At 46.9% G+C, this 72,089-nt stretch overlaps 4 protein-coding genes across 4 annotated transcripts; 1 reads left to right on the top strand and 3 right to left on the bottom strand.

Annotated features, from left to right (window-relative positions):
* Positions 1-5,566: 5,566 nt before the first annotated feature.
* On the top strand, positions 5,567-9,008 carry LOC135372210 (blackelin-4-like). Its single transcript, XM_064605890.1, has 4 exons — positions 5,567-5,600; positions 5,669-5,749; positions 7,141-7,314; positions 8,893-9,008. The coding sequence occupies exons 1-4, from the start codon at positions 5,567-5,569 to the stop codon at positions 9,006-9,008; spliced, it is 405 nt and encodes a 134-aa protein (XP_064461960.1).
* Positions 9,009-48,074: 39,066 nt separating this feature from the next.
* LOC135372209 (uncharacterized) lies at positions 48,075-50,285 on the bottom strand. The gene has a single exon (XM_064605889.1). It carries the CDS (start codon positions 50,283-50,285, stop codon positions 48,075-48,077), a length of 2,211 nt encoding a protein of 736 aa, XP_064461959.1.
* Positions 50,286-50,319: 34 nt separating this feature from the next.
* On the bottom strand, positions 50,320-50,802 carry LOC135372208 (uncharacterized). Its single transcript, XM_064605888.1, has one exon. It carries the CDS (start codon positions 50,800-50,802, stop codon positions 50,320-50,322), a length of 483 nt encoding a protein of 160 aa, XP_064461958.1.
* A 24-nt stretch (positions 50,803-50,826) lies between these two features.
* LOC135372206 (uncharacterized) lies at positions 50,827-53,106 on the bottom strand. The gene has a single exon (XM_064605887.1). The coding sequence runs from the start codon at positions 53,104-53,106 to the stop codon at positions 50,827-50,829; it is 2,280 nt and encodes a 759-aa protein (XP_064461957.1).
* Between the last annotated feature and the right edge of the window lie 18,983 nt (positions 53,107-72,089).

The raw sequence follows: 72,089 nt of genomic DNA, 5'->3' as shown, positions 1-72,089 counted from the left end.
ATCGATGATATACTGATAATATGGGAACACGGTGAACATGAATTTCAAAAGTTCGTAGATCTACTGAACACCGCGCATAGCAACATAAAGTTCACATCACAACAGTCAACTCACTTCATTAACTTCCTCGACACCACAATATCACTGGACAACGGCAACCTCACCACAACACTATACAAAAAGCCAACTGACAAACAACAATACCTTCACTTCAAGAGTCACCACCCGCGTCACTGTAAGGTTGGAATTCCTAATGGGCAGAGTGTAAGACTACGCAGAGTTTGTTCAAACGACACAGATTACGCTGAGAAGCTTGACGAACTCTGCAGTACACTTGCCCAAAGGGACTATCCAGACTCCCTCCTAACCGAATTCCGTCGCAAGGCACTCACACTCGATCGAAACCAGGTTCTGGAAAACCGAAAAAATCCTGACGCGTGCCAAATAAGCTTCATCACAAGATATTCTAACGCACTTCCAAACATCAAAGCCATTCTACAGAAGCACGAGCCCCTCCTCCAAAGCAGTGACCGACTTAGCAATATATTCACACATCCCATACAGGTGACATACCGACGCGCAAAAAACCTGGCAGACTCCTTGGTCAATGACAAAATCAGCGAAACGAGCGCCCCGTACACGGGAACACGACCCTGCAACCTCCCGCGCTGCAAAACATGCAAGCACGTTCAACACGCTAACTCCATCAAAAGCACTGCGAGCAATTACACCCACGCCGTTAACCACGCATTCACATGCACAAGCTCCAATGTCATATACTGCATTGAATGCGGCGACTGCTCTATGCAATACATTGGTGAAACCGGCCAACAAATGAACAACCGCCTTACCGGACACAGAACCGACACGTCCAACAAACTCCCCAAAGCAGTCGCCGAACACTTTAACGTTCCTGGTCACAATTTTGACAACATTAAACTATATATTCTAGAAACCGGGTTTAGATCCACACGTGACAGACGTGATAGGGAGTCTTATCTCATATACAAGTTCAACGCTCTTCACCCGTCCGGTATCAACAAATCACAAGGCACCCTGGAAACACTTCACAAATAAAATATGCTTTTCCCTTCTATCTCAATTATCATCAGTTATGTTCTGCATGGTCACTGCCTTCTGCTTTCCTTATTGCATGCCACAACTTTGTACTACAAATATTAATTAAAAAAAAAAACTCTTTGCTCGTTCTGGAATTTTCTCCACGTAACCACTAACCTCCTTATCTTTCGCTATGATTGCCAATTCTTGCCTATTGTCCCATTTCGTCCACGTGTTCGTGAACCCCCATTTTTCTGTAACCGGTCAGGAGCCTAGATGACTTCGTTCACATAATCCCCTGCACAGTCTAACAAAGCGGCCATTCACTCCGGCCGTAAAAACCCGTACGGACCCTTTCTTCCCTCCGGGCTGTTGACCCACAATTCGCATGAACCTTTAAACACGTCACACCTAACCCTTTAAATACCATGCCAATGATGAAGACGGTGCCCAGAAGAAGAACAGTCTCTGTTCGAAATATCGGCGGCTTCTGTCCTGAGGCAACTCCCTTCCTACATTCTACCGGTTCGCTGGATTTCTACCCATCTAACTTACACTGGGAGGGTCACATTAATCAGGTTGTGTCCAGGGCAAGTCGTACTTTGTTTTTCCTTAGACGCAACTTTAAGCGAGCGCCGCGTAATTTAAAGGAAACTGTTTTCAAATCATACGTTCTCCCGATATTGGAATATGCTTCGGTGGTGTGGGATCCCCAGCAGGAATATTTGCAGAAAAGGATTCAGGGAGTGCAGAATATGGCAGCGAGATTCGTGTCGGGTAATTATTCTTTTCTTATCCGCTCTCATGAACTTATTGCTGACTTAGGGTGGGTCAACTTAAAAAATAGAAGGCGATATAATCGGTTGAAATTGCTGTGCGATATTCATAGCGGAGACACTGGTCTAAATAAGGATGAATTTCTTCTGCCACCTGTGTATGCATCGTCCAGGATGGATCTGTTGGACTCGTTTTTCAACGAGTGTTTTAAGGCAATCCTTCTTTTGTTGTAGCATCCTAGAGTGGAATTCTCTGAACCAAGAAGCTGTTAATACTGCCAATAAATCATTATTTATGGTTAAGATTAGGTCTCTTATTCACTGATTCTTAGTTTTCATTTTTTTGTTATTATTTTTTGTTTATTTTTGTTTTGCTTTTGTAATATTGTGTGTTCGACCTGCTGAGGATGATGCAAGTAGCATCACTAGTATTGTACTACCTCACTCCTCTGCTGTAATGCCTCACGGCGCTGCAGAGCTCTCTGAATAAATAAAATGAGCCGAAAGCGAAACCGCAGCGACCGGAAACGCGTTGAGTACATCTTTCATTTCACGTCAGAGGGCCACGTGATTGAGCGATGGAGATGATTGGAGTAGGTGCCGCTTAGCTGACCATATAAACTGCTTTCAGACCCAGATGAGTATCCGCTTTTCGGTTTCGGTTCATTGCCGTGCCCAAATTGACCTTTTTCATATACGCGTCGTATTCTAGCGGCTCTCCAACGAACCGCGCTCGGCGCGAGTCAAAAGAGATCCACGTGGATAGCACAAAGGACCAAAACCGTTCCGGAGTGGGGCCGACAAGGTCGCGCCATTCGTGTGGTCTCCCCACTGGTCCCAACTTGTGTCTTCCCCATAGTGCGCCATCTAGTGAAGACGGAGATAATCCTCTCCGGCGCCTCAAGGTCATAGGGATGCGCACAGGCCATGCTGAAAAAGGTCCATCCAGTGACGGATATTTCAGAGTAGGCCCTCTTTTCTGCATTTTTAAAAGACGCAGTGGATTTCATCGAGTATGGTCTCCCGTTTTGTAATCGCACTTTTGCCCGAAATTCGCTAACTAAAGAGTAAAATAATGAATTTCAGGTAATTAGTGATCTTGTAGTTACCTGCTCTCTTTCAGGGGATGTGCGCCTGCCAGTAGAACTGCAAAAACGACATCGATGCTACTCCCTCATAGCTTATTTATAAACATCCTGTAAAGGCAAAAAAAGAAAGAAAAAAACACCCTGTATTTGTATGCGTTAACAGTTGTTAAAGGGGTCGTGACACTTTCATAGATGTGGTTCATTAGTTCATCGACGCGTTGTACTGCCGGAACAATGAGGAAGAAAGAATTATTCACTTCCTGCCCTACTTAGTGAGCCCTCGAACACACTCCCAATCAAAGCGCAGACGTGCCAGAGCTAAAAGCTGCGTTCATTCTCATTGGAAGCCGTAAGCACGTAACTTATGATGCGCTCCCTCACTGGCGGTGGCGAAAGCTGTGACGTCAGAGCCCCATTAGTTTCGGTATTCGCGATGCCCATTTTCTTCTCTTCTATTACCATTTTCGGTGTGGAACTTTCAATACAGGTTTACATAGGTGCAAAGAATTATATTGACGTTTATCTCTGATAACCTGGGATAACCTGTCACAACTCGTTTAATGATGATTTTGGGGAAAGGGGTTGCATTAGCGTTTGGTAACACTGTATGCGCTTGCATTTGTTAACACTGCCTTTGGGGGAAGGGGGTTCGTGATCCAGAGGACGACCGGGCCTAGTGGGTCCCTTTACTGATCCACATGTTGCGTGTTCGAACAGAGCAACTTCCGTTGATAAGACACCCTTTGTGAAGAAAGTTAAACACTGTGACGTATGCTGAGATTTCTGCATCCTGAAGAATCCTGAAGCATCCTCGAGTGGGCAAAGAAAATTGGCAGACTGTCGCGTCATCCATAATCGCAGTTGTGTCGCGAGGCGGTAAAAAAAAAAGGAAAATACAGAGTAAGATTTCAAGTCCAGATGCATAGAAGTTGGCAACTGTTACCACACATTGACTGCCAGTCTTTCCGTCATGTATGATAAGTACAAAACAGAACAATGTTGGGGGCGCTTCGGATGTGGTAGGACCCAAAAGGACGATTGTAACATACTAGGGAGCACTGACGTCACATAAGACTAACGTCATTCATGAATCAATCTGTGCTACCATTCGAGGAATCTTCGGCATACGCTGAGTAGTTTTATGTATCAGCACTTGTTTTGCCTACAAGCACGTTATTAGGACCAGGTACAAAGTAACTGCCATGTAGTGTATCTGAATGTAATAAGACGTGGGTATAAATTTGTTTTACATATCCTCGTGTGGTTCACTTCTATTTTCCTTTTACATAACACTGCGAGGTTGCGTCGTCTGCGTCTGTGCAAGTGCGGAGCACTAATATATATGGAGGTGGAGACGGGCATTGCTACCAGGTCTTTACATATTGTAAATCGCACGAAGAGCAGAGAAAATGATGACTGTGGGACCACTGTATCTGTATCTGAATCTGTCATACGTGCGAGCTCATTCCTAGGTTCTTGGCTTTTGGGCGATTGTTTGGTTCTTATTACTGCCTCCATCATTGTACCAGCTATGAACCTTTACTGAAAAGCAATTCTGAGCCATCAATATGCTTTCTTCCAGGAACAATACTGTGGTCGCTTTTTAGGTGCGTGACTAGGTGGGACAGCAACGCGAGGTCGTAGTATGCTGTAGCGGCGCAGAGGCTCATGCTGTAAAGATATACCTTCAGAAATTAATGTCACTGATATCAACATACAGAAATTGAAACTAGATAAGTAAGATAAACGAGTTGTTGCACGACTGCCGATCACATGTGGGAACAAAATACAGCCTTGTTGCCCATCGGGTATACTGTAAAATCAGCAGGTTGATATGCCTCGATAAGACCAGCATAGAACAAAGGCCATAGAGAGGACATTGTCTGAAACGCGTTTAAATGTCGTATGTTTATTAGCCCATCATTGATGATCAATTTCGCTGACGTGGTCATTGTCGCGTGCTTTCATAAAGTTATGTACGGATATGGAGAGTTGTTGGTAATATAAGCTCGTTCTATAAAAGGGGAAATGAGATCATGGAGTGAAACGATGACGTACCTGCGTAGGGGACAAAACATTTACTCACCTCATATTCAACTCGTACACTCTGTTGAGCACAAAGATTCCGAATTTATTAACCAATTCCCGGCGTGTCTGACTTGTTTCTTGTGTCTTTTCTCCACCTGCCTGCCTCTTTATAGAGCTGATAGCCGGAGTTGTATTGTGGAGCACATATGGCAGCGCAAAGAAAACATTTCGTTACATTTCGTTATGTACGCAAACTGACAGTTCGCTTGATGATACCCTAATACACATTTGAGCTTTGACACACCTGAATACACAGTCAATGAACTGTGCTGCATATGTATTCGTGTGTTCTCATGCAAGACAAGCCGGACGCAAAGCCACCAATCACCTACGCAGTACATTTTCAGTTGTGCGGAGCTCCAAGATTAGGTGAAGTATTTTAATGCAAGGCCGAAATAGGCTGCCGCAACAGTCAATAGTTACATTACGCACGTGTGTTTCACATTTTAAGATTTTTTTTCGCATATAACGAGACAGAATCAAATGTGTACTGCGCTTACTACGAAATAACTATTTAATCTCTTTATGACCCCAGAGAAACACAAGAGAGGAACGATGACGAGTGTGCAGTCGTTCCTGGTCGGAATATGTGAGTTGTTGCTTTCAACGCTGGAATTAACAAAGTATCCTGAGGATGATGACATTTTGTTTCTACAGGCGTTGCGATACACACTTCCGTAGCATATGAATACAGCTACATTGACCAGTTGCGTATGGCACGCACGCAGGCAGACGGAGGTGAGATGAACTTCAACTAAAGAACAACAGTGCCTGCCAAATCCACACAATTGGATTTTCGCTTGTATTTGTCAGCATTCTAGCTATAGACTCTCATGAACACGCAATGTGTCGCTCAGACAAAAAAGAAAGGAAAAAAAATCACCCATCTACATTTTTCCTATAGCGTTTTCAGAATGGAAATAGGCCTTAGCCCTTTGGTTGCGTATGAACCTGCAACCTAGCTCTTTAGCTCGTTATATTGTACAAAAATCGCATAGAGGCCCACGACGCCCATCAGCATCACTTCTGCGAATTGGGGGGGGGGGATTTAAAGTTCCGGTCTTAAATACACGACTTCTTCCCTTTCATAATATATCATTTATGAACCCCGCTGGATGATTAAGCACAGAAGATTTCAATGTCAATAGTGCACTACGCGCCTTTACGAATTTCCGAAAGAACTAATAAATGTTGATAGTTTCGAACTCTCAAAGATCAGGTGACGTCACCGTGAACTCTGGAGTTTCTCTCCCAGCAACGGAACAAGCACTTTATCAGTCCGCGTTCAGCGCCCTACGTTGAAACCCTTCCAGCAGCCAGTGACGTGACAACACTAGTAAGATGACGCAAAGTATCCCTTGCGGAACAAATTACCCGGACGGGTGGCATATTGGAGGCATTGTGTCGTACCTGCCTCGGGCATCAGTTGGTAACGCGTCCGCCTACTCATCTCGGGGTCGCGGGTTGTATCAAAGAGGAGAACGTCAGCAAATTGGTGACAGGGTACAAGTTCCTTTAACACGTCGTGTTCCGCGAGGGACGTTAAATACGGTGTGCCGTGTGCTGAACTTTCGGAGCACGTTAAACAACCATCAGTTGGGAAAAATTAATCCACGGACCGACCTCAGTATAAAGGCTCATCATCATGTAGTTGTCTCGGGACGTAAGGCAACGAATTATGACGTCGCAGTTCCCAAAATCTGAATTATTTTGTGATACTTGTTGTCACATGGAGTAGTTGGGGAGAATACAATGCGATTACTCGAATTCGGTAGGATTATGAAAACATGTTTCATTTTTCCTTAATGGCGTTGTAAAATGACGCTGTTAGACATTCATAAGCGTGGTTCGTCACATCACGCTTATTACATGGTGCTTTTGCATGTCAGTGTTTTGAGTAAACGTGAATTATTTTTCAACATGTCATAGCTTGCGTGTTCATGCACTTTGAGCGTCAGATGAGCGAGGGCCTCAGCTACTCTCTCTGCTCTAAAACTTATTGAATTGTGGGTTCACACGGATGTCATGTTTCCATCTATCACGCATAACTTGGGACCAAGTGTCTCAGATCCCGTTACTAATGTATAACAAAAAGATACATTCCAACCATAGTACGTATTTGTGCGCAGGTAACCCGACAGAAATCTGTCATCTTCCCAAGGCTGAAGGACCCTGTAACGGACACTTCCCAGTGTATTACTTTGACGCGCATCAAGGTCAATGCATTGAGTTCATCTACGGCGGTTGCTATGGAAACCTCAATAACTTCGACACGTACTACGAATGTAGGAAGACATGCGCAGGTGAGTTATTCAGTCATTATGAGCAGTTCATGCGTAGCTCGTAGGCTTAGTTACTGTTATACATTTCGTCCCAGTGTTATACGAGTGCCTCTTGTCCTGGTTTCGTGAACTCGCGAACACATGGCATAAAAACGTGACATTTGCAATACACGGTGTTCAAAGAGTAGTTTACTGTGATTTGTGCGTTCGCTGTGATGTTTATGTATTTTCCTGCCACAAACTCGACACAAATGCGTCGTTTTTGGCGAGAAATTAGTAGTTCCAAAAACTTCACAGGGGCACCGTCATCTCATTAACTGCTACATCGATTTTTAGGCATAATACCTTCCAAAAACAGTAAGCCATAGAGTAACTGGCGTATATTTTCGCAAATTACTGGTCGGGTCTGCAAATGTCTGGTCACATCTGCATCACAAAAAGTAAAACGTAACGGGAACAGACGCTGCGAAAAATAGCACAACCCATTGCTATCGCCACTAAGATAAGCCACCGCACGGCAACTCAGTCTTGTTGGGTTCGTTTATTCGACTCGGGGGGACTCGGGTGTCGAGAGAGTCGAATCCTGGTGGTCGGAAATACCCCGTCGTGGACGTCACACCCGTCCACGAGACGGGGATCGTGACGTCATCCCCGTGGTAGTGACTCCGGTTCTGAAATTCGCGGATTCAACACTAGACCTTTTCGATGTGGGTCGCAGGTGTCGATGACTCTCACACGCCACGACTCCGGCTCCCAGGTAGAGCGAGTTGAATAAATAAGCGCAAGCTCTGAACAACACGGTGGCGCGCCAAACAGTACACGTGGAACAAGAACGACGAGAAGGGGACAAGCGCAATTTCACTATATACCTATACATATACCTCTAACTACCGTCAATTACTCATGCCTCTTACTCTTAATTACATTCGACTACTTCAATTTCCGCTGTCTCGGTGAGGCTTAACCACCTCACACACGGAGACATAGACACATACATGAAGCTTTTTCCATTTGGACACTCCTAAGGCTAACACATAAAAAAACACAAAAGAAAAAAACAACCGTGCCACCTACAACACCCTTAAGGAATGCAAGCTCTTCTTCTGATAGAGCGATAGACGCTTGACTGATACACGTCTTATCATCGGCCTTCGCTTGTCCCCTTCTCGTCGTTCTTGTCCCACGTGTACTGTTTGACGTGCTACAATGTTGCTTAGTACGTACGAACTAGTCCAACTTGCTGTTCTCGTTCACAAGCTCTGGCTCGTTCTGGCTGTCGTCAAGGCTACTGGAGCCTTCACCCAGACAGCACTGTGCATTCTCTGCCTGCTCCAACCGTGGATTCACGCGAGACAGTTTCCTGCCGGCGGCAAGTCAGAAAGTTATCTCAGATTAACATGATCACTACGGTGTCTGAGTATCGACGCCCGTGATTTATTGTGCTGTTTCTGTTTTTGAGCTTGCATCTCGTTTGTGTCTGAGTTTTTTTGTTTTGTTTTTTCATGCGGTACGTATACCTTCTCCACTCCCCATTCAACTGTTATACGTAAAGTACATGGCCGTTTGGTGTGTGTACCATTTATGTGTCTCATGTTTCAGCTCGGGCCTTGTTCTTCTATCCATTAAGCTTAGCGGCGGAGCAGAGCGCCGCCGCCCAACGCTGTCACATGCAATATGCTCGCCCGTACGTCCCTGTTTCCGAGCTGTCCTTCTAGCGTACTCCTGAAGATTTTTATGGCGCCAAGACAACAGGATGCCTCCGCTCCAGGGACCAGAAAGTAGAGACGAGACGAAAAGCGCCAGTCACGTGGCACCAGGGAGCGTTCCCTGAGCGTCAGAAAAGTGACTCGTTTGAATACACGGTAACAATTACCGAATCAGAGGCACGAATCAGAAGCAGCGATAGAGTACGATAAAGAACGTTCGTGATAAGAGACCCAACTCGAGTGGACGAAGAAGCTTCACAAAGATGAAGATGATTTCGGAAAGATGATTCATTTGTAAGGCATTTGACGTCACACAACTGGTGGCGGAACAACATCTAGATAAAGGAATCATGATGACTTAAAGATGTGACCTAATCGTTAAGAGTCCGCCGATTTCGACGTGATTTGGGCGGCAGCAGCAATGGAAGCCACAGGAAATCTGCCTTTCGAGTCGACTGGCTGAACCATCAGACGTCTATGCTCACGTACCTGAGGAGTGACAATAGGGACCAAGCGACCTTTCTCTGTCAAATAGTCAAATGATCAAGTAGTTTGTATGAAGTTTTGAACATCGCCAGCGTCGCCGTTTGGAGCAAGGCTACCGCTTGAAATCTGACCGTAGTCAGCTTATACATTCGGGACAATTGTAGGATCTGGCTTTTTCGTCGACTTTTGTATTTCCTACTGTCATCTTCAGGTTTTCCCGCCCAGTTTAATCCAAATACCTTTCAAATTAATTCGCGCGTCATCTTATTTAATCCATGTGACATCTGAAATAATACAGGTGCTATTCAATTTCACTTGGGTGCCATCCTCTATGGTGTTTTCTAAGTACCTTAAATGTAGCGGAGACGTTACTTGCAGCATGATCACTTGCCCCGTGCTGTGTTCCTACTAGCTCGCGTGGCTCAGTGATTAGCGTGCTGGCCGTGTCACGTCGAGACTGGGGGCTCAAATCCCGCTGCCGGCTGTCCTTTTCCTCACTTTCAGACATATGTCGGGACACAGTTTCCTTAGAAGTCGGCCCAGGAGGCACATTCCCCCAGGCCCTCAGTCGTGACGTTGCCCACATCTGTGAGGCCACGTTGTGCGTCTTTCACCACCATCCTGTTGTGTTCTTACGCAGAGTGTCAGAGCCTGCGCACTACGTTATTCATTCTGTATTCTGTTATCAGGCTCAGGTTAGCCTAATCCCTTTTAAAGCAGGCATACCAACGGCATGATATCAATGGCGAAAACAAGACATCAAATCGTCTCATCGAAGTCGTTTTACCGAATGAAACGCGGTTAGGCTTCTGAACACAGAACGAAGAACGTTCCCGGTCAACACACTATTGCAAATTCGACGCACAAAAAAAAAAAAAAAAAAAAAAAACGTTGGATATCAACAAAACGAATGTTCAATCGACGATGAAAGCGAACGAGAAATCATTATGCCAAATGTTACACGGGCCCATATTTTGTGTTCTACAGAATAAGAGTGTTCGTTTCAAATATCGGGGACTTTCGTCCTGAGACATTTGCTTCCACCTACCTCTCAGAGTCTCTGTATTCTATACTTTTAGAGATCATAACAATATTATTTCACAGAGTGAGCGAGTACTTCGAACATTATCCTTCAATGACACTCTTATGTGTACCTGAAGAGCCAAAAGAAAATGAAAGACGAAACACCGCGCTAAGCTTTCGTATGCAGATAGAGTTTAGTATCTTTTAAGTCCCTTGTAAAGACCGCGAAGCAGCTGGTGTTATGAGCACTACAGATGTGGACGGAAGCAGAGAAGGGAGTAGCAATGGAGTGGCACGCAGGGCGGTTAGACCGTGTCTCGAGCCGGATTCTGGGGCAGTCCTTGGAGCGAGCTTGGAGCTACTGCTTGTGAGTAGATGCTGTGTGCACATTGGTCTTGCATCTTTTTGCATTTGTTGACTTGTACCTCCGCCTCACCCGATATTGATGTGAACCATAACCTGTATGAAGTAAGCTCCAGAAAGCTCGTGCCTGTAGACGATCGGAGCCTACCTCGTATGACCGCTCCTCCAGAGTGTAAACAACGTAGCAGAGTAGCGATCACACTACGTAGACATAATACACTTGGGCCCTATTTTTCTCTCACGAAACACCTGTGCTGTTAGCTCTGGGAATCCATTGCATGTACTAAGTGACCAGGAACCGTCGGCGCATAAAACACAAGAAGCATATAGTAGATTATTACGTAAATCAGAGGTTCATAATTTGAAATGTGTACCACTAGCAATTATCCATCATTGAGGAATATGTATGAAGTTGTATTGTCAATTGTATTGTGAATATGTATGCCAATATGCATCGTTATGATGACGGTGTGCACACAGGACAAGGCGACATTGCCGTTTGTTACCTAAAGCCGGATAAAGGACCATGCAAAGGATACGTCCCGAGGTCTTACTACGATCCCTAAACGAAAAGCTGCAAGAGATTAATCTACGGTGTTTGCCATGGAAACGGGAACAACTTCGATACGCAGGATGGCTGTATGAAGGCATGCGCGAGTAAGTGACTCTGGTGGTGTGTGTACATGCGTGTACATATCTTGGGGCGCTTTCGTCGCCACATCTTAGCTTCGCAAGCTGGCGTTTGCTCCTCAGCACAATGCGCCACAGTCGTCCAATGCCCATGGTGCAAGTAAAACGAAAGCAAATATCGCTCATTTCTAGTGTCTCAATTCCCGCAATCGCAAGGAATCGTCGAGTTGCACGACAGAGCGTGCCGTCGCCAGCCTCTGAGCCGCACGAGAGCGTGAAGAGAATGAAGCATTCTGTACTACATTGTCATTCGCGATCTCTAAAGCTTCACGAAAATGGTGCATGGCAGAAATAAATCCAGGTTCAGACTGATGTTGAAGTTGAGACAACTTCTCACGATATGTCACGATACATAGCCTGCTTGAATTGTGTACAGGTCTAGTATTAATGCAGAATAGAGAAATCTAATACAATTAACTGAAAACGTTTTTGTCGCCATGCATTTTTCATACCTCTTTCTCACATGGTAGCAACGGTATCCCGGTAGCCAAAATCCCGTGACTGCAGTTTAATTTTCGCATCAGCGATGCCTTCCCTAGGACAAGATGTATTTCCAACGCTAGCGTAGTGCACGCAACTCATTTTCGTCGTTCAGCCTCCTCTCCCAACGGCGACAATCATAAGCGGAGGGGCTGGCAGGGAACCGCTCTTTAGTGCTCGCTTCGCGAAGCGAAATACGTGACTCGCCTGGCTGCTTCATGGTGAGAGAACATGGTCAACGTACTTCAACGTACTTCAACTTCATGGTCAACGTACATTTGCGAATCTGCGACGTGGCTGCGTGAACGCCTCTGAGAATTTAACGGTCCCCACTCTGTGCCGGCCAAGTCAGAGCAAAAGCGAACTTGCAAAGCTATGAAATTGTGACCAACGCGCCCTCTTTGATTCAACTGCAATGTGCATGGAACAACTTTGTATGCAGGATGATCTAGCAAAACCGTCAGGGAAGTGCGACATCCTCGTAAACTCGTGGTACTTGAATCTGCACTGCTGTCTTCGCTTCCAATCGTTCTAAACTTGAATCACAATTCCGCTCGTCCTTGCGCTCGGTCTCCTGCAGGTCACATCGGTGACGTAACAGCTCACGCCAAGCACGTCTGCCGAGAAGATTCCGCCACCTTTCAGTGTTTGCAAATGAGCGCCATATTAGGTGTCGCTTGGGTCAGAATAGACCGCGCGCAGTTCAAATTCGTTTCGCTTCGCCGCACATCCGCGAAGCGCCACCACCTGGCTAAGCACTACTGCTGCATAAGGACATAAGAAGCTCATAGCTCACCTTGCATTCAAAATGCCATTGCACGCTCTCCTGATGTGTTATGAACATTCTGTGACATGCTGAATGTGGATAGATCGTAAACAGATAACTGTATTGCACACATATTGTGATGCTTTTGCAGAAGAGATACCATATATCTGTCGTCAACCAAAGCAGCCAGGACCCTGCTTAGCCTACTTTGTGAGGTACTACTATGACTCCGTCGAAGGTATCTGCAAGGAATTTATCTATCAAGGTTGTGAAGGAAACAGCAACAATTTTAAGACGATTGAGCAGTGCAACGTTACTTGCAGTGGTGAGTAAAAGATTTGTCTCCTACACAAGCACGTCATCGTTTCACTCCATGATCTCATTTCCCCTTTTACAGAATGAGACTTGCTCGCTTTTCCGGTCCGTGCTTTGAGTGATAGCTTATATTACCAACAACTCTCATTATCCGTACGGAACGTTGTGAGGGCACGTGACAATGACCACGTCAGAGAAATTGATCCTCAATGATGGGCCCATAAACATACCACATTTAAACGTGTTTCAGACAATGCCCTCTCTATGGCCTTTGTTCTATGCTGCGTCTTACTGAGACATATCAACCTGCTGATTTTACAGTACACTTGATGGGCAACAATGCTGTATTTTGTCCCCACACGTGATCGGCAGTCGTGAAGCAACTTGCTTATCTTACTTATCTAGTTTGAATTTCTGTCTGTCGATATCAATGACATTAATTTATGCAGGTATATCTGTACAGCATGAGACTCTGCGCCGTTCCAACATACTACGACCTATCGCCATTATTATTATTATCGCAATTATATCGCCAGGCTATTTTTTAAGTTGACCCACCCTAAGTCAGCAATAAGTTCATGAGAGCGGATAAGAAAAGAATAATTACCCGACACGAACCTCGCTGCCATATTCTGCACTCCCTGAATCCTTTTCTGTAAATATTCCTGCTGGGGATCCCACACCACCGAAGCATATTCCAATATCGGGAGAACGTATGATTTGAAAACAGTTTCCTTTAAATTACGCGGCGCTCGCTTAAAGTTGCGTCTCAAGAAAAAAAAAAGGTACGACTTGCCCTGGACACAACCTGATTAATGTGACCCTCCCAGTGTAAGTTAGACTGGAATAAAACACCCAAGTATTTGTATTCATTTGTCAGCGCGAGACGAACAGATCCTATTACATACGGATGTGTTCTTATGCGACTAGTGCGGTTAAAATGGAGAACTTTACATATACTAGTGTTTAGGGTCGTGCCCCATGTAGCACACCAGGCAGCAATAGCGTCAAGGTCCCTCTGAAGTATGAGAACGTCGTTCGGTCCTGACACCTTACGATACACAACGCAGTCATCTGCGAATAATCGGATGTTCGACTGAATATTCGTTGTAATGTCGTTAACGTATATTAAAAAGAGCAAGGGCCTTAAAACGGGCCCTTGAGGGACACCCGAGGTCACGAAGGATGGACACGAATTAGCACCATTAACGACAACACGATGTGTCCTATTCGTCATGTAATCTGATAACCACCTGAAGACAATTGGATCTAATCTTAGCATTTGCAGCTTGTGACATAGCAAACTATGGGGCACGGAACCAAACTCCTTCCGAAAATCAAGAAAAACACAATGAGTTTGGATACCCTCATCCCATGCCAAGGCTATATCATGGTGAAAGGAAATCAGCTGAGTGATTTGCATATCAAAATTCGGGTATGGATATTTTAACGCGAGGATTTCAGGATTTCTTGAACGTGAAATGGCTCGCAACTAGGATAATCTTTCAATCTGCTATATCGCTTTTGCCGGAAACCACTAATTAAAAAAAATAGTGAATGAATTCGATGTAACTATTCATCGTGTAGTTGCACACTTGTTTTTCGATAATATGTGCGCGTGGCAGAAGAACTAAACGGCAAAAACGACATCTAATCTGCTCTCATAACCTTTTTATAAAAAATCTGTAAATGGTTAAAAAATCCCTGAAAACTGAAACACAGTGTGGAACCATGAAGAAATGTACTTTTTGACTGTACACCGAGGCAAGATGACACGTGGTCATGAACAACGAAGCTGTCGACGTCGTAGATTGATTTGGGAGAGAAGAAAGATTTGATGACGTCTGTAAGGGCCAGGGAAGAGCTCGTGGGTACGCCATGTGCATGACTAATCATCATGAGTCCGTCTAATAACAGAACTGTGCGTTGCTTTCACGGCGAAAAATAAGTAACAAAGTGCATTACAATGCACTCCAGCCGTATCTGACGTTCACTCCGCTGCACGCAGCAGCATGCGTGTTCCTGTGGTTTATTAAGAAAGTCAAAGATTTATAATATTTCGGACGATTTTATGTCAAAGAGGGCGTCACTCGCATAATTATTTTTGCATGCGTACTGCGTTGTATTAATGCTAGAGAAACACATTTGTTATCTAAAATCCTCACATCATCAAGGGAAGTATGAGCGCATCTTTACAGGCGATTGTTCAAGGCATGCGACATCTCTCTATTTGAGGTATACCGCAACTCCTAGTCATGGTAACCATTCATTAGGCTAAAAAATATCACTCTCTCAGAACTTATAAAAAAATAAAGAAAGTAAAGTAAAGGTAAAGTAAAGTTTCCCGAAGATTAGGGTAAAATGAGTTGCTTTTGCGAAGTAGGCGTACCAGTGCACTAATCGAAGAACTTTCTTTTTTACAAGTATCTGTCCGATACCGCCTACAACCTGCGCACCGTGTGAATGAGTTGGACCCGCTCATTATTTAAATAAAAATTCCAATGAGTTTGGTGAAAAAACATAACGTCTTAAGCAGGGCGCCGTCGGCATTAAAATGGGTACTACCCCTTTTGGGACCTTCAGTGAACACCTTTTAGAGAAAAATCTGCCACCGAAGCGGGTCATTTGTTGCAGTAATTAATTGGTTTCGGTTTATATATTTTTGTCGCGGTTGGTCGCGGTGAAGCGCAAAAGGACGTAATTCATTGGTGTAATTCATTGGTGGACATGAGAGTGGAAGAGCGTCCTTTTGCGCTTCACCGCGACAAAAATATGTAAACCGAAACCAATTAATTACTGCAACAAATGACCCGCTTCGGTGGCAGATTTTTCCCTAAAAGGTGTCCACTGAAGGTCCCAAAAGGGGTAGTACCCATTTTAATGCCGACGGCGCCCTGCTTTAGAAATTGTTTTTTCACCAAACTCATTTGAATTTTTATTGAAATAATGAACAGGTCCAACTCATTCCCACGGTGCGCAGGTTGTAGGCGGTATCGGACAGATACTTGTAAAAAAGAAAGTTCTTCGATTGGTGCACTGGTTCGCGAATTATTTAGCCCGGGAATTTAACTGAGACACCCGGTATAAATCAAAGATGCGTTATTATTAGTGCGCATTTGTGCGAAGCGTCGCTTGCGGCTGCTCCTTATCTTCCGTCAATCCCCGTTCTGAATCAGGCGGATGAAAACTGAATTGGCAGCCGGATAGCTGGGGAGCGAAAACACGCATTGCTATGCTGCTCCACGCAAGAAATATACCGGGCGTTTCAGGAAGGTCCCCCTGCCGTAAATAGGTGGCGCCAATCTCATTTTTCTTTCTATTTCATTTATTCATTCTGTTTTCATTCCATGCTATTTTATCATTCATTTGTTTTACAATGAATAGCAGTCAACAAGGAACAGCACGCCATGCTGTTTTTTAGACTAGCAGACGATTTTTTTTTCAACCACTAGTACTTAAAATGACTGGGCAGAAATATTCTCTGGAAATGTTTTTCATATACTGCTTTACAGTTTCCCGCCATGCTGGACATCACCTTCACGTCCCTTTAAATTGATATTCTAATCGTCCATTTTAACACCCTCGAGCACACATTTCAAATGGTCAGCAAACCATGTTATCGACAGCGGTATCATGGGAGCGCAAATTGTGTAGTTTTTTATTGCAGTGTGAAAAAATATGAAGTAGAAAGAACTGTTTTTTCTGGTCTCAGCAAGCTAAATACTTTATTCTCTCTCTTGCAGGCTGACGAGGCGAAACAAAAGGCTCTTGTAATAAAGCTTGAAACGACTTTTGTGTGTGTGTGTGTGTTTTCCTTCTCTTCACGTGCACCACGTCATGGGAGCACGCAACACGAGATTAATGACTATTAACAGTGTTTCTAGTAACTTAGTAACATACTGTGGCTATTGCGGTGCCAGTACACAATGTAAGGTACTTTCGCGCTGTCCCACACATCGAGCGTCATGGAACCGCTGGTTGTACCAGTGCGACCGGCGTTTCCATTTTTCTTTCTACTGCAAATCAAATCAAATCTAATCTAATCCGCCATCTAAGCTATTCCTGCTCGGAACATGGACGGGAAGTCAATAACAGTTTAGGTTGCACGGATGAAAGTTTTCGAATTGGAAAAGTTTTCTTTAACTCAGAAACAGTGGTTGCTCCGTGCGTGTATCTGCAAGTTATGCGGCTGATATTCAGTTAATATGCACGGCTAACCATTCAACCGGTAGGGCTTCGCACCACTTGCGAAGAATACATGTCAGGGTTCTGAGCTTGGCCGCTTGGGCGGAACCCGTCGTGGGGTATTGCGATGCAAGCTGGAAGGAGTCAGGCAAAGGGAGGTCACGTACTGCTTACGTATTCATCATGTCCAAAGGAGCCATCAGTTGGAAATCGACGAAGCAGCAACGCGTCGCGCTGTCAACGTGTGAACCGGAATACATCGCTATCACTGAAGCGATAAAAGAAGGTAAATGGGTAAAGACATTGTTTGAAAAACTTGATTCTGCAAATACGGTACGGAGAACTTGGAAATCAAGAGTGACAATCAAGCGGTCATAACCCAGTAAACCATTCATATCCATAGGATATCCCCATAAGGTCGCGAACATCCTGAATGTCTGGATAACCATGCGATATCTACTGGATGTCTCAGAACGACATTCGCGTTTCGGTATTACCCAGTAAACAACAGATGTCCTAGGTACATATGCAGGATATCGCATTTTGAATATTTGACTGGAGGAAGCAGCCTGGAGATCCCTGGGATGTCCATCTAAGAACCTGTACACAACATTTTGGGCACTGGTTGAACGTCACAAGGACGTCGCCAGGACTTTGCAGGGAGATATACGGATAAATATGAGGTTTATGACACCTTGTTCCGACTGCCACATTTTTGTTGTGCTGAAAGCAAGCAAAAACTTCTGCAAACGCTAACTGGATATGGAGGAACAAGGAAAATCGTTATATATTTTTATCGTTCACGTGCTGCAAGTCGTGAAAGTATTTATCTATGTGTAACGCTCGTCAAGCAACAGTGGGATTCGATCACTTACAGCTCCACTAAGCAGCTAATCACATTATAAACGATAGCTTGAATTAAAAACACAGTATTTGGCAGGAAGGAATGTGAGTCACGTTATTGGTTATACCTTGACTCTGCAGATACGTGAGCTACTTGCAAAGACAGCCCCTTTCACCGTAACAAACGTTTTACGCCCAATACACTTAGAATGAACGTGCCCCAACAACTTGTACTTCAGCATATGCTCCGGCTCCGGTCATTTCGCCAAGAGAGGACACTGCGAATGATCTGGTCTCCCTTGAAATCCGCGCTCGCTGTGGAGGGGACAGAAAGGGAGCCTGCTGTTTTTTTTTTTTTTTGCATTTTTGGGGGGTGGGAGCATTTTTAACAATAACACCTTAAATAATAACCTTCGGCTATGATACTATAGTATACTTACTGATCAAACGACAAACAGTATCAGAACTACTGAATTACAGGGTTTATATACTGGCACCGTACAATATCCACCTCATATCCACATGTCCATGAAAGACATTGTCTGGATATTCCTAGGATCAGAAAACAGGGGTAAAGTCCAGCTCCCATGGATATCCAGTGGATGTAAGTTGGACCCTCACGAAAATCCACGGGATATCCAAATATCCATGTTGCGACGTCTTATGCACGTCTGTGTGCAGTCTGTGGTTTGCTGGGAAGACAAATCGAAAATCCAGTACAGCATCAAAGGTCCAGACACATCGCCCTCAAATATCTATTCGCTAGACACGCAATCGAAACCGGCGATTTTTTTGTTTCCTACCTACGTACAGAAGATATGATAGCCGACAGCCTGACGAAGCCTGCAGGCAATATCAAGATCCGTATTGTAAAGGGGCTCATTATTTCATTCACGTGTCACCACCAGTACCGCCCCTGGCGATGAAATACCCGATTCATCATCTTATATTAAAGTTATTAAAGTTTTTGTTGTTCGAATCGAGATATGTTAACTCCGGAGCTGAACCGGAATCAAACCTTTATGGTTGCACCCGAACTCGAAACAAAAAGAGAAACATTTCGGTTCGACGCTCTGCTTCATACACATTCTGAATACCAACTATCGCACAGGGACTAAGGCTTCGCCTCTGCCGCCCCGGAGGTATGCGGTGACGACGACGCTTGAGTTTCGAAAAGTGAAATACCAATGATGATTATAGCGATATGAGGGGTGTTCAATCTGTATTGTGCCAGAATATGAACTATCGTCGTGGAAGTATGTTAGGATGCCTGCGGCTTTGGGTATACGGCGTCTGATTCTGCATGTCTTCTGTAATTTTATTGTAACGCGAGCTACATCTACATCTTTCAAACTGTTATTAGCGTCGGAGCGGAAATAATGAGTGAGGCAGCAACAGCGGCAGCTACTCATGTCCAGTGTTGTAGACAGTATCTGAGTAAGAGTTGTCAGTTTGTGGGTTTGAGCCTCAGAACTCAGTAGGGTGTTGTTTGAGTAACGTGGTAAAAAACAAGAAACATGAACGGGCAGAGAACGCGCCTTTTCTCCGTCCGTGTTGAGTCGCGTTTGTTGCCATGAGCCTCAGAGCAATTGCTTTCCACTGGGTGAGAGTGGTTTAGTAATGTCATTAATATTACTCAACAGACACAAAAAGTATCCCGTTTTTTGCTCCTTGCTATCCCGTTACTTTTCTTGTCTGTTGAGTAATATCAATGACATTTTCGTATGTGTTCTTGCATCTCATGGTATTCCATACTTTGTGTGTGTGTGTATGATTTGAGATGGTTAAATGGGAGTGTCCTGTGATTGATTTGGCTTTTACAAATGATTGAGGAAAGTGCAAAAGGATTGGGTGCCGTTTACGTGCTCACTCTCACTGTATCAGTGTATTCGTAACTCTCGGGTATCTCTAACAATCTTTGACATTTTTGAACTCGTTTACCTGTAATTGTAACTCAAATACTCTTTAGAATAAACTGTAACGGTCCTGCTTATGTGTCTCTTGCTACTGAATTGATCGAGTCACTTGCGTACACGCAGACAATGTATAGTGCTGCAATTCTTGCACCATACAGTGCTTCGAATGTATCGTGGTTCGAGTTTTGGGTGCCGCGTACCTGTTGAAAATGATGGGAATTGATGCTCTGAGGCTGGAACACATAGAAAGGACTAACAGTTACAAAGCCTTATTTGCCTAAGAAATTAATTATGAAGAAGAAGCAAGTGCATGTCCTCTGCAAGGTTATGTCTGTTTTCTGTATCTCCTCAAAGTCAAGGAAATGTTGCCTTCAACGAAACATGTCTATATAGTTGAAAAGAGATTACGAAGCAGCCTCAGAACTCAACTCCTACCCAAAGAACTGCGGACATTCGCTAATGAAAATAATAAAAAGAAGAATGAAAACGGGCGTGTTTTGCGGCACGCACGCACGCACGCACGCACGCACGCGCACACACACACACACGTATAGACAAAAAAAAAGAAAGACTATGCAAAGCATACGGTAAAGGATAGGCTTCGCTGCTTGTGAAGACATGAAAAGTAACGTTACTCGCGTACTTCTGCAGTGGCTAAGATTAAGAAGTGCTCACAACGACAGCTGAATCGGAACTGGAGGTTTATTCAGTCGGGCAAGGCCCGTGAAAAAAGGAAGATCGTGGAAACGCGACACATACTTGACGCGGTGTACAAAAAGACAACAAAGTACGTGCCTGTATAATTGGTGCCAAACGTACACGAGACTTCTGCATTTTCCTCCTTTCATTTCTTGTCTTTTTACATTTTTAAGACCATGACTTTGGTGTGTCACACATGCCGGATACTGTATGCAGTTCCGTGTACATACCACTTTTATGATTTCTTCTTTAATGATACCAATATTCGGGCCAAAGCGGGCAGCCTGGCGACAAGGTAATCTTCAGAGGCCTTCATGGCTGGCCAGTTCCAATCTATTATTGGTTTCCGAAATTGCATCACTGCTTGGATGGCTTGTGAGTCACTTTCAACATCCGTGTTCCTGTCCCTTTTTGTTCTTTTTTTCCATACCAGTGGGTGTAGTAAAACTATATTTCGAGTTTGAGCCGAGTTGTGTGACTTAGCCTCTGCCAGTTTGATGTACCGTACGACACAACTCTTATGCTTCTTCGCGGCTACTGTGCACCCCTCCGTCTTCAGCTGTACAGCCATAGCGTTGCGGAGTCTTACATGTGCGAGTGGTATCTGCAGTTACGCACGGTGGATAGTGCAACTACTTATTGCTAGGTATAGTGCAACGCAACCCCTCCTCGCTAGTGAGGGCTACGGCATGTCACCGCTAGGTTCCCTCCGTGGAAACAGCAATTTCATGAAAAAATGAAAAAATGGCTAGGAAGCAAGCGAGCTGGTGAAGATGATGCATAATGTAAAAAACCCCGAGACTAGGGAACACGAAGGGACAGACACAAACCGAAGTCTCCTCGAAGGAGACTTCGTGTTTGTGTCTGTCCCTTCGTGTTCCCTAGTCTCGGGGTTTTTTACATTAAGCAATTTCATGTTGACTTATTTCACGCCAAGCTCGGAGACACGTGCAAAGTGCAACCTCTGCTCTTCTTCGAACTCTCACAAGGGTGGGAACACAACAAACCTCCAGCGACATCTAAGGAAGAAGCATGTCGGCGTCAGTCATCGACGACACTTACACGCAGAGTGGGGATCTTACAAGTGTGTTGAGGATGGACTTGAGGCACAACACGTGCGACTTGTCGCTTTTTTTTTTTACATTCAGCTGGTGGACATCCCAGCGGGAGCATCCAGCTTCGACGCCTTGTGACTCCTATGGCTTCCCGCCAAAGGACCGATGACGTTCTGTCCCCGGGCATGCTGAGCATAGTTGATCCAGCGCTTGCTTCCCGCATGCCTCGACATACTTCTCGACAAGGATACGCATCAGTTCATCGAATGCGCCTCGATGTGGCTTTTACATCGCAGTGACTTTACCGCTTGAGGCAGATTGTGTTCCCAGCCGTCGCTGTCCCTGTGTGTGACATAGTTCAACATGACAGCAGGAAACATGGAGTGCATGGAGGTTGCAAGAAATTATTATTCCGGATTAATTATATATTAGCACTTTACTTACGCCATAACTCACTGGAGTTTGCGATATGCCGAACTAAACCGTGGACATCGAACTTGACGTCATAACACTTCTTGAAACGCACACGATGGGTGACAATGTCTGTGAAGGTCCTGGGTTTGCACCCTGGTGCCGGCTGTGCTGTCTGGGGTTTTTACTGTGTTTTCGTGAGACGCTTCTGGACGTATGTCACTGCAGTTCCCTTAGAAGTCGGTCCTGGACGCACATTGCCATGGACGTCAGCCGTGACGTTTCCAACGTCCGTGGGGCCGACATCGGTGAGGCCTTTCACAATTACCACCACCAGCTGATCGCTTCTGTCGTACATATACGTACGCATGTGTCTGCACGCTATGAAACGCAGCAGTGTGAACCAAGCTCTATAGCGTACGCTGCATGGACAACATCTCCTATCACAGAATTTACAAACCTTATACGCTGCGTTACCGGAATTTAGAACCACACGGGCGAACCAGAATCATCCGACTGGTGGTGCAGCTGACGCTCATGTGTTCAGCTTCATAGGCTTAGGAACGAATATGGAGTTTTTGAACATCGAAAAGTCTTAACGGCAACGCTTCCGAAAACATGATCAGTGAATCGTTCGATTCGCTTGAGCTTACTTGCATGACGTTGTGGACCTTCGATATCACAGCTTCTTTTACCCTACCTTTTAAATAGAATGGTACTCATCTGCTAAAACACACGATAGACACGATAGTGTATCTGTGTGTGTAGTGTATCTTCTGCGTTCGAAATGGAGTCGCTTCCTACATCTACTGTAACGGCATCGCATTTCGTACGCGTTTGGCAGTACGCCAAGGAGTACAAACTTTTTCTTCCCCGGCACCTAGGTTTCCCGCAAATGTTCCATGATACCAAAGGACATCAGGCACGAGGGTCATCCCAGCAAGAAAAAAAAAAGAGAAGAAGAAGAAATTAGAGGGGATAGCTTGTGCCAGATCATGCCACCAGCTACACATTTATTTTATTTTGAAAATTCAATCGTCGTCGTCGTCGCCGTCGTATATCGTTAAAGGGAGGGTCCGCAACGGTTCTGCCCAAAATTAAGTGAAAGTTGATTTCAGCAGAGACCACCCCCCAGATGCTGACAACAGCCTCCGTTTCGTATAAACGTGCGCGTATAATTTATAAACAGCGAAAACGATAAAGCGAAACCGAAACTATGAAAGCAGGCGGTGGCATCGGAATCGAGGAGCGCCACGCCGTGACGTCAGTCGCGAGATTCGTCTGCCGTGATTCTCATGTGTTGTATTGCATTGAAGACGCCAGGAAGCAAGTTACGCTCAACGTGCAGTCATGGAAACCGACTCCGCATCAGAATAGAACTCCACGGGACTTCAGCCCGATTCAGACGTGTATTCTAATAAGGAGAATGACTTGACCGCCACCATAAACCACAACGACTCGCCATATTCGACGGACCCTGTACCAGTGCGCGCGTCGCTTGAAACCGATGCCTCGGACCCATACACTGAAGACTGTCGAACTCGGAGTAACTAATGATGTGTTTCTAATAGGTTGTCGCACATTCTTATACAGGGTGTCCCAGAAAACGTGTCATTGAATTATAATCAAAAAACTACACCAACTAGAGTCATGCGGTCAATGGCATTTGTTCTTACTGGGTTTTTGTCACCTTCTCATATGAATGTCGTGTAACGTAAGTTTAATTATGTAAATTTTTGCGAGCTTAAGTCGGAAATTTGCCTAGTAAAGGTAACTTTGTAACCCCGCCAATGTGAAGAGCGTGTCTAATTTAGTCAAATTAATGATAATTGACAGGGATATTCAGGAGCTATCCCATCGGAGAAAATAGCCGAACATCATACTCTACGGAGGTCGCACAGAATAGCGCACGATGAATTTTTCAGCGCAATCGTTGTCAGTCCGACGAAAGGAGGTTGGAAACCCAGCCCTCCCCGACATCGCAGAAAGAGATAAAACAGGCACGGCTTATCATATCCGACTTTCGCTGGGATTTTGCTTTCCCTCTCCCAATTTTAGGAACTGTTACTTTTTCTACTATCACTCTGTGGGCTGGCTTCGGAACCTCCTTTCGTCGCACTGAGAGCGATTGCGCTCAAAACGTCATCGCGCGCTATTGTCCGGTGCTCCGAAAAGCATGATATTCGGCTATTTTTTCCGATGGAATAGCTCGTGAATATCACTGTGAATTATCATGAATTTGAGTGTATTCGGCACGCTCTTCATATTGGTGGGGTAAAAAAGTGACCTTTACTTGGCAAATTTCCGAGTTCAGTTCGCAAATATTTACATAATTAAACTTGGAGTAATGACATTCACATTAGGAGGTGGCAAAAACTAATAAGAACAAATGCTGTTGACCGCATGATTCTAGGTGGCGTAGGTTTTTTATTGTAATTCAATGACACGTTTTCTGGGACACCCTGTATAAGTGCCACGGGTGCACGCGTAATATGAAACATGTTGCAGGTGCACATGCGGTCGGTGCCTCCCGCAGGTGCCCGCAGGTGCCACTCCGAGTTCCCGCATGAGCCGTCTTTTCGTGTCGAACATTCCTGGCTCAAAATGATGAGAACATATCGTTCTCGAGCTGGTCTTCCTCCACTTGATTTTGCGCAGCGCCATTTCCCACTCCAAACGACGTTGTTTGGCCGTCGGAAACTGGAAATATGCTACGTCTGTTGTTGTATCCGACCTGTTGCCACAACTGATTATACAGCATGTCTTACCGGCCATCGTGGTGGGTGTAAGATCAGTGTGCGATGTAACGAACACAATTGCTACGGAAAATTTCCTTCGTCAAAACTGCCAAAACACACAGCAAAGCAAGGCGGACGGCGCGGGATATCTCGCGACTTACATCACGCTCGGTGTTGCTTGCAGAAAAGCGCTCGCGGCTCGCACTACCCTGTCACCGAGCGCGTCATAGAAAAAAATCGTTTTTATCAAGTTTGACTCAGTTTTCGAAGGAGATATTTTACAGGCATGGTCGTTGATGGCTAAAGGTGACGAATATTCGAAAATCTCGGAAGGGACCTTATGCGGATTCTCCCTTCAAGGAGCTGGAGAGGCGACGACTTTGAATGTTGTGAGAGTTGTGGGCACGGCATTCTACCCAACATGTCTCGTTACAACCACTTCTGTTATATCCTACAGATCATCATGCTTCACTTTGCTGATACCTCCGGACAAGGCTTACAGGAATCTGCCTTTGTTCATGACACGTCAAACTCCGGGGGTGTAATCGAACACCATCGTTCCGAAGCTCAAGGCTACGTCTCGAATTTGGAAATCAAGCTGCAACTACCCCAAGCAACTTTTCCATCATCGACGATAGCGACGCCACGCAATCCTTTTAAGGTCAGACTTCCGCCAACGAGCCTCAGTTGTGGGCACGACATTCTACCTAACATGTCTCGTTACAACCACTTCTGTTATATCCTACAGCTTAGTTCACGTTCAAGTACGTTTAAGTTTAATAATTTATGCCTGCTGGCTTTGCCGTGCCCACAAAGTGTAATCACAATTGTTGTTAACTGTTGTGACATGATATCTACCTTGATCTTGCTTTCTGGTGATGTTGAAACGAATCCTGGCCCATCAACGGCGGAACTCCTTGCCACACTTTTGGCAAATCGAGCATCTGATAGTAAGATATTGCAATCCATAAGAAACAGCCAAAAGGAGACTGAAAAATCTTTGTCAGAACTTGCAAAGAAGGTTCAACAGATTGAGTCTGACGTACGAAGCCTCGAGGTTCTGAAATCAACTGTGTCCGAGCCCCTCGATACAGTACGGTCCCTCGCAGAGAAGGTCGCCTTCTTGGAAGCCAAAGTGGATGACCTTGAAGCGCGCTCGCGACGCAATAATCTGCTGATATTTGGAGTCGATGAAAACACTACTGAAACCTCAAGTGACTTGTTTGCACTAGTAAAAGAGAGCATTTTTGGTGAGCACTTGAAGGTAAATCCCACTAGTATTGAGCGCATCCATCGACTAGGAGCCAGGCAGAATGGGAAAATACGTCCAGTTATCTTAAAGCTTTTCAATTTTTCTGAAAAGGTAGAAATATCAAAGAATTGTTGCAGACTCAGAGATACTCCCTATTGTATTAGCGAGGATTTCCCTCTGCATATCCGGCAAGCCCGTAAATGCCTGAAAGAGAGTGCCAAAGAAGAAAAAGCTAAAGGTAGCAAAGTGCGCCTAGTGTATGACAAGCTATACATCAACGACAATCTTTATATCTGGAACTTCAGCACCCAGCAGAGAGAACCAGTTCGCAGTTCTACTTCTACTGACAGTGGAGCAAGGTCCAGTGTCTCCGCTAATGCGCTTTTGGAACAAAATCAAGCCGACAGGCTGTCCGTTGGCAATAAGAGAATAACGCGATCCAATACGCTCTTGACCTCAAGGACTTCCCACCAAACATAGCAATCATCTCAGAAATTGCACTCAAACGCATTCCTTTCAGTTTTGATAATGAATTTTAGAAGTAATAAAAATAACGTCGACATGTTTCATGCCGTAATCGAATCACTTCCTGATATTATCGCTGGAACAGAATCATGGCTGGATAGTGACATTAATAAAGACGCTGAGATCTTCCCCCCAAACTATTCTGTTTTTCGAAGGGACAGAAATAACCATGGCGGAGGAGTATTTTTGTGTTTTCGTGAAGGCTTGCTTGTTACTGAACTACATGTGCGGCGCAATGTTTGTGAATCTGTTTGGTGTCATCTTACCCTCGAAGGTAAAATATTGGATTTATCGTCGTATTATCGCCCTCCTGATTTCAGCAATGAATCGGTCCTTGAACTCGCTGAACAAGTGTCCTCTCTTTCTGAAGACGTTGTTATCATTGTGGGCGATTTTAAAGGAGCATGGAAATCATTTGGAACATATATTTTTTCACCGCCTGATACCTGCATAAACTGTCACGCAAAATATTTCCTTCGAAAAGCGCGAATTTCCTGAGAAAATTAGTTTGCAAGAATGCGCTCCGCGGCCACAGTCTCCCCCAAGCCGAGTCTGGCGTGTGGTGACGTCAGGCGGCCGATCACTTCATTGGCTGCCGGAAGCGTCCGCTCCCCGCCAGAATCGTCTGCTAGCTCCGGAATCGTTGCGACTTACCGACTGAGACGCTGTTGCTATTTGTTTGCGTTTAACATTCACTTGCGTTCTTACATGATTTGTCTCGTACGTTTTGCAAAAAGCAAGACTGCGGGCAGTGTAAAAAGTGTGGCTAGGCCTCTGCTGCCGTGACGGCCCGGGTTGTGGATCGTACGCGGTTGTGGTTTCTGTTCCAATTGTGCTGAGGTGTCGTTAACTAGTGAACAGCAGTATTGTGCCTGTGTGTGCAGCATATATATGATACGACTGAATACATTCCTGTCAGTTGGAGATTATTCCATGTGCCATTGTTGTATGCTGCGTATGACCATTCAAAAAAGAAAATGCTTATTTGGCCATGTGTTTTGGGGTTTCCCACAGATCGCTAGCAGATGAACTCTACTGACTTTATTGTGGTATCCATGTTGTTGTGCTTGTGGAGACGTTGCGCTCCTGGTATCAGTAAGATATGGTAAGCGCAATGTTACACAGCTATGCATTCATCGGTCCGCTCTTTCGCCTCAGAGATGCCAGTGTCCATGGTTCAGAGCCCATAGTGTTGACCACAACACGGAGAAGTCATGATGGTCGACGACATCTTCACGTGAAAACACTGGTCACTGCGCCGCGTCTTCATGACTATGCATTTGTAACCAAGAAGAAGCACTATATTTCAGTACGAATGTTCGTTCACACTTACCAGCCTCCGGTACATTCGTGTGGCGAAATCGAAGCTGGCGGAGCTTAGACTCCAACTCCATAAAACGTTTCGTCAAGAAGAGCAGACGTGTCCCCTAAAGAGTGTTCAGTTCATCACCTGTCCTTTCCACGACGTCCGATGAACAACAACGCTTCCTGCTCGGTCGGCTTGCAAGCGCCGCGACGCAGGAGAAATCGCAAAAAAGAAAGAAAAAGACGGCGCGGCCATATGACGTCAGCGGCTGGCAGCCGAGTGAGGGGACATTTCTGCCGCGAGATTCAAAGCTCCCTCGCGCTCCAGGATTGCGCGCTACGCTCAAACTTTTTGTGCGAATATGTATCACAGGGCTCAGAATCGTAATTTCTACTTCATATTTTATTCCGATCATTTCCATGCTCCTGCCTGAATGCACTTGGAAGGACTACGAACTTGTTTGTTGAAATTCCGCTTCTGTCTGCAAAACCTTCGGGGGTCTAGTGCACTCAAATAGTTTCAAACAATACGTCGCCCTCCCTACAAGAGGTTCAAACACCTTAGATCTCTTAATCTGCAATACCCCTGGCATTGTACAAGATGTTTTGACGTGTCCCTAGCTTATCAGACCATGAAGCCATCCTGGCTAAGATCGGGTGGCCTCAGATATGTAGAAATAGAGAATGTGGTAGAAAAGTCTACTTGTATAATCGAGCTGATTATAACAGTATGGAGAGCGATCTTTCTAGTCTCTTCCCCGAGTTTCGTGCCTATGCGACGTCGTCTAGAATTGATGATCTGTGGAACCGATTTAAAGTTATTGTCCTTGACTCTATTGATAAACATATACCCTCAAGAGTTGTTAAATCAAGTAAAAGAGTCAGTATACCATACATTAACAGTTCTATTATGAGATTAGTTAAAAAGAGACACAGAGTGTACACGGCATTTAAGAGAAGTGGATGCCTCAGGTTGCGAAGCAAATTGACAGACATTACTTCTCGCCTTAAGGCTTTAATTAACACAAGTAAGCGTCAATTCATTTCTTCACGGTCATGAAAGAGAAACTAGAGAGTTACACGAAAATCCTGTGGAGATATATTAAGTCTATCAATAAAACTCCCGTAGGGATCCCGACTCTTCTTTCACTTAATGGTGACACAATTTCGGACGATACCGCAAAAGCAAACGCTCTTAATGACTACTTCCAAAGTGTGTTTCACCACGATTTGGCACTACCACTGCCCAGTCACGAACATAATATTCAAACTCCTATGCCCGAACTGTGTATAACCAAGGAAGGAATTTCGAAGCTACTTAGCTCTATGAATATCCACAAGAGCCATGGGCCGGATGGCATCCCACCTGCTGTGTTAAAAATGTGCAGCACAATCATGACATAGTATTTATTCGTTATATTCAGGCGATCCTTGGAGTTGCGACTGGTACCGACTGAATGGAAATTTAGCAACGTGTGCCCAATCTTTAAGTCGGGTTATAGATCACTGGTCCATAATTATATACCTATGTCCCCGTTGTCTGTTTCTTCAAAAATCATGGAGCACATTATATACTCGTCGATAATGCAGCCCCTAACCGTAAATAACTTTATCTCTGATTATCAACACGGCTTTCGATCAGGGTACTCGTGCACCACACAATTGATCACATTCTACCACGACATCGTAGCTGGCTTTGACAAGGGAGTACGAGTGGACACTGTTTCCCTAGATTTTAGGAAAGCGTTCGATACCGTACCCCATTCACTATTAATTCTCAAATTGTCTACTCTTCAGTTGGATCGCCCTGTTTATAATTGGCTAATGGACTACATCTCTTCGAGAGAGCAAGCTGTTGTATACAAGGGAAAAGTGTCTCGACGCATAAGCGTAACATCTGGTGTGCGCCAGGGCTCCTAGGGCCACTATTCTTGTTTTCATCAACGACATAGGTCAACAAGTATTGTCTGAAATAAGATTATTTGCTGACCACTGCGTACTATATCGAACGATAAAATCTGACGAAGACATAACAAGCTTGCAGATACATCTAGATAAGTTATGTCTATGGTGCGAGAAGTGGGGCATGTCTTTAAATGTCGACAAATGCAAGGTGCTACATTTCCAGTGCAAACGAGAACCGCACGCGTACACATTAAATAACAACACCTTGCAAGCTGTTGAAGAGTTCAGATACTTAGAAGTTTTATTCTCTGCCGACCTGAAATGGACTAGTCACGTAAATAACGTATTTAACAAAGCCAATAAAGCTTTAAATTTTTATCGTAGGAATCTTAAGGGCACTCCAAGAACAATTAAAGAGTGCTCATACAAAACATGCGTACGCCCAATCTTAGAGTACGCGTCACCTGTTTGGGATTCCCCGTCTTCTTCATTAAGCGAAAAACTAGAAAAAATTCAAAAGAGAGCAGCAAGGTTCGTTCTTAATGAATATTCACGGTCATCCGATGAAGCATATTGGTATCGGAACTAGGGTGGCCTTCTTTGGAAATGCGAAGAAGGCAAGTTCGATTGAAATTACTTTGGGATATCTATAATAACAAAAATGGTGTACCTCGTGACAAATACATATTTCAACCACATTATACTTCGCACAGACATGATCATTTATATAAGATAAGGCCTTACGGCACCAAAACAACAAAACCATTCTTTACCCGAACGATTGAGGAATGGAACAAGCTTCCCACTCACGCATTTTCCGCTCCGGACCAGGAACATTCTGCGAATGGCCCGAACTTTACCCTCACTGGATAAGCGTTTGAAAAAAAAAAAAAATGAAAAAAATGAATCATTGCAAGACTTACTAGGAGGTTGCTTTTCTTTTGTGTTTTGGCTGTTATACATTTGGGATATTTTTGTACTTGAAGTTTATCAGTTGTGAGGTTATGAGGATTATTATTGCATTTGGATTATTGTTATTCATTTTTCTGATACATAGTTTGTAACATTTTTCTGTGCCTACACACCCCTACACTAATGCTTCGGCGTTGTAGGGTACTTATGTAAATAAATAAATAAATGTTGACGCTTCCGCGGCACCAGCAAACTTGTATGCAGGCACTAATGATACGTCCCAGTCGCCAGAACCCTATTTGCCTTTACAGCGATCGTTGGACTAACATTTTCTATTCTGCTTTGGTGTCGGAAAGCTTATTGCTCCCGCATGCTATTGCGGCGCTATGTGGCAGGAAATCCGGGCTCGAGTATAGCCGAGCTCCGGTCAGCTGACGGCTCACTTCTAACCGAACCTGATGACATTCAAGCAGCGATGCGTGAGCATTGCACGGCCCTTTACGAGGAGTCATCACCCGACGAGCCCGTTATCAGCCGAGAGTGCCCACTGCCGGAGGAAAAGGTAGAGAATGTAGGCTCGGGGCCGCTCACGCAACAAGAAATTCTAGCAGCTGTCTCCTCAATGCCGAACGGAAAATGTCCCGACGTTCATGGCCTCCCAGTTGAGTTCTACAAATGTTTCTGGCGGGTAATTGGTATCTCCTTCACTCGGATATTTAATCTATGCTTGTCCCGAGGAATGCTACGTTCTAGCATGCAGAGTGGAGTTGTTGTCCTCTTGTGCAAGGACCCGTCCAGAAAACGAGATCCGGATGCATACCGGCCTATCCACACTATTGGCATACGACTACAAAATCTTAGCTAAGGTACTTCTGTTGCGTGTTTCGCCGCACTTAGAAAAGGTGCTACACCCGTGCCAGGCGTGTTCGGTCACTGGCAGGTCGTCAGACCTCCACAGGATAGCGCTACGTGATGCCATCCATTGGATAATGTGTTCACGCACATCAGCAGTGGTGTCTTCCTTCAATCAGTCGAAGGCATTCGATCGTGTGCGCCACAAGTACGTATTTTCAACACTGAGGGCATATGGTTTCGCCGGTGGTTGGGCGCACTTTGTTGAGGTGCTATACAAAGGTGCAAAAAGTGTCGTTTCCGTCGTTCGTGGTCTATCGTCTCCGTTTGCCGTTACGTGGTGTGTCCGGCAAGGATGCCCTCTCTCCCCCGCCTTGTATGCCCTTGCCATGGACCCTCTCCTTGAAAGATCGTGTTCTCTCTCAGCTAGCCTAAGGCTACCTAATAGATGCCCACCGCCTGTGTTTACGTACGCTGACGATTTCTCCGTCATACTACCGCGCGAGAGTTCCCTAGAGCCAGTGTTGAATGCATTTGAAGACTACGGTACAGTTTCTGGGGCAAGACTGAACAGATCCAAAAGTGTCGCTTTTTTTTACTTTTAGTGTTCATGCAACCTGTGCTGCAACGTTTGAAGTCCCTGTAAGACCTCAGGTTAAAATCCTGGGAGTAGTTTTTGACATTGCAGGGGTCTCAGCTGTGAACAGGCCTCGAGTATTCAGCCCCTGTGGTGCTCTGCTGCGGGAGCTTAAGTTTGTTAATCTACCGATTACTTTTCGGGACCGCCGCTAGCAGCATGGTGTTATAGTCGCATGCGATATCTAGCGTCTGTTTCATCTCCACAAGCTTTAATACACGCTTGTACCACACGACACGCGTTCCGCTTTCTACGGGGCTCTGTGGAACAAACTAGGGTTCGTCTCTCTGTGCGGTTCTCCACGTACTTACAGAGCACTTACACTCTCAAGAATATTATATGTAGTGCCGTACGCGCTCCCCAGCGATAAAAGTATGCAGGAGATTGGGCGCATAAACAGAGACGGCCTCAAAACTGCTCTTGGCTTACCATAAGCAGCAAATAACGCTGAGATTTTACCTGGAAGCTAGAACCCTCCCCCGCCAGCTAACTGCAACGGCTAAACTACTCCTCCAGTTTGATCGACTTCGGAGAGCACCAATTGGAACGTACATTCTTGAACACGTAAAGGCGCATAAGCACTCACGCTTCGCAAGCCTCGCGGACACCTACTCCCGCTTACCTGAACCACTTCCCGAAACCACTGAGGCAATACCACTATGGCTTATCCGTGAAATGAGCTGCGGGACATCCATATCACACTTACGGAAGGAGAAAACAGTCTCAGAAATCGTCGCAAAATCAATCGCAGCTGACTTCATTCAGACGACATTCGTCGACCACCTGAATATATTAAGGGATGTCTCTGTCCTCAAAAAGCCCAGATCAAGCACTACTGCCTTATGCATCACAGCCCTTAACTTATCTTGGAGTGGACGCATCAACACCAAAGTCTTCTCCTCAACTGCCTAGCTCATGGCTGTATAACAGCCACTGAGTAACCTACAAGCACTTTCCCCTCAACCAGCAGTCATTCTCACTGATTCCCGCTCAGCCCTCCTTCCGATCCAGCACCCAAAGCACGAAGACACCGTGGCTTGGCAAGTTAGAGACCTAATTCGAACACTTGAGGACTTCAACTATAATGTCCACCTTCAATGGATACCCTCACATGTGGGCATAGACGGTAATGAAGAAGCGGACAACCTTGCATCAGCAGCGCACCAACTTGACGCAAACCTACCTTCCCCTATTGACCCTCACGCCACGCACACTGCAATAATAATCACCGTGATTCACCTCCAAACAGCAAATCAGCAGAATACGCACCTGCTTGTCCGACCAGAGAACTTCCGAGCAGCGATGGGAACCGGTATTTTTTTTCGGTACTGCACAAACCGGGCTTCTTTATTTGGAGCCTGGCAGACCGCGAACGAAATCCCGCAGAGAACTGCGACAAGACTTGTTTTCCTTCTTTTTTTTAAATTCCGTGTTAGCGCCGCGAAGCAACGGTGGCTATGAGCGGTGTGTAGACGTGGACGCATGAAGAGAGGACAGCAGGAAGGAGTGGGGGACAGGGTGGTTAGTATGCGTCCTGGGCCGACTTCAAGGGGATCTGTGCCGACATTCGTCTAGAAAGTCTTCGGAAAACCCAGGGAAAAACCTCAGACAGCACAGCCGGTGACAGGATTCGAACCCGTGTCACCTCCCAGTCTCGGCGTGGAAAGCGATCACTCTAACCACTATGCCACGGGAGCTGGTCTTCTTTTTTTTTTTTTTGTATTAGGAATAACATTTATTAGAAAATACATTTTATTAGAGAAAACAGAAATGTCACTGGGGCGCTTTGGTCGATTCTAAACGAAACTGCTCAGCATCAATTAACAGAGTAAACGAGTAGGGCATGTATCGACATGTACAAAGTGCGACGACGAAACAAAATGTTTTAACAGTGAGATCATAGGAGGTCATGCTGTTGTCTGTTTCGTGCACCTGGTGGCGCGCGATGTCCCGTCCAACTTAGTTTCTTGTGTAAAGGTTAACGCCATCCAACTTCAACGAGATTTTGTTTTCACCATGAAAAATGCGGACTCCACTGCCTGTCTCCTCACTCGAGGATAACCTGCAAGTAATACCATGAACACTGCTACGGCAACATGTAACTTCACTGTGAAGTACGCTTCGAAGTATATGCATACCTTTGCACAAAGCGCCAATGGTAGCGATCCGACTGCACGTCTTGCATTCTCCCTGTCAACGCTCATGTTGCCCGCGTGTAAACACATGGGTAACATCTGACATGAGGTTCTCAAATGGTACCACATTTTACAAAGGAGGCAACTTTGCGATTTTTTATCTCCTCAAAGGCAAAACCTTGAAAGTTTTAGAACTTCGGATGCATGCTATCCTCCCCTGACATATGTGAAAGAAAGAAAAAGTAAAAAAAAAAAATTAAGCTGAATATGTCAAATAGTTATGAAGATACGTGGTGTCAAAAATCGTAGCAAGCGCAATTGTCGAAATGCCCACATTTGAATGAGAATTCATTAAAAAATAGCCACCAAATGTCGACGACTTTTAGCGCCAATATGCCTCCTAAGGACAAGGCTTTAATATATCTTTGAAAAAAAAAAAAGAACAGGAGAGGCCAACCACAACACCCTGCCTGATTCGGCGTGAAATCACCCACGAGTAACAGAGTGTGGGATACTGTGTAATTCTGGTTCACCGGGACGCCGTGCTCCGCTCTGCATCGTGTTTATTCATCTTTTCAATTCTCTCCAACGAACGCATCCAACGTCGCCGTCCATGCGTGCCTGCTGAAGGACTTCACCTTCCCTGCGATCTTCCTCCTCTTTGTAGTCCCTATATGCGACGATAGGTATTTCAACATGGCCGCATGAAACATCGAGTGCATGGAGGCAGCAAGAAAGAAATATTCAGGATTTATTACACATTAACGTCATGGTTAGGCCCAAACGAAACATCATTTGCGATACGCCGAACACAAATGTGAACGTCAAACTTGACGCCGTAGCTCTTGTTGCATGACACTTGCGGCACCACGCGTGCATGTTGAGGACCCTGGTTCAAACCCTGGTGCCGGCTGTGCTGTCTGCGGTTTTTCCTGTGTTCTCTTGAGACGCTTCCACACACATATAAGTGCAGTTCCCTTAGAAGTCGGCCCAGGAAGCACATTGTCCACGGTCGTCAGCCGTGGCGTTTCCCACCTCTGTGAGGCCGACAACGGCGAGACCCTTCACAATCACCACCACCGACTGATAGTGTCGTACGTATACGCACGCATGTGTCTGCATGCAATGGAACGCAGCAGTGTGATGTGATGTGATGTGATGTGAATAAAGAAAAAAATGGGGATGTAAGTTTCGACGAAGTCAAACTGGCTACCCCAGTACACTTAATACAGAAAGTTCAATCTGATGATGAGATGATGAAAACGCAAAAGGATAATGTCCAGAGACGAACAGAGATGATAATTGAGTTCAACATGTAGGTCAAAAGTTCAAGAGCTGCGCCCAAGTTAGAGTAAAGTGGCGGAATCACCGGGGGCACACACAGGACACATCACACATTCACCGTGTCATAGGATGTCCATAAGCCCGGTTGCATGCAAAAAGTCTTCAAGTGCCCTTAGCGCCTTGTCGGACGAAGGAGGACCTAATAGTTTCGTGATGTCGAAGGCTCGGGAGTCCAAACGAGAGAGGCTTGTCTCTAATGCCCTTCGAGCGTCGACGTACTTCTGACACCTGAGAAGGATGTGTTCTACATCCTCTACAACGCCACACTCACTACAGTTCGGAGAGTCTCGCTTTCCGATTTTGAAGAGGAGACGTGCGCTGTACGGTACATTGAGCCGTAGCCTATGTAGGACAGTTGTCGTTTGTCGCGTAAAGGAAGGTGGTACTCGAAAGCGTAACCCTGGGTCGACCTTATACAGAAGCGAATCCCGAGCCGATCCTGTTAACCAGGAGGTATTGCACATTCTTTGTTTTAACTCGTTCAGCATTCGCCCCGCGTCACCCTTGGTGAAATAAATGGGCAACACCTGGGCGCGCCTTAGTTGAAGAGCCCGGCGTGCAGCAGCGTCCACAGCCTCGTTACCTGCAATGCCACAGTGGCTAGGGATCCACTGCATTTGGATGTCATGACCTTTTAAAACTGCTGCATGGTGTGCGTGTAAGACATCTTGTGCTGGTGTCGCCAGAGATCCCGTAGTAAACACGGTAGCTAGGGTCTGAAACGCACATTTTGAGTCGCTATAGATGGTCCAGCGAGCAGCTGAAGATTGTGAGTTGATGAAACTTATTGCCAAGAGGACTCCATAAAGTTCAGCGGCCGTTGCAGAGGTGACGTGAGACAGCCGCACCGCTCTCTCAATATTCGTCTCCGGGATAACAAATGCACACGAGGAGCCGGATGATGTCGTAGAGGCATCCGTGAAAATCTGCATCCTGCCTGCGGAGCTGCTTAGTAGCTCAAGACTGAACTGACGAAGAACATGCGTTGGTATATCCTTCTTTCCCGGGAGTCCAGGCACACTAGTTCTTACGTCAGGAGGCTGCAGGACCCATGTTGGGATATTGAGCTACTAAGCAGCTCAATATCCCAATGCCGTGCAGTGTGAATGCCGTGCAGTGTGAATCAAGCTTTACAGCGTACGCTGCATGGACAACATATCCTATCACAGAATTCACAAACCAATACGCTGCTTTACCGGAATTTAGGACCACACGGACGAACAAGAATCGTCCGAGTGGTGGTCGACGCTGAGACTCATGCGTTCAGCTGCATTGCCTTAGGAACAAATAGAGAGTTTTAGCACATCGGAAGGTCTTAACGGCAACGCTTCGGAAAACATGGTAAAAGAAACGCTCGATTCCATCGAAGTGGCTTGCATGACGTTGTGGACTTTTGACTTTACAGCTTCCTTTATCGCATCGTTTAACTAGAATGTTGCTGATCTGCTAAAACACGCGATAGTGTGTATATATTACATCCGAAAAAGTGTCACATTCCTGCGACTGTTTACTGACGTCGCATTACGCATGCGTTTGGCAGTACGCCGAGGAGTACAAGCTTTTTTTTTTTCCTGCACCTGAGGTTCCCGAAACGTTCGATGATACCTAAAGACATCATGCACAGAGGCATGCCAGCAAGACAAAAACAAAGAAAAGAAATCAGTGCGGATAGCTTGAGCGAGACCATGGGTGCCTTAGGTTCGTGCTCCGGGACCGTTCCCTCTTTCAGGGGATCACTTAACATCTCCAAAGTGACTTCCGGTGCATGTTCCCGGGTGCACCCTGCACCCGGGTGCGCACCCCGCTGGGGAAGAGCAGAGCCAGTTCCGGAGCGTGACACATGTTCTGGTGTACTGACTCTCGAAATGTTCGAAATCGCGTTGCGTAAGCGTTGCAACACGTTGGAACCGCCTGTTTGTGGTGAATGAGCCCGTTCACCTCAAGGTGAGCTGGCCCACACCTCGTGTGGGGAGCATAGTGGGAAACATAGAGACACAGGCACAACAGAGGGTTTTAAACGTGATTTTACTCCCTTGGAGTATGGAGCATGGAGCATGGAGCTTGGGGTATGGAGCAGGGATGTCGCTGAACTGATGGAGACCCCTCGTACGACGTGACAGTGAGGCGGCAGCTGGGATGGACCGGGAAGTGCAGTGGAGGTGGTAGTCTACCAAGGGCTGGTGTCTGCGGTTCGAGCCAGAAGTTCCGTCCAGTTCTTTTCCTGCGAAGCCAGTCTGCACCCTCTCTCGAGCTGCACCTGCAACGAGCTGCCGCCGCCGCTTCACTTCGTCCTTCTTCCGCGCTCCCATGCACCAGCGCCACCACATATAGCCCCCACCACAAGACATTGTACATCATAACAACGCTGAATGCTCCATGTCCATAAAGCCACTAAGTAATGTCCTCCTACTGAGCGTCCTTCTGTAACACTGCACGCAATGTCCATATGCTAAGTGACGAAAATACGCTTATGATGCACTGCAACATATTCTAGGGCGACCAGATAACATCTATTTTGCAACTTAGCTCAGTTTTCCAAACATCTCTATTGTACAATAATATCACGCTACAACCCGATCAATATAACACACCATCGGTAATCATGTTACGCAAAATCCCCCCCCCCAAACAAGTGACACGAACCCGTACCAAAAACAGTGAAACAACACTCTACTGGAGAACCTTGTTTACGGCAAGGCTCCATCAATCACAACATATTCCAATGTTTGCAGTCATATGTTTGCACAACATATGCCACACTCTGCTGCAGCTTAAACCTCATAATCTACTCAAAAAGTCAGCTCCGACATTCTCGCTGCCCTTGATGTATTGCACAGTGAACTCATACTCTTGTAAAAACAAATTCCATCTCATCACCCTAGAGTTCACACACGTGTTCTTGTTAATGTATTGCAGAGGTTGGTGGTCTGTTTGTACTATGAAGGAACGTCCGAACAAATACCACTGGAACTTCCGAATGCCCCAGACAAGAGCCAGTGCCTCCCTTTCAATAGTGGCGTAGTCGCGTTCTGTGGCTGACAGACGCCTGCTAGCACAGGTTACTAGTCTCGGAACCCCTTCATGTGTTTGCAGTAGCATAGCGCCCAGGCTTTGCATCGAAGCATCTGTCCTGAGGATAAATGTTTTGTCAAAATCAGGCGCCACCAATACTGGCGGAGTGGACAGACACCGTTTCAACTGAGCGAATGCATTCTCGTGTTGTGGTTCCCATGTAACTTCATTTCTAGCACCCTTCTTCGTTAAGTCAACCAGTGGAGCAGAGACTTCTGCAAAATGCGGAATAAAGTCCCTATAAAACCCTGCCAAGCCTAGGAATGACCTGACTTGTTTTTAGTGTGTGGCCTTTGCGCCGCACCCACCTTCTCCAAAGTGTCAGGGTTCGGGGTGATCTGACCCTGTCCCACGACATGCCCCACGTACAACACTGCTCTGTTTCCAAACTCACATTTTTTTGGTTTGAGAGTGAGTTGAGCAGACCTTATCCTCTCAAACACCTGCCGCAATACCATTAGGTGTTCTTCCCACGTAGCTGTTGTTACAAGTATGTCATCAATATAGTGCTCGACGTTCGGTATACCCCTGATAACTTCTCTCACAAGTTCGGTAAATACCGCAGCCGCGGTCTTCAGTCCAAAAGGCATGTACTTGAACTGGTATAAGCCGCTTTCTGTTGTAAAGGCCGTCTTTTCCTTAGACGACTCCGACATTGGTATTTGCCAGTACCCTCTGGCTAAATCTAATTTGGAAAAGTAGCGTTTCGGGCTAACATGGCATCCACCCAAGGTATCGGTTCTGCATCAAATACCAACACATCATTTAGCTTGCGCAAGTCCACACATAACCTATTAGAACCGTCTGGCTTTTTCACCACTACTAGTTGCGCCCGGTATGCAGATTCTGACTTCTCTATAACTCCCATACGTAGCATGAGCTGGACCTCGTTCTCTATCGTTTCTTGCAACGCCTGAGGTATTGGAAACTGCTTTGCCTGTATCGGCCTGTCATCCGATAGCCTGAGGTGGCAGTTAAGCACATTCGTGCGACCCGGAAGGTCTGAAAACATCTCTTGGAACTCCTTGACCAACGTTTGTGCTTCTACCTTTTTCCCCTCGCCCAAAGTGTCTACGAATGTCACATCATGTAGGACTGTTCAGGGACCAACCCCAGAGCAGGGATATAAATCTGCTCATCAAGAGGTGCTTCTTCAGCTACGGCTGCACACGCAATCTCATCACGAGATACTGTTTCGCCCACGACTGCCCCACATTCAGTCCTGTCACGTGAAATGTAAACGTTCAACAAGTTTATGTGGAACACTTTGATACCTTCGCCCATGTGCACCTCATGGTTCTGGTCGTTCCAGCGTTTGACCACTGTGTACGATCCTTTCCACTGCATGGTAAGTTTACTTGGTACCGTAGGTAGTAAAACAAGGACCTTCTGACCAGGTTGTCGTATTCGTACATGTGCCTTTTTGTTGTAGATTCAAGACTGACACAATTTGGCCCTACGGAGCTCTGACTCCGCACACTTACATGTATGTTCCAACCTATTCCTTAGGTCCAGAACATATTGGTACACGGGTACTGCCTCTTCCGGTGCTTGGTTTGTCCAAAGTTCGCTGAGGACCGCCAGAGGACCGCGTACAGTTCTTCCGTACAACAGTTCAAAAGGCGGTTTGTCGTCCCTTCAGATGACGCACCCCGAAAGTCACTGGAGAGGCGTGTTAGCTTAGCTCAATTGGTAGAGCCCTGGACCGGCAATCCAGAAGATGTGGGTTCGATCCCTACAGCTGGCTAACCTTTTCAGTGACTTGCATCTTTCATCCCTGTACTCGCCTGCGGCACTTCCCTGTACGCAAACAGTGCTGGGGCAATATAACGATCGCAGTGCCGTGGCTGTTCCTGAACCATACGTCTTAGCATTTGTTTAAGGCTCCCATTGAATCTCTCTACTAAGCCATTCGCATAGGGTGGTATGGGGTTGTATGTAGTTGCCTAACGGACAGCAACCTCGCAATATCCTTCATGAGGTCGCCCGTGAACTGGGACCCCCTGTCACTCAAGATTTCACGTGGGATGCCCAACCGTGAAAACATCTCTACTAGCGCCTCCGCTATCGTAACCGTCTCCACATTCTTTAGGGCTACAGCCTATGGGTATCGAATAGCAAAATCCACCAGCGTCAGTATGTGCCTGTTCCCCTGTTGAGATGGTGGATTAATGGGACCCACGATATCTATGGCCACCCGCTGAAACGGGATATGGATCAGAGACATGTTTCCCAACGGCGCTGTCTGCCAGCATGTTTCCCAACGACGCTGTCTGCCATCTGCCCTTCGGCGCGGTACGTTGGCACACATCACAAGAACGCACGTATCTCCTTACGTCACCTTGCACGCCAGGACAAAAAAAAAAAACTCTGACAACACCCGATCAATCGTCCGCCTCTGGCCTTGATGCCCTGCCATCAACGAGTCATGCGCTTCACGCAACACTATCATGCGCAAGGCCGACGGAACTGCCAACTGCTCCACGTCTCGCCCGCTTTCCAACCGGCATATCCTATGCAACACGTCCTGTTTTAACTCAAACCGGTAAACATTGCGGCACCTCGGCTTGCTTATCGTTTCCCCTCCCTCACTGAACGCTCGCGAGAGTGTGGGATCCGCTCGTTGCATTTGAGCCAACTGCTCTCTGCTCACCTCTTTGTCCATGCACTCCGGTACCTTAAGTGGTGGGCGTGATCGGCGGGCCTGCCTGGTCTGGCCCCTTTTAACCAAACCAGCCAGCCCTTCCGCAGAGGGTTCCCCTCCTTGTGCCGTACCGCCCAACTGTTCAACCTGGGGCGGCTCCGTGATGGTCTTTACTGTCCGCACCCCCGGCACATTGCCTATCACCACATCGAACAAAGGTTGATCAACACAATACGCTGATACTATGCCCTCTAGATATGGGGAATGCTGGTCTATCCGCGCTTCTGGCCAGGTACGTTGCGTGTTGTTGGCCAAGTACACGGTGCAGTTGACCCCAGTCAACTGCTCCTCCGCGACCAGGCTACGGCGCACCAGCACCATATTACTCCCTGTATCCCTAAACACCTCCACTTTTCTCCCCCCTAGAAAACCTACGCACGATGGTAGTTCTCCCACAAGCCTGACGCCTCCGCAGGCCTGAATCATATCCACTACAATCTTGGGCTCTGTATGGGGCTGATCCCATTCCCGTTCCCGGGATTCCTCCTTAGTATCTCCAGCACGTGACACACACGCAGCTCGACCCTGCTTAACAATGTCACGCGCCCTTTTCCCACAGTTACGTGCGTGGTGACCTATGTCACCACATGTCCAACATGAGCCTTTCTCCCGCCGTCTCGGGGACACCCGGCAGTCCGAAGCCTGATGTCCTGCCCTACCACACAATACTGAACACTCCCACTACCCTTCGGCGTACTATCCGCTCCATCACTATGGAGGTCTGAGGCGGTGCGGCCCATACCTCGCAATCCCTGCGCCTCCAGGTACCTGTCGGCCCGTTGGCAGAGCTCATCCAACGTATTACACTCTCCTTCCTTCAAGAACACTGCTGCCGAAGTACACCGATTAACAAATTGCTCACGGAGTATCAAATCTCGAAGGCTCTTAAAATCTCTAGTAGTCTTGGATGTCGCTACCCACTTGTCGAAAAAATGGCTTAACCGTGCTCTGAACTGGACTGCAGTTTCTTTTTTGTCAGGCACGCAACTTCTGAACTTCTCTCTAAACCCTTCAGGAGTATACCGGAAACTCTGCAACAACGCAGCGCTAACCTTTTCATAGCTGCTCGAGTCCTCTGCAGACAACCGCCCGAAAACAGCCAAGGCCTCTCCCGCTAGCGACAGAGTAAGAGCCGTGGCCCACTGGTCACGCGGCCACCCCAAACCGGATGCCACTACCTCAAACCTGTGCAGGTATGCATCCAGGTCATCCCTCTTTTCATCGAACACCGGCATGGCTTTCTGCATACCCGGCCGAAAGCCATTCCCATCCCCATTCCTAGATGGAGTACGAGAGGGATCACTATTGACATTGACTCCCGACGCCTGCACTTGAGCCCGAAGGGACAAAACCCTTTCCTCCGCCAGCAACAATCGCTCTTCTGCCTCCCGCTCCGCAGCTCTCGCGGTTCTCTCTTCCGCCCTAGCCTCCCTCTCTGCACCCTTACGCTCCCTATCTAGGGTCACCTGCTCGTTTACCCACACACGAAGCTCGCCTTCAGGTACTCCCAATGAACGACTCGCCGCTATAAGTTTCTCTAGCTCTGCGCTCATAGTTTCCCTCCTTTGCTCACCATCCACCAAAAGATAGTGGTCCTGTCGCGGACACCAGAAAGTGTGGTGAATGAGCCCGTTCACCTCACAGTCAGCTGGCCCGCACCTGGTGTGGGGAGCATAGTGGGAAACATAGAGACACAGGCACAACAAAGGGTTTTAAACGTGATTTTACTCCCTTGGAGTATGGAGCATGGAGCTTGGGGTATGGAGCAGGGATGTCGCCGGACCTGCCAGGGATGTCGCGGGACTGATGGAGACCCCTCGTACGACGTGACAGTGAGGCGGCAGCTGGGATGGACAGGGAAGTGCAGTGGAGGTTGTAGTCTACCAAGGGCCGGTGTCTGCAAGGTCTGCGGTTCGAGCCAGAAGTTCCGTCCAGTTCTTTTCCAGCGAAGTCAGTCTGCACCCTCTCTCGAGCTGCAGCTGCAACGAACTGCCGCCGCCGCTTCCCTTCGTCCTTCTTCCGCGCTCCCATGCACCAGCGCCACCACACTCTTTGTGTTTCTGGAATCATCGGATCTCGTAGGTAAATAGCGATACGATTACAGAGGACTGCTATGTTTATTTCAAAGCAGTTAGCAGAAAGACAGACAGTTAGACAAGTTAGACAAAGATAGAAGTTAGACAGAAGAAAGCTCGATAGGTGGCGCGCACTCAGCGGCTCTTGCGCTCGGCTTCCGGATAAGCTCACAAACATCATTAAGTGGAGACACCAAGGGTACGTTCCCCTGAGAACCCGGGATATGGCGCTCGGGAACCTGCCTAACGCGCCCCATGTCACTGTCTCGATCGTCGTCGTCGTTGGATACCGCTAGGGAGCACGAGAGGCGACCACTTTGATTGTGGACGCTTCCGCCACACCAGAAAACTAGTATAGCTGGCACAGGTGATGGGCAGCTGTCGCCGGAACCCAATTTGCGTTTGCGGCGATCGTTGAACTACCTCCATAGGACTACCCAATACACTCTACCTTTCTGCCCTACCTTCGAAACGTCGGAGCACGCTTTTCGCAACTGTCTACTCCCGGATTTTTTGTGGCACAAGGCTGAGGTGCTTTACGGCATTCCGTTCATCCGGTGGGGCACGGTCCAGTTACTGACCGCGCTCCCAGTTCCGGTCGGCGATAGACGACAGTTCGTACTCCTGGCGGTAGAAATAAACTACCAGGTCTGGATGGCACGCTGCATAGCTGTGCACGGTGGCTGTGCTCGCCCCGCCGTTGAGGTACTCAACAGGGTCAGAGCGGGCATCCGTAGAGTGTTATACAGGGAGAGAGCAGTTCTTGGGGCCGTCCAATTTGGTAGGCGGTGGCAAACATCAGCGACCCTCTTCGAAGAAAGCAATGGTAGGTATGTCATTCGCTTCTAATATCCTTCGTGCTGCTGTCCCACGAGCAGCTCTCCGTGAGTTTTGGTTTGTTGCGAGGTGGCATCTAGCACGTACATCAATCCCAGACCTGCCGTGAGCTCGTCTTCGGGTGTTGGCGTTGCGATGGTTGTAGACTAGTGCGTTTGTTGCGTTAAAGGGAGCCAGTCAATATGGCTGGTCTTCGACGATGATGCCAATACATACACTCTACCCAATGAATCCCAACCCCAATGAAGGCTTCTGAGGGATCTCAGACGGTTGCTGTTTTGTGGTCTATTTTTGAAGCGTGATGTGGGCAATGCTTGTCCCATCCTACAGTTGGCGATACAAGGACTACCTCCCTATCCTCCTCAGATTGCCTGGTGGTTGCCCTCCTCCCGTTTTCGCATATGCAGATGATATCTCTGTCATGCTGCCAGGGGAAGCTTGCCTTGAACCTGTGCTGAATGCTTTCGACGATTATGGTAAAGTGTCTGGCGTACAACTCAACAGGTCTAAGAGCAATGCCCTATACATTAATACAGAACCTTCCCGCGTCGCCCCCTATGGCGTACCCTCAAAGCCTCAAGTCAAAATCCTCGGTGTTGTCTTCGATGGTAGCGGGGTATCTCGTTTAAACTGGCCTACAGTGTTTAAACGTGCCTCCGCTGTTCTCCGTGAACTCAAATCTGTAGACCTGCCCCTCACATTACGTGCCCGTTTACTGGCCTCTTGGTACTACAGCCGTCTGTGGTTCCTCGCCGCCGTATGTCTGCCACCTACAGTCATTCCGGTCACCATAACTCGCAACGCGTTCCGTTTCCTGTGGGCCGGTTCAGTTGAATGGGTCAGGAGGTTACAGCTGTATCTCACGCGTCATCGGGGCGGTTTAGGCGTGCCGGCTATCACGGAGCGCTCTCTAGCACTGCAGATCCGGGCTCTCTTTGAGGGGCTTCACAATCCTGGTCATCCAGCGTGCGCTTTGGCGCACTATTTCCTCGGTCATGCCGTCCGGTGGTTCACCGATATCACTGACAGCCGTCCCAGGGCAGAAGTTCCCTCACCTCTTTTGACAGCTTGCATAGCTGCCGTCAGACGCGTACGCGAGATGTCCCCAGGCGCTGAGGTCTTTCTTTGGGAAGCCAAGGATTTCTACGCAGCGCTCATGGAGGCAGTGCTGGTTCCCTCCCTGCCTGGTGCCGTGGGTAGTCCTTCCGGGAGCTCCTTGCGACGTATCAGGGCAGGCTGGTTGGACGCTCGTCGAGCGAGTCTCCAGTGGAAGCTGGCTCATGGTGTCCTCCCGCTTCGTGAACGTTTACACCGCTTCCATATTTGTCGGACGCATCACTGCCCGTCTTGTGGCATCTCGGAGTCACAAGAGCACTGCTTCCTTCAGATTCCAGATTCCGCCAGATTCCGCTGCTCCTATGGAGCAGAGCGGCTGTTGTTTTTGACCTTCCAAGAGTCGAATGGGTAACTGTAAGGTTCATGGAACCGCTGCCGGTTGCACCAAGGGATCCGAAACATCTGGCGTGTTTGATTGCGGAAATAAATTTCCAAATTTAGATACGCCGGTGCCGGTTGGCCTTCGGTGGCCCCGACTTTGGGAGCGTAGGCTTGTTTCATGCAGTTCGTGCTGGACTACGGGCGCTGATCACCAGGTAACAGGCAGTGCTCGGCTCAGTCGAGTGCTCCCATCGCTGGCTCTGCTCCACTCGCGTCTTTCGCTATGATCAGGGTTAGTGGAGCATTCTGTTCTAGCCACTTTGCTAGACCTGTACTGTCCTCTGTCGCGACTCTCCCGTATATCATGGATTGTTCGCATGGTATGACCCGTACAAACAGCAATGTCCCTAGGAGCGTTGTTATCCTGCCTTTCAGCATAGTGCGCGTCTAGTGTAAAGGAGCCTACCTCCATAAGTATAGCGTGCATAGGTATAGTGTCCATAGGTATAGCTCTAAGTTCCCATGAGCCCTTGCGTTCCACAGGTGGCGCTTGCGATTCCAATGAAGGCTTCTGAGGGATCTCAGGCAGTTCCTGTTTTGTGGTCTATTTTTGAAGCGTGATGTGGGCAAGCTAACGCTTGTCCCATCCTACAGTTGGCGATACAAGGCTTCTGAGGGATGTCAGGCGGTTGCTGTTTTGTGGTCTATTTTTGAAGCGTGATGTGGGCAAGCTAACGCTTGTCCCATCCTATAGTTCGCGATACAAGGCTTCTGAGGGATTTCAGGCGGTTGCTGTTTTGTGGTCTATTTTTGAAGCGTGATATGGGCAAGCTAACGCTTGTCCCATCCTACAGTTGGCGATACAAGGCTTCTGAGGGATCTCAGGCGGTTGCTGTTTTGTGGTCTATTTTTGAAGCGTGATATGGGCAAGCTAACGCTTGTCCCATCCTACAGTTGGCGATACAAGGCTTCTGAGGGATCTCAGGCGGTTGCGGTTTTGTGGTCTATTTTTGAACCGTGATGTGGGCAAGCTAACGCTTGTCCCATCCTACAGTTGGCGATACAAGGTATAGCGTGATGTGGGCAAGCTTACGCTTGTCTGTATTATTAGTTCTGGAGTAATTGACAGGAAATATGACACACACGGCATGGGGAGGACGCGGTTAGATATGGTTAGCGGCATAACTGGACAAAAAAGTAGAGAACTCCTACTTAACATAACAAACACCCGCCAAACACGCGTTGTCATCCCCTATGTCAAAGGCGTTGGTGAATCTATCGGCCGGGCTTTGCTTCCGTTGGATATCAGGACTACGTTCAAACTGCATGTTAAAGTTCGAAGTCTCACATCGACACCGAAGGACCACGTTATGCAAGAATGGACCCACGACTTCGAGAAAACTTCAAACTTCTTTATGTAACTGGTCAGAGCGCTTCGCTCCATCCAACAACAGCAACATAACAAACAAAAAATCACCCAATCATTGGCTCACACGCTATTTAAGGTCTTCCTCGTTCATGCCTTATTTACGTCGACAACGAAGTTATTTAACCCAAATCTGCAAAATCCTCCCCGGCAAAATGAGAAGTCTCATTTTTCTTGTGAAACTACTAACACACGATAACTCAGTCAGTAAAACTCTAATGGATACAGCAACTGAATTGGTCTCCGTAGCAATGTCCCATCAGTCAATCTTACAGCGCAGGTGGTGGTGGTGGTGGTGATAGGGCTTGCCGTTGTCGGCCTCACGTATGTGGGCAACGTCACGACTCACGCCCTGAGGGAATGTGCGTCCTGGGCCGACTTCTAAGGGAACTGTGCCGACATATGTCTGAAAGCGTCTGAGGAAAACCCAGGAAAAACCCCAGACAGCACAGCCGGCACCGGGATTCGAACCCGGGTACGTACGCACGCACGCACGGATGTTACGATCTCTTCCGGGAAACAGCTCCACAACCAGTCCTGTCTTCCACATGTGCCGGGGCAGCTTTTCATTATGCACTATAACCAGGTCCCCGACGTGAAGCGGTGTCGTTTCACCAGCGGATTTGACACCATGGGCGGACCGCAGCTGCAGAAGATATTCAGTTCTCCAACGTTTCCAAAAACAATCTAGTAGTTGTTGATGAAGCTTCCAGTACGCCCGCGTGTCTGTGGTCGCCCCTGAAGGTTGATGTCGAAAGGTGGCAAAGAAGTCACCCGCTTCCCTACCAGGAAGTGGGCCGATGTCAGTGGCTCTCTGTCTTCTGGTGTATCGTTCACAGCCGTCAGAGGGCGAGAGTTGATGACTGCCTCTACGCCATGCAAAATAGTGGTGAGCTCCTCGAAGCTGAAGCAGTTCCTCCCGAGCGTCCTTCTTAGCGCAGTCTTGACACTTCTCACCAGTCGTTCCCAGAAACCCCCCCTCCAGAGCGCGCGTTCGACGATATATTTCCAATTAATTCCTACGGTGGTGAGGTGGTCCTGGAAGGTTGGGTTTTTCAGTGCTTTCCACACTTGCTTCTCGGCCTTCTTGAAGGTAGCGGCGTTGTCGCTGTCGATAACCGATGGAAGCCCTCGCCGGGAAGTGAAACGTTTGAACGCCAGGAGAAAACTTTGGGTCGTCATATCCGATACTAGTTCCAAGTGCACCGCACGGGTGACTGCGCATGTAAATAGCGCCATGTAAGACTTCTTGTTGCCTCCACCTGTTGGTTTGATGATCAACGGTCCCGCGAAGTCTATCCCAACCACTTGGAATGGCCGGCTCTCAGTCACCCGCTCGCTGGGCAGTGGTGCAACAGGTGCGGACGCTGGCTTTACCCGGTGTCGTTTGCATGCGTTGCATCGAAAGAGAACTTTTTTGACTAGTTGCCGGCATCGCTGTACCCAGTATCGCTCTCGCACTTCGGTGATGGTGTCTTGTACACCCCCGTGGAGAAGCCGTCGATGAGCCGCCTCAACGATCAGTTCGGTTACTCTGTGTCCCTGTGGGAGGATCACCGGATGTCTTACGTCCGTTGGCAATATCGAGTGCTGCAACCGTCCCGAGATCCTTAAAATATCATCCTGGTTCAGAACTGGCTGCAAGGGGGCGATTGGAGACTTCTGGCTCACCATGCCCCCATCTGCGAGCTCCTGTAGCTCCTTGTAGTACTCGGACCTTTGTGCATCTTTAACCCAATGGACCTCCGCCTCATGAACCTCATTAGCAGTTAGGGGCCCTTGCCGCCTCTTCTTTCGCCTGCAACGGTCTGCAAAGCGGCGAATCCATGCTCTGAGCCTCAACACGAAATACCAACTACTGTAGTTCTCTAGCCTCAGTAGGCTGGAAGTAGTAGTGTCAGTGTCCACGAAGAGCACTTGTGTCTTTACCCGTTCCGCTTCTACAGTCTCTTCGTTCACCTGCGGTTCGTGCGTGCCGCTGGGCCATAACTCCGCCGACTCCGACAACCATGCAGGGTCTCTGAACCATATCTTGCTGTGTAGCAGTTTCTCCATGCTTTCCCCTCTTGTGAGCAGGTCCGCTGGATTTTGCTCCCCTGGACAGTGCCTCCAAGCAGCTGGATCGGCTGCAGTTTGAATTTCTGTCACCCTGTTGCGTACAAACTGCTTCAACCGCAGTGCCGATCCTTTAACCCAACAGAGCACGATGTTCGAGTCTGTCCAGAAGATTAGCTGGAGGGGAAGGTGAGAGAGCGAACCCAAAAGGCTTCTGGCCAGCCTACATCCTATTAGAGCTCCCATGAGTTCTAGGCGGGGTAGGGTCAGTGTTTTTAGCGGCGCAACTCGTGCCTTAGCAACCATCAGCGTGACCACGACCTTTCCATTGACGTCCTCTGTGCGCAGGTATACGCTGGCTCCGTAAGCCGACTGACTGGCGTCCGTGAAGACGTGCACCTGGATTGCGTTCGCAATGTCTTCAACCCCTTGGCTCACATACCGAGGTATTTCGATTCTTGCCATGTCCGGCAGTTCCTCGCACCAGCGCTTCCACTCCAAAGCTATTTCTTCAGGTAGTTCGTCGTCCCAATTAAGACCATGCTGCCAGATGCGCTGGAAGAGCATGCGAGCCCGTATCGTGAATGGACTGGCAACACCAAGTGGGTCGAAAATCGAGGCTGAGAGCTGTAGCACCGACCGTTTCGTGTTGCCCGCCGACGTGGTGTTGGGTGGGCTGCATTCCGCGAGCTTGATGCTGTCAGTGTGTCGATTCCACCGTAATCCCAAAAGTCCTGTTTCTATGGTCGCAGCGTAGTGCTCTTCTAAGCGTGGCTCGTGATCTGCGAAGAGAACCGGGGAATTCGATGCCCACTTTCTCAACTCCATCCCAGCCGCCCTCATGACGGTATTCGCGTCCTTGTACAGTTGTTCAGCTTCATCCTCGCTTGAAGCGCCAGGTCATCCACATCAATAGGTCATCCACATAAAAGGAATTTGCAAGATGCGCTGCCGTTTCCTGTAGGTGCTCTTCCACATTCTTTAGATGGTACCGTATTGTCGCCGACAAAAGGAAAGGACTGGAGGTTGTACCGAACGGTACTCTGGTCATTCTCCAGACTTCCACGTTGGGCAACTGACCATCTTCCTTCGGCGTTTCGTTACACCACAGGAAACGAAGTGCGTCACGATCTTCTTCCCTGACTACAATCTGGAGGAACGCTTTGGCAATGTCCGCCACCAGAGCGACCTTGACCGTCCGTAAGCGCAGCAGCAGCGGCAGTAGTTCCGTGTTTAGCTTCGGTCCCTTTTCGAGATGCGCGTTCAGAGATGCGGTCCCCGGGGCATGCGAGGAAGCATCAAAGACAACTCTGAGCTTCGTTGTCGTTGAATTCTCCCGGACAACCGCCTGGTGTGACATATAGTAAATATGCTCTGTTGGTGCTTACTCCGCTTCGGTAACTACCTCTGCATGTCCGTCGTTGAGGTATTTTCTCATCGCACAATCGTATTCCAGCAGAAGAGCATTGTTTGAACGAAGTTTCTTCATCAGGCTTCTCAGCCTACGCTCAGCCACTCCCCGGTTGTCCCTCAGCGTGGCACTGCCAGTCTTCCACGGCAAACTCACTTTATATCGGTCGTCCTCCTTTTGGATGGTGTCCTGGAAATGTAGCCACACAGCGTCGTCCTCTGAGCGCTGGTCATTTGCGCCGTCTGTTATCCCAAGACCATCCAGCTCCCAGAACATTCGGAGATCAAACAGCCTTTCCTCGGTGCTTGCCTCCACGTGTAACGCGCAGGTAAGCGTGACATCTCCGGTGACTGACGACAGGACAGCGGTGTGACCTTGGAACGTCCAGCCTAACTGCGTGTTCACAGCAACCGTACGGTCGTCTGCACCTGACCGTCGCACATCGGACTTTAGGAACCTCCACATCTGATCCGCTCCAATCAGAAGAGAGATTCCTGCTTCGGCTTTCGCTCCTGGGAGGAACATTTCGTCGGCAATGGAACCGCCCTCCCTTCTGATGGCGTCCACGAAGCTGTCATTTGCCGTGGTGTCTGCCAGGTCCTTACAGATGAAAGGAATTTCTACGGCTTCAATCAGATGCTCTTTCTGATCGTACTGGCTCCGCAAACGCAGCTGGACCAGTCTTCTTCTGTGTGAACTTACTGACGTTTCTGGGTCCCCAAATGTGTTCAGTCGCACGGTTACTTCATCCAGTACCGGTAGCCCCAGCTGCCGTGACACATCTTCTCGAACGAACGTTTTCTGACTGCCGCCGTCGAAAATGCTTCGGATATATGCGGATTGATTGCCAGCGATGACCCATGAGCGGAACGCCTGCAAAAGTACCGTGGCACTGACCCTGTCTCGATCGGAGCTTGCTGCGGGCATGGCAACTGTGTCAACTTCTTTCGCTTTCGTTGACGAGCTTCCCGACAATTTAGGGTCGCACATGGAGGTCACGTGTTTCCTCTTGCATGTTAAGCATGTGACTTTCCGCCTACAGTCCTTAGCTCGGTGCCCCTTGACGGTACACCTGAAGCAGCGGCCGGCCGTCGCGAGCACCTTCTTCTTTCGTTCACGTTCTATGGGTGTGTTGCAATCTCCACTGCTGTGCTCTTCCGAGTCGCAGAAGATACACTTTGACGTGGCTTTCGCTAATGACTGCAGTACGGCCGCGGCTGGGACGTTCTTCTCTTTCCGCAGGTTCTTTCTCAGGGTTCCACCTCTGGGTGGCCCGTCTCTGTTCGTGCTGACCATACCGGACTTCTCACGGCTTTCCACTTCGATACGCAGGAAGTCCAGTACTCTCTCTAACTCCTTTTCTGTGTACGAGGTCTCGCGCTGAACTTCTCGTTGACCATCTCCCGACGCACTGTCCTGTTGAACAGCGGCTGCTGTTGTTGCACGTGCTGATAGGCGATAGTACTCCAGTGTGATGTCGCTGGGTAGTGCCTTGAGAAGGATGCCCACCAGCAAAGCAGCGTACGCTGAGTTGACAACTCCCAGAGCTCGCAGACCACGGATATGAGCCTGCGTGTGATCGTACAGTCGTCGAAGTCCTCTGACATCACTTGGTGACGTCACCGCTGGGAGGGTCCGGAGCTTCGCAAGGTGGTCCTGGGTGATCCTTTTCTGGTCACCAAATCGACGGGTTAGTATCTTGACAGCGTCCTCGTAGCACGCCTCCGAAGCTTGCAGACCAGCTATAGCAGCAGCGGGTGGTCCAGACAAGAGCGTCCGCAGGTATTGAAATTTCTCACTTTTTGTGAGATCGTCGTTTTCGTGCACCGCTTCGCAGAATTGTTCCCAGAAAGGGAGCCATCGATCCAAATCTCCACGGAAGGTCTGTAGCTGTAGCTTGGGTAGCTTTATACTCTTTGACCTACCGCTCGTTCCCCCTTCGGTTACTGCAGAGGCCGCAGGACACCTTCTGCGGTCACCTTCCGTTAACTCCGCAATCTTCGCCTTCAACAGCGCTGCATCCTCGTATTCCAGGACCATAGCGTACTCTTCAGCGAGGCTCTCAGTCGCCACCAACGCTTCCAGCTCCGTGTCGAGTTGACCGATTTCTCTGCTGGTCGTAAGAAGTCTCTCCAACAGTGACTTGTACGTATGTGCCGTAGTTCCCGTGTCTGCGAGGGCAGCCGTCGCCTCATTGATAATCTTCGTTGACTGTCCACGTCGCGCTCCTCGCTTGACCTTCAGACATTCCATCAGTGCTGGCCGTTGATGAAAACCTTCGATAGTAGATTTCCCAAGTCAGCAGGTCCTCGTATCGATAGTTCCGGTATGTCACCGAGTCGAAGTCCCGGGTTTCGGCACCAATAATATTCAAGAATGGACCCACGACTTCGAGAAAACTTCAAACTTCTTTATGGAACTGGTCAGAGCGCTTCGCTCCATCCAACAACAGCAACATAACAAACAAAAAATCACCCAATCATTGGCTCACACACTATTTAAGGTCCCCGAGAGGCCACATCGTCTTCCTCGTTCATGCCTTATTTACGTCGACAACGAAGTTATTTAACCCAAATCTGCAAAACACGTCCCCTCGGAAGACCAGTCTGGTGTAGTCTACAAAGTACAATGCCACGACTGTGACACGTGCTACATTGGCGAGACAGGCAGAAAACGGAACACTCGTTTCCAAGAACATAAGCGGGACAAAAAGAGCGCGACGCACGCCACACGGTTTAAGACGGAGCTTACAGAGCATTGTTGGGACACGGGACATTATTTCGACTTGGACAACGCGGTGACCTTGGCTCGCGAACAAAGATGGGGACCCAGAAAGCTTCTAGAGTCGTGGCACATACGTGGTGACTCCTCGGTTTGTAACAAAAGCTGTGGCCGCCTTCCCGAACAATACTCCCATCTCCTTAAATAGCGCCCGGTTGTATAATCTCTCATTCAATTTGGCACTGATGATGTCCGTCGCATGAACGGACGAAGCGTCTGAGTAAAACTTGTTATTTTGTTATGTTAAGTCGGAGTTCTCTACTTTTTTGTCCAGTTATGTCGTCTCCCGGCTTTTGGAGTATTTTTGCAATTTTTGCATGGTTAGCGGCGGAGTGCGGCTGGGGTGCGTCCCCACTTACGTAATTTGTTTTAGGGATTTCCCTCAACCTTATAGTTATTTTTGTGGGATCGGGAGGCTTCTATTTTGTCTCGTTTATTGCAGTGGATTTGTTAGTTTAGGTAGGGGCTTTGTAGATTGATTGATTGACTGATTTGCATTAGTAGATTTGCTCTAGGTAGGATTAATATGAGCTGAAGCAGCACCTTATCGTTCTGATTAGATAGGCGTAAAAATGAGCTTTAGGGAAGAAACTAACGAGGATAACCTATTTGTCGCGAGTAATAATCCGCAAAGGTCACCAATTAAAAGCGAGGATGGTAGGGCACATCGCCAAAGGAGAGCTTCATTGCCAACAGTGTCACAACCTAGCAAGAGCGTAGTAGAAAGCTTAAAAGGGGGAAGTAAAACTATGGAGGCCAGACTCACTGAACTCAACGCAGAATACTTAAAGCTAGAGGTGGGCTTAAATAAGGCAGCTAGAATGGGAATGGGACCAGTGTTCCTGGAGTACGAAAGGATAATAAGGGATTTAGAAAATAAATCAGTGGAAGGTTGCACAAGAGCCAATATGATGACTCATCTCAAGTTTGATGCTGATGAGGAAAAAAAAAAAAAACTAAGAGTAAGAAACGAGAAATTAACGGAGCAGTAGTGGGTTAGTGTCGAAAATCCTCATAACGCTGATCCTATGAACAACACATAGGGCTCATATATGTGTTTATTGTATGAGCACCTGTGAGGCTTCGCACCCTCCACGAGGTCCGGTCCCCTCTCCCTCACAAAATTTGTTTGACCCCACATCCTTTCTCTCTGCGATGCTTACCTCAAGTAGGTGATGGCTCGTCGTGTTCACAACACGTCAAACAGATGACTATTCCAGAATATTCGAGTCCCTTTGCACAATAAAGCTGCCCGTCTCCCGAGACTCCGGTGGTACACCCTGTTGAAAAAAAGCCAAATAGGTTGTATGCGATCCTATTTATCCTATACAAATTGATGTAGGATCCATTATGTCCTATTTTGTATCATGTGGGAGAGTTGTGGGATCCTACATGTCCTATATTAATTCACATATAGGTGAGTCATAGGATCCTACATGTCTCATATTAGGCTATGTAGGAGAGTTGTGGTGTCCTACTTGTCCCATATTCGGCAATATAGGAGAGTTGTAGGACACTACATCGCCTATATCCGGCTACGTAGCAGACTTGTAGGATCCTACAAGGCATCAAAAAGGAGCTATGGGAGATCTTATACGTGGCCTGTTTGGTTTCATGTGGGGAGGACGTGGGGAATTATTTTGAGATATGGAAGTGATATATTAACACAGCAACAAACATTATTTGATTCCTTCAAAACAGGGGCCCAGAACGAACTAGTCATATTCAATCATGTTTGCCAACGCGCACACATACGGCAGGTTATCAAGTGCGAATTCTATTAGAACCACTGCAAATGAATATCGTTTTTTAGGTTGAAAACAACTGAATGGACTGGTTGCATTCATTTATGGAACATGCATAGAGTATGCCCATTACTAGTCGACGAAACATCAAGCATACAATGATGCGTGCATTCCTTTGAGTACTATTTAAGCACAAACTTCGACAACAGTTCGCAACAGGTCGAGGTGGCGGTTGAACGCCATCGAGCGACATTGCGGTGTCGATGGGGTTTTCGGTCTAATTTCTACGACTAAACTGGTTCTATCAGGACGCGGCTTGTTGTGACGGATTCCCCAATCCTTCGCCTTCACGTGCACGCTCACGGCTCGCAGGAAATCCTAAGAGTAGTCGAGATACTTGAAAATTCCAGGCCTCCGTCTGCACTTCCGATACATTCGGAGCTCCGTAACATCCGCCCCGGTGGTCATGTCGACGCCAGAATTTCCGTCCTAGTAGGACATGAGTCGCTCTACGGTCGGTCAAATGGAACCATGAGTCGGTCTTTAGCGGTTCGGGGGTTGTGGGCAGAGACGCGTTCGTAACACTGTTTTTTTAAGCTTTGATGCCCTTTTTCGGACGGAAGCCCGCGTCGGACAGTTTTCACCTTTCTAGAGTGTACTCGCCTCAACTCGGTGAACGTGGCAAAATTTACTACAGCTGTCAAAGTCTTCTGGTTCTCGAGCTACCGGTTTCCGTGTTTACACTCCTCCCAATACATGGGACTGCCGGCTGTTTTTCCCCTAAAACCGTTTCCATCGCACCTACAGAGTCGTGTTTGACATAGTTTTGAAGCTCTTGACGTGCTCTTTCCAACCGCTTTAATCCCGTAAGCGCGAGACTCTCCGTTCCCCAGATATGGGCTTTGCAGTTGGAGGGTCATGGCACTGGCGCCAGCAAGTCTGGCTGACGCCGCTCGGAGACGCTTCCGTGGGTGCCGTTCCTTTAGTGCCGTAATCTCGCTTACCTAACGTCCAATTTACTGGAAATTTTGGATGCGTGTTCTTCGTTCTTTGCTCTACAACTTTTCAATTCGCACCTTCCGTCTATTTACTACAGGTTATGGCGTTATTCCCGAAATTCCTTAGGCTGACTCTCCTTCTGCGCACCTTCGTCCCTGTTTTTAGGTTTGAACCCTGTGGGAGATCTGAATCACCTATTAATGGATTCGTGCACTCCGAACACCGAACGGCTAGAAACTTGCGGGATCTTTTTATCTCTCTCCATTCTCGAGTGAGGACAAACATGGCAAAAGCGGCTCGTTATACATGGGGCTGGGGGCATTTTTTTCGATGTCGGTTGTTTGTTGGCGTAGAAATGTGATTGAAGACTTATTTTGACGGGAAAAACGTCCTCTTTCCAATGGCACTGGTCACCCGTACGCGCGACTTTCTGCTTTCTGGATGTAGCGCGAGGAGAGCATGGTGGAGAGAGCCGTTACAGCCAGGCGGCGCCGTTGGAGCTTGGAATTCCTCCAGCTCATTTGGAAGGGAAATCATAGAAGCGTTCGGACGCATGTCCAGAGAGCTCTCGTTCGGGAAGCGTCTTTCGTCGTAGTTTTGGTGGTTTTGGTGCCCCGCAGTGCTGTGACTGTATTTTATGCCTTACTAGTGGTATCTGGACCTGTTTCTGTGTGTGTACCTTGGAAAACCGAAAGCTGTTGGATTTCGTGAATTGAAGGTTAGTTGTGTGCATGTAATGCCATGTTTCGTGCACCTTTTGCTTTGTATTCTTCCTAGCGTGTGGGTTCCTATAACTTTATCCGCTCAGTGCGGTTATTACCCTATTGTTACCTATTTCCTTATCCTCCATCTGTAATCTTGTGCTCTTACCCTGTTGGTTAACCTGTATCATCACTTAACATCAGGTTGATATAATGTGTGATTCTTCTGCGGCCCTGCTACAGGGTACCGGTGCTCTAAAGATACAGATCTTCCTTTTTTGGTTATTAATTCATAATAACTCAGCTTGTGTCATGCATATTTTCCCCGAGTGTGGAAGGAATATGACAGAATGTAAATAGTTGCGGATATTATAACTCAACGTGCATTGTTTTCACCCTGTTCAGGTAATGCCTTACTGACACCCTTGCTGTAGCCCCAGTTGTCATAGTTAATTGATCTTACTGCTAACAAACAAAGCCATTGTCTTTGGACCTCAAGTAACAGCATATGTGGGAAGTCTGGTTAACCTGTGCACGAGTTTTGGCATATTTTATGTGACACATAATGTATTATCCCTTGTTAAATCTAGCTTCCTAACTCACTTTATTGTTTCAGATGCCTACAAGAAATATATCTTAGAGCTATCATCTAGCATGATCTGTAAAGGTGTTGAAGACGCTGTACATCAGGCAAGAGTGTGATTGTTCAACAGACATGTCACAGGGATGATGAACGATATCAATAAAAAAAAAATAGAAGCTGCATGATTTGTTATTTCCTAATATACACAGCACAATAGGGTGCACAAATTATACGGGATCACAACGAGAGACTTGAACCTATTTGCATGTAGGACCCAACGTAGGTCCCACAATCAAATAGGATCCTGTTAATATGTAGGATCGCATTTGCATGTAGGTCCCCCAACCAAATAGGATCCTGTTTATATGTAGGATCGCATTTGCATGTAGGACCCACAATTAAACAGGATCCTATTTGTATGTAGGTTCCTTCATCATGTAGGACCTGGTGTCATAATACCATATGAAGTCAAGTAGGAATTTCCAATAGGGCAGGAGCGCAGTCTCTGCAGTCTGTAAGGTTTCCCACCTTATAGTTTTATAGGAGCGTGGAAGTAACTCACGAAATATATATATATTGTTTTTTCAACTGTGACGTCTTCTACAACCAATAAAATGAGTTCCTACGAAAGAATAATAAGCGCAGGTGCTCTACAGAGCACGCGCAAGGCTCTGTTCCGCACAACTCAAAAAAAGAAAAAAAAAAAACACTGTGCAGTTTCTGTGTCGGTGGTGGTGGTGGTGGTGGTGGTGGTGAGAGGGCTCGCCGTTGTCGGTCTCACAGAGGTGGGCAACGTCACGACTGACGCCCAGGGAAATGTGTGTCCTGGGCCGACTTCTAGGGGAACTGTGCCGACATATGCCTGAAAGCGTCTGACGAAAACCCAGGAAAAACACAGCACAGCCGGCACCGGGTTTCGAACCCGGGTACCTCCCAATCTCAACGTACGATTTCTATGTCACGCGTGCGTCATTCCGTGCCCTGACCAATCTCCCTTTGTGGCTAGTGGCCACTGCCCTCCTGTCTGAAGAAGAAGACGTCACACGGATCTCCTGTCTCTCGTCAGCGACTGTTTCTTCGGACTGACTTTTTTTTACAATTTTAATGTCCAGTGACAATACGACGCAGAGTGAAAATATTTTGCGTGGTGACTCCTGGCGTACAGTTTCACCCAGATGAAGCAGGGTTTCGAGCCACGTTAATGTATGTCATGTCCATGCTCCATTAGGCAACGAGGTCTAAAAGAGCGATGACTTCCCTTCATCCGTGTTACGAGTAGCAGTTGCACAATGAACACATTCGGTGACCTTAGCTCACAGTGTACGTACACAGCAGTCGGCGCCAGCCTTTACCTAGAACTATGATCAAATTAGCAACACTCAATCCGGTGATGTTTTTTCCGTGTGGGTATTTCGCGTTCATCGTTCGTACTGATATGAACAAACAGAGAATATCGTTTCCAGCTTTATCACCAGGCGCCTTTATTTTCTTTCGTCACCCTGCAAGATACAAGTTACATGCTTTGGTTTCTATATGCCGTACAATAGATGGTAGTAGTACAATAACAATGTACGCGATACAAAAAAAATACTGGTTGAAGATAGACCACAAGCCAGGGGAAATCATGAGGTAAACTTACACACACTGGCTTAACGCGACAATGAAACAAAATCTAATATGACGTTTCTTGTTTCATTCTGATGAGGATGCCCGAACAGGCATCGAGACGGCATATTACATTTTGTTTCATTGTTGCGTTAAGGCAGTGTGTGTAAGTTTTCCTCAAAAATACTGGTCATAGTTTTTTTTTTTCTAGCACACGGGTGAAAAGACACAAAAGCTTGCAAAGAAACATAATATCTGCTTAAACCGATGCCACTGAGACACAATATCGACGCTTTGCTGGTTCTTTAAAAGCACGGGCTGCATTGTTCTGGTTCTTTAAAAGCACGGGCTGCATTGCTCTGGCGCCTCAAAGTAGCTCGGAGTAGCCAGAGTTGAATAAGAACATGTTCCCTTAGTCAACGCCATCTAACACCCTTCCTTATGTGTTCTCAACATCAGTGCAACACTCCTAGGTATTAATTCTAAAGGATCTCAGATGTTCAGGACGTCCCCATAGCCGGTAACCACGATGACCCACTTGATAGAGTTTTAGTGAAATGTACGCTACCGCGAGGGGATCTCAGTTGTCGGGTTTTATTTTCGTGCCGGTTCGGCGTATGTTTTTTGGTGCTTATTGATCATGCAGGAAATCTGCGTTTTTCCATTCTTTTTTTTTTTTTCTGGCTGTGTACATGTTTAACCCGACAGTCATCGGCGGATAGAAATCATAATGCCATTTTCCGCGCCATGCGCATTCAACATGGACTTGTTCGCTGTGGTGGCATTCTAAGCCTAACGAGGAAGTAAAGAGGCATTTTTTCACAGCCATCGTACACGCTCTGGATGTAACTGAGCGTTCTGCGCATATGTCCTCTCCCTCTTGCTCCACTCGGAAAGCCCCATTCGCTGCGGCGGCGCCCTCCCTCTTCCCTCTCACTGCCTCCTCTCATGCGTACAGACGCACTTATACAGCGTATATTTCCCTATGGCTTTCGGCTCCACATCAACAATTTACTCGTCGCGCGCGGCAATTTATATCTGTCCTCTTTCCTGGAATATCCCCTTGTACTCGCAGTTTTTCGATTACAACCGAATCGGAGGAATTTCAACCGACGTACGTTTTAACGAAAAAAAAAAACGGAACCTTAGATGCCGCTTTGCGTGCACAATGATATAGATGCGTAGAACGTCCGACGCAAAAAAGATGTGATTGGTCTATAAGCAAAGAACGGAGCCGATAGACTAGGGGAATACGTTGTACGAGTGCGTCTCTACGCATGAGAGAAGGCAGTGAGAGGGAAGAGGGAGCGCACCGCCGTAGCCAATGGGGCTTTCCGAGTGGAGTAAGAGGGAAAGGAGATATGCGCAGAACGCTCGGTTACTTCCACTACCGTATTGCTTTAAAGGGGCAATAAAATGCAAAAAACAACTGGCTCTCAAATGAAAGCCCGTGTTTGGGTCACTATAGTGAATGGGAAATTAGTTCACACAGCGCTACCGTTTAGACGAAAAACGCAATGAAACCAGAGCCGTCTTTGGCGGCAACCAATGGGATTCGCAGGAAGCGACGATTGACGGCATCCTATGAGACAGCAGGACACGTGAGCGCCTACTTATCGTGGCTCCATGGATTTGGAACGGGTCCGATCGTAGTGTTCCGAATATGCGCACCGCTTCATTTTTCGATACCGACTCACCGTATGCTAGCCTACAAAAGCTCTCGCCAAATGTTCCACTGACAACATTTATTTTCACGTCCTTCGGACAGCAACGCTAGTCGGCTTCGCACCCCGTTTGTCGCCGGGACAGCTCCATGGCCGCGCGTGCATGTGCAGCATAGACTAAAAACAGCGATGCAAGAGCTAATACCACGTTCACTGCTTAGCACCAAATCAAGAAATAGTCCCGTATATTTTTTTTCTGGTAGTTTCGTAACGAGTTTCGTAATGATAGGAAGTACGAAATTAACATGGCGTGGAACTTGATTTGAAGTGACCTTGTTTTTGTATATTATTTGCCCCTTTAATTAACAGTTATCCCGAGGCGTTCGGAGAGAGCAAAAATCGTGCTCTTGTGCGGATTCTGCCAGGACCAAAATGAACGGCCAGTTCAAGCTGATCAATGTAAAATGTAAAACACGCCACACCATGGTATAGCAACAACACGTACGGTCTAGCACATCCTACACTCTTAAAAATGAACTTGACTGCATAGCACACTCCTAGCCAATCCTAATCTCGAATGATATGGTTATCTGCCGTGATTTGTTGAAAACCGGAGGCGTACGCCTTTTTTGTGACAATTATGAGCAGCGTAAGTGTCACAAAAAAGGCGTACGCCTCCCGTTTTCCACAAATCAGACCAGATAACGGTATCATTCGAGATGATGGTTGGCTAGGAGCGTGCTACGCGGTGAAGTTTATTTTTAAGAGTGTAGAAGTGTCTCGAACCACATCGAGACGGTGCAGTATTGTTGCGAGAGGCGCAGCGTCGGGATGGTAGTAATTTAATGCATGAGAATGGTTTCGCGTGACATGCACTTCATCTTCATCTACGGTCGTTACATTACTCCCCCCTCCTTGAAGTCGTGACCCCCGAGCACCACTAGTCGCGAATGGACGTGGACGAACGGCAGGTGTTGAACGGTGAAAAATGAGGTTGAGGTGACGCTGTTGGTGACGCTGTGCTCCCCACGGTGGTGCAGTGCCTGTAGTGACATAGATTACCTGCACCAATCTGGCCGCCATCACACGCTGCTGTCACGGACGTAGTTTATCTACAGGGCTTGGGATAATTTTGGTCTTGAACTATAGCGGCATTTCTGTTCGTCCATGGGTGTCTTGGCATTGTTGTCAACGGGGCTGGGACGTCGATGGCCGTAGCAGCAGCGCTGGGGCTAGTGGCTCACTTGTACGGGCAGATGAACACCAGTGTCGGAGGAAAGATGTCGTGATCGCTTCCGTCGGGGCATCGAGCCAGCACCTCCACCAAATGTTGCGAGCGTCAGGATGGTAATAATTTAATGCATGAGAATGGTTGCGTGCATGCACTTCATCTTCATGTACGGTCGTTACAGTATGACTGTTTTCTATCTTTTTTTAAACACATAACAATCTGCTGGAACAATCTGCGCTGACTCACTACGCTTTTACGCTGTAGATCTAAAACCACTCGGATATTTCATCGATTATTATTATTATTGTTATCCAATGAGGGTCCTATATCCTATAGAAAGGTGGAACTGATGTTCTCTTATCAACCGCTGTCCAGCACTCTACTAGAGTTCATCGACGATCGATACATAAAATGATGTTCTTACCGTCTTGAACACCTCATGAGCGCAGACCGCTCCTTCCCTAAAATATGGGTGCTGCCCCTGCAACGGGATTATCAACTCAGATTATCCACGGGATCACTCAGTAGTGAGGAGATTAGCTTTAGGTCCAATGACGTCACAATGACCCTGAGTAACGATGTCACATAGGCCCTTCATAGCAGTGACTTCATTCCAACATAATCGGCGGATAAGACATGGTTGATAATTGATAATTCATGTCATCGTATCATAGATAAAATCATTAACGGCATCATCTTGGAAGTTTTAATGACATATCAGTCACGTTTTGAATGGCAAATGGCACATTCGCATAAGCCAGAACAGGTACCACCTTGCATCTAAAGACACCAACTGTTTAGCTGTGTTTAAGGTAAATACATACTACGGGAAATAGAAAATTATTTACCAGATGCTTATGCTGTTGTTGCCAATCCCTCAAATATTAAGCGTCGAAAGGGCTAGACTCTGTGCGACTTTATTGTGGTGAGAATTGTTTTAACTCTCATCATTAATGTTTGTGTGTTGTAGTGCATATATGTCTTATCTTATTCGCCCCCTCCGAGACTTGCCTATGACACACACTTTTTTTTGTCAGCTTATTATTTTTTATTACGTGTATCGCGAGGCCGAATTGAGCGGCATGTATCATCCATCTATCTGCATCACTGTCATGACCAAAGGTCCCGGGAGCTTGTCAAGCTGCACTGTGCAGCTTTTTGCCCCCACTTTTCTGAGTGAAATAAAATGAGCTGAATTGAAGTTAATTCTCATTAAACGTCTACCCCTGCAGTTTGTTCACTGCGTTACTGGGAAATACATGGCTCGAGGCTTTGGAAAGTAAATTAAAAGGTCGGCCATTGCTTTTTTCCCTCTGAATGAAACAACACCATCTAGAACAGTTGCGTTAAAGGTCAGATATGCCGATTTTGTAGTGCCGCAGAACTGAGCGATACTCGCACTGTGTGTTCATTACCGAACACTGAATATGCGTGCGAAATATCTTGCTCCAACTGTTCGTAGTTTTTTTAGAAAACAGTTTTTTTAGTTCCCACGCCCGGCGGTCATACCGTCGGCAAACCCTGCGCACGGGCGCACCGACGTCACTGCTCTCGGTTTATCTGTCTTTGGCTTGGCTGGACTCTTGGCTTGGCCGCTTGGCTTCTTTCGTTTCGTCCTCTGTGCATCGTACATAAGCGAACAGCTGTTATGTTGTTGCTAAGCCGGAAACAAAGCATGTGGATATTTTTTTTTGGTACGGCGTCGTTTGCAAAGTGCACTTCCTTGTTTTGACCTTGCCTTTTATGGGCTGGAGCGATATAATACGTGATATACCACGGCGAAGTTGTGGAAGATGCGACGGTGCTACGCTGTTAGAACAATTCATCGGAGCATTCAAGTGTTACCTATTATAAGCTGCCAAAAGACCAAGCAGTGCGAAGCTCTTGGCTGACAGTGGTGCCTGCTAATTTCCACAGCAAGAATTTCGTCCACGAATGTTATCATAGGTTACGCGCAACTCCAGAATCAATTTGGAATCTCGGCACGAAATCGTCTGATGAAAATCTGAGGTGCCAGACGCACAACATTTTGAACGTGCCACGGAGGATCAAGGCAAAAAACGAGAGCAAAAAAGGTAAGTCGAGGTTCAGATATAAAAAATAGCAAGCTTAATGAATCGATTGTGCAGCTGTCCTACTGCGCTTACTCTGATATAACCACGATTAACAACACAATAGTATTGATAATCTAACTTCTGAATTATCACAGGTGCACGCTGAAGGCGGAAATGAAGCATGATCTGGCTTGCATCTGGTGCATGAAGAAATTGCTGACACGTTAGTTGCAGTCTACCTCCACCAACAGGTATGACAATGTGATGTTATAATTTGAGTATTCACCTATGTTCAACTTTTCATGCAGACATCTTGACACCACTTTTAAATCTGCCCTCAAAGTTACAACCTGTGCTTTCAGGGTGGAAAACAAAGGTCGCCATTCCGATTAGCTGCTATCTCTCAGTTCAAGCGCTTTTGCTGTCTGGACACTGGTTCCTGTGGATGGGGTGTTACAAGCTTCACTGTCTGATATAGAAGGTACATTACATTAGTTCAGTTAATTTGTCTTTTGCACATTTTTGTTACTGTTAGCTGGAATACTGTTGGACATACAATCCTTTGACACACCGAAGCTGATGTCGCCTCTGATAACGTTTTAGAATTTTCGGTGTCATCAACGTCCATTGAGGAAGCTGCCTTTACTATCTGTGAATCTTTAATTGAAGAATAGCCCAGAATTCATGTTAACATTGTTTACTCTTATTAATTCACTGTCTGTGTTCTGAGAGCTAAGAAAAATGGAAACTATTTATTTGTCACAACTTCACACTGGATGTGGTACTGGCTTGACATGTAAGCTAAAATACCTGGATAAAACATAAGCGAATAATTGTGTTCAACTTGGTGCATTACCGTGGGCAATGCCACATTCACTACATTTTTAGTGGGTCCGGTGCACAAATACTGTGTGCATACTGCATACATACATACTGTTCGATAGCCAACAACACCTGAGCAGTGCTGTGTAGTCTTTTTACCCAAAGTCCATACTCTTACTGCAAAGTCACAGTACGTAGAACAGCAATGTGCAGGTATGCTGAGATAGAGATTCACAACAGAAAGAAGACTGTTGAGAGCATCTAAATTTTAATGAGACGAGACTTTCGTGCACAAGGCTGCTCTTGTTAATGTCTAACGTGAAGTTACAAAATCCCACAATAGATAAAACATGTTGTAATGTAGAGAGCGAGGGTTGGTACAGACATAAAAATAATTATACAATCATATATAATAAAATAAAAATGGGGTACAACTCCCCTCAACTCAACTCGACAACTCAATAACTCTACTCTGTCAAGATGGCCGTTCCCTAATCGCTCGATCGCAGGATGGGGGGGGGGGGATGGATATGTTTGTTATATAAACATGGCTCGATCGCATTAGAGAATAGCCGGCATATATTTCAGGCATTTGTTTCGAAGGAAACGTCGTCGTCGTCATTGAGTACAGCTTAGGGATGGGAGACGCGGACAGTTTCACTCTTAATGCTTCCACGACACCGGCAAACTCGGGGGACGGCGACTGATGACACGGACCAGTTGCCGAACGCTAATTGCGGATTTGTGACGATAGTTGCATTAACTATAACTATGGCATGCCGCGTGGCCGACCTTCCATTTGATGCCCATACACACTCTGTCGCTCTGTCGCCAATACACTGTCGAACTTCGGTTTGTTATTCACTCCTGTCCCAAAGAAGGCTACTGAGGGATGGTTGGGATTGGCAGTTCAGTGGGACACCCTGCTTAGCACTTGTTGATTCTGTTCTTCGTTTTTATGGCGAGAGCAGTACTATTTTTGAAATGTGATGTGGGCAAGCTTTCGCTTGTCCCATCCTACAGATGGCAATATGAATACACTCTCATGTTGGGAGCATGGCTATTTTCCAAACAGTGAGAGCGGTGCTGCGTTCAGATATCATCCGTGAGGGTCTGTTGAGTGCTGTCGCTGCTGGCTTACAGCGACTCGGCTCTTTGATCATGATCACGGTGAGGGGCATATCATGTTCTAGTAAGCCCACCAGGACTGTACTGCCCCCCCCCCCCCCACACACACAGCATTCTTAAGGAGTTTCAGGATAGTTTGCAGGGCATGCCACGTAGAAAAAGCAATCTCCCTTTGGAGCGTTATTGTCTGGTATGTAAGATAGGCTTAGTAGAGTTAGTTAGTACTTAGTATACTAACTACTACACTTCTACTATATAGACTAGTAGTCTAAGTAGTTATCTTGCTTGATGACAGTACACACTGTGGCTCCGGCTCCTGCTACCGGTGTTGACTCCCCAACCGTATAGTTGTGTCTAGTGAATAAGGCAAATGAGTAAATTAGGGAGTGGTAGGCTAAAACGATAAGGAAGATGGGCTGAGTATCCCGCTCTAGAAGCTGTTAGCGTGGCAGTTGCGAATGAAAGTGGTGTTGGTGTCACTATACCTGACACTGTCGTGGCGGCAGCCGAGAATGTTCCTCTCAGTGGTGATTTCATTGTGAGGGGAGATTCTGCTGTTATAACTGATACTGAGGCAGTAGTTGCTATTAGTGAGGGGGATGCTAGCGGTGATACTGAAGTGGCCGTGACGGGGACAGTGTAGTGTCTTCTTGCTTATTGGTTAGTTATTCACCTAAAGTTCACCAGGAAAGAGAAATATTAATCACAACAGACAGGAAACCGAAAGATTAATTACAATAGACCAGAAACTGAAGAGGTATGCGCAGATGCGCAGTTCCATCGAAGGATTATTGAAAAGTTCACGAACTGCTTAAATGCTAAATAGAGACAAATTTGCGTGAGTCCTGCTCTGCCCTGCCACCTGCGAGCACCCTTGCATACACGTGCTTAGATACGCTAGTCCTTTATCAAACAACAGGATGGAGTAGTTACTGATACATGCATGCTCCGATTGTCTGCTTCGATTATTTCACGCGTGGTCCTATCGGTACTGCCTGTGAAGCAGTTGGATTGTTTCAATAGCGTTTCAGCTGCCGGGCGAAGATTGCATCCGGTTTTAGATATGCATACGAGATTCACTGATAGCCACACGTGTTGGAAGTACCAACCGCCCCTCCCGTTCGCGTCGGCCCATTCAAAGTCAGTAAAAACAGCAACGGTGGTACATCCTACAGGCTTCAGGACAACTCGAGCAACAGGCTCTCAAGCTACGTGAATTAGGCTATCCGTTAGCCTTGCTCTCCGCGGTCGCTGAGTCGTTGCTCAAGGGGCTGTCCCCCTGTAACTTCTGAAACAAGGTCGCCAGTACGACGGAAGAACACCGTAATCATTCCCGACATGCATAATATTTCGCACCAAGTAAAGAAGATGGCTGGGCGAGCTGGTGTTCAAATGGCCTTCTCTGCTCCAAATAAAATCGGGAAGGTTTGTCGTTCCGTCAACTGCACTGAGCGGCAAGATCGCCAAAGAACCCCATATGTCGAATACGGGGAATAGGTTGTGCATCAAGTACCCTTGTCATGCGGTTAATTCCATGTGAGACAGACTGGGACGGACTGCATCAACGACCGGTTGTGGGAACATTGGCTTCATGTCGACAACAAATGTCGACAACAAATGGTATGCATGAATGGTTCTGCACTGTTAAAAAAGGGGTGTACTTTAACTCATTTTTGTTGCCACATCTATAATGCACTTTGGAGAGTTCAGTTACTCTAAAAAAAGGAGTGTTTTCACTCCCTCAAAGGAGTAGCATGACACCTTTCTCCCTGCTTGACAGTAGCTGTACTCCACAAAGGTGATATATGAGGAAAGGGGTTCAGGTAACAACTGTTTCTAAGGGTGCACATTGCAATCAGTGTGCAGAGAGCCGCTATAGAAACGATCCATCTGCTTCACAGGCGGTACCGATAGGACCACGCGTGAAATAACCGAACCAGCTAACATGTCACAACTGGGGCATGCCTGTGTCACTAACCCTTCATCCTGTTGCCTGATAAAGAACTATCGTATCTAAGCAGGTGTATGGAAAAGTGCCGGCAGATGGCAGGGCAGGGCCCATGGAAGGGTGGCTCCAGTTAGCATGAATTCGTTGGGCGTACTATTCAATAAATTGTTGGAATATCTGTTGGAAGTGCGCCTATGTCTTATATATCTCTCTCCGTCCTTGTCCTGTAGCGCTTTAAAGTTATGAACCATTCCTGCTTTGCCCAGTTAGCGAAACTCTGGCTTCAGCTCATTGTGAAGAGGTTACTTAGAAGTTACTTACAGGTTAAAGGATAATTGTTCCTTAGTGTAATTAGGTGGCTGTCTCACGTGTCTACGAGGACGATGAATGAGAAAGTTGTGTGAACCATGGGTCATATCTTCTATCATACGCCGCGAAAAGCAGTGCCCATATACCATTGTTGAAAACGCGTATTCCTTGAATAACGTTCTTGTCTAACATACCATATGTTCCTATATAAACGTGCCCTGACTTGAGGGCGCATCTTACACTGCTCGCTTCAGTGCATTGCGTTTCATTGGCCCCACTTCCGTTCGCTCTTCGTCTGTTTCTACGCTCAAGGTCAGCGGCACACTGTTCTAAACGAAAACGATAATTTGCCTTTAGGTATGTGGTGTTGGTTCAAATCCTCTGCTTTCCAGCGGTTTTTGGTTCTATTACAAATTGCTTCTCCTGTCTGTCGCACTTACGCGATATCAGAGGGTTCTTGTACCAGGCTGTTGAGGCAGCCCACGTAAATAGAACCGACACTACATCCAGAAGAATGGCATCTGCAAATAGGCCTGTAACCTTTCTTGCATACGCCCCCTCTGTACGTATAAATTTGATTACAGCTGCTCCCTTGCATATCCGCATTCCTCTTCGAGGGTGTTCTCACTTACGCATTGAAAGTGTCCAGATGTAACTTGTACCTTTTAGGATGAGTTCACACGAGGCAATGGATCATGAAATATTGTGGTGCTGCGTGTGCCGCCGCGCCGACAGTCGGTCAGCATGACGTCAAAGGTCCCCGCGCGGACCCTTTGTAAGGCGGAGGCGAACGGTCTGCGCTTCCTGATCTTGTCCTTGGTTTATCCCTCGATGTCCTGTTGCTACATGGGATACCCGAGCTATCACAGTATCTACGTCAATTACATGATCGATTATTTCGTTCCCTTTCTCCAAATTTCAGTGTCCATGATCCTTTCCGCTGTCTTTGAGAATGCAGGAGGCCAACAAACAGCAGAGTCCGATGGCTGCGTTAGACACAAGAAGAAAACATATCACGTGAGATATGTCAGACGATCACCATTCAGCTGTTTCATGAAAATATATACGTTGAAAACTATGTCAGACGACCCTCCCGCTGCGCTTTGTCAGTCCCCACTGTGTCTGTGGCTCACTATGCTGTCCACAATATTCTATGTCTACGGCTCACTGTGCCGATCAGCATGGTGAGGACGCTCCTTTAGGGTGTACAAATGAGCCCTGTGTTCAGCTCAGTAGGCATTCGAATGCTTTTACCTGTAATGTGCTTATGTTTTTTTTTAAACTACGCATGATACAAAGGTGTTTGTGCACTCTAAATACAAAAATGGCATCGCGGTAGGTACATGCATATAGTGTGCCGGACCGATTCATGGTCCCCTGTTGAACAGACCCTTCAATGGCAATGATAATAAGATTATCGTTAGGAGTCCTTATGTATTGGTAAACTAGCAGATCAGGCCCAGATATCAAAGCGATTGCATGATGTGTCCAGTTGTCCACCTAAAATAAGCAGCTGATCTTATTTTATTTCAAAACAGTGTCGATCTCATTTTGCATCGTTAGATGTCGCGTGCATATCCGAGCGGCACACTTTTCATATCACGAAAAAAAAAAGAGCATGAGGCCAGCAATACCAACACCCTATTGAGTAGTCATAACTCGCACAAGTCCTCGTAGCATCTGCGGAGGTTGGTGGAGATCGACTGCAGAAATAGCAAGTGCGCGATGTTTTTACTCATTACTGAAGCTGTCCTTTAGATGAAGAGACCGCACTGAGTGCTGATGGTCGTAGACCGTAAGTCGCTTGTTTAACGCATGCATTCCTGGTTAACATTACTGTGGTTCCTAAATAATTGATCGGTAGCCTATCCTCTAGTGATCCCTAGGTTGTTGCGGTCGAGCCCTGCAACTTGGTGTCGTGGTTACTCGACACGAGGTTAGATGCGGGGACTCCAGATATGATGAGGGACATGTAAATAGGCGCATGTTAAAATAGTGTTCAGGGACAGGGGCGGATTTAAGCGTGGGGCGAGGGGGGCGGTCGCCCACCCGCCCTCATACGGCTACGTTCCCGTTGTAAAAAACCCAACTCCGGAAGACGCTGTGCCGCAAAGCACGAAGGTTCCTTAAGACCGCCCTCCCATGACAGACCCTTAAATCCGCCCCTGTTCAGGGATCACATCCGTCTCGCGATATCAAATCACGTTTTATCCTTTCCTCTCCAGTTGTTTGGTGAGCTTGTACATCGTGAAAGAACTGCCATTTTTTAGAAGGCCCGTGGGTACTAATATAAACTAACCACTCTCATACATGCGGAAACGCCTAAAGTCGTGCATATACAGGATGTGGCAATAAAATGATGAGCCTGGTTAGAAGAATATACACTCTTATTAAGGTTTTAGCAAACTCGAAATAGGGCAGTCTTTAAAGTAGTTAGGAGATTCGCAAGACGCATACCACGGGAACGACTAAGCACTGAGTAAGCATTGGTTTTCAGTGGAGTGCCGGTAGGAGATACCTGTGCGAATGCCAATATAGGTGCACAAAGAACCAAAAGGTTTAGGAGAGGAGCGAACTGGTGGAAGCCCATGCGCGGTAACTACTAAGGAATGTTACTTTGCCCTTATAGGTACAGAAAACAAGCAAATATTTTATATAATTTTGATTTCTTCCATTAAACTGGGTGTCACGGAAAAAATTCGACCGTCCTCGGTTGCTCAGTTGGTAACGTGATCACGGGTTCGATCCCGGCCGAGGGCGGTAGCAACGTGGGGAGGTAAACATTACTTCTCACAGTACCATTATGGAAAATTCCTCCTATCATTTCTAATCATTCGTCTAATTTCTAACCTAATCTTCACCAGGTTACATATTTACATTTTATTTTATTTTTGTCAGCAGCACGAGATAAAACAAGTGTGCTTTGTTTTTGTGCATTTTCTCCCGACGTAGAAATCCATTTTTCGCAGCGGGTCGGTACGGTATCTTTTTGATCCCCTCTTCACAAAAAGAAATTGGGTTATATTAGCAGCCAGTTGCGCACAAATTCCTCCACTGGGTCGCCGTTGTCGTCGAACCGTTGGCCCAGAGAGCTTCTTTGAGTGGCCCAAACGCGTCAGTCACACGGCTATAAGTCAGGGCCATAGGGAGGGTGTTCCAGCCTATTTCCCTTAATTTTGCGCATGCCACAGCTGCAGTGTGGTGTCTGACGTTGTCATGTAGGAGACTCGCTTTGCGTGCTGGTGGGACACACGTTTTGCTCCGATAAGCAAGTTTAACCAAATTCATTCATTTAAAGTTCACAGTAATATGCAGCGATGATGTACGACGATGGCACAAGAAATTAATGTGCAAAATACCGCGCTCGTACAAAAAAGAAAAAGAAACAGTTTCAAGCACCTTGCTAGCTGAGAGCCGAGTCTAAGCTTTGACAGGGGCTTTCGTTTTCAACCTCATCACGACCTTCCACAAATTCCTTATGCCAGGCCAACACATGGACATCGACAGTGTTTGGCCCCGAACTGTGCGGTCAATGGGCGCAGAATTTCGGTCGGTTTTACACCCACACGAGCGAGATACTCTTATGATAATACGTTGTGCAATCGAGGGGTGCACCTCTTTGTCATACATCGTTTTACGGACTACTGGAGAAATATAACAAGATCG

Source organism: Ornithodoros turicata, unplaced genomic scaffold, assembly GCF_037126465.1.
Source record: "Ornithodoros turicata isolate Travis unplaced genomic scaffold, ASM3712646v1 Chromosome131, whole genome shotgun sequence".
NCBI classification, from domain to species: Eukaryota; Metazoa; Arthropoda; class Arachnida; order Ixodida; family Argasidae; genus Ornithodoros; species Ornithodoros turicata.
This window is presented reverse-complemented; position numbering and strand designations above follow the sequence as displayed.

Coding starts and splice junctions, on each gene's coding strand:
- LOC135372210 (XM_064605890.1), top strand. CDS start 5,567: ATGACGAGTGTGCAGTCGTTCCTGGTCGGAATAT. Junction 5,601..5,668: donor GTCGTTCCTGGTCGGAATAT/GTGAGTTGTTGC, acceptor TTGTTTCTACAG/GCGTTGCGATACACACTTCC. Junction 7,315..8,892: donor ATGTAGGAAGACATGCGCAG/GTGAGTTATTCA, acceptor CTCATGTTTCAG/CTCGGGCCTTGTTCTTCTAT.
- LOC135372209 (XM_064605889.1), bottom strand. CDS start 50,285: ATGAGGGCGGCTGGGATGGAGTTGAGAAAGTGGGCATCGAATTCCCCG.
- LOC135372206 (XM_064605887.1), bottom strand. CDS start 53,106: ATGGAATGTCTGAAGGTCAAGCGAGGAGCGCGACGTGGACAGTCAACG.
- LOC135372208 (XM_064605888.1), bottom strand. CDS start 50,802: ATGTCACACCAGGCGGTTGTCCGGGAGAATTCAACGACAACGAAGCTC.